The sequence below is a fragment of the Cheilinus undulatus genome, linkage group 5 (genome assembly GCF_018320785.1).
Source record: "Cheilinus undulatus linkage group 5, ASM1832078v1, whole genome shotgun sequence".
Classification (NCBI taxonomy): Eukaryota; Metazoa; Chordata; class Actinopteri; order Labriformes; family Labridae; genus Cheilinus; species Cheilinus undulatus.
The window spans coordinates 54,324,596-54,396,684 of record NC_054869.1 but is presented as its reverse complement, the minus strand read 5'-3'; positions in this window follow the sequence as shown (position 1 = coordinate 54,396,684).

Here is a 72,089-nt window from a genome sequence, read left to right as displayed (position 1 = left end):
CAAAAATGCATTAAATATGGCAAAAAGGTAGCAAAAATGGGTTAAAAGTGGCAAAAAATTTACAAAAAAGTGGCAAAAATGCATTAAATATGGCAAAAATGTAGCAAAAATGGGTTAAAAGTGGCAAAAAATTTACAAAAAAGTGGCAAAAATGCATTAAATGTGGCAAAAAGGTGGCAAAAAGGGTTAAAAGTGGTCAAAAGTTCTGATCTGTGGGTGGAGGTTACTGTACTTGCTATAAACCTGTAGTAATAACGTATGGTACAAATTCCCACAGCACACCTAGACTAGCCTAATGGCTCACTACTGGATTTGAGCATCATTGACTTCTGTTTTTATTCACATTGCACACCGTGTCCCAACTTTTTTGGAATTTGGGTATAAATAAATATATATATATATATATATATATATATATATATATAAATCAGCAGAATAAAGATAATTAACTGACATAATGAGCTGATGTTTTATTATGATGTGTTCAAGGACAGCTCAGTAAAATAACTATTAGGGGAATGTCAATAAAACGATGTGTTCAAATGTCACATCAAAAAAATGAAAACTCAGTTTATGAAATGAATCTAGAGGAGAAATTGAATTTGTTTTAGACCCTCAGAGATGAAGCCAGAGCTTTAAACTCAAGATTAGTCTTTCCTCTGAACAGCAGGACCAACACCAGGACCACGAAAAACAGGGACTGAAGGTAATCCGGATCAATAAAAGATCTGCAGCGACCATGTCTCATCCATCAGACCCTGACGGTTTAAGTTCTGTATCACCTCCAAACCAGGACCAGCATCAGGATCGCCGCTTTGTGCCTCCAACAGAGGCTGTGACATCACTTCCTGTTTGTGTGTCAGCCCTTGTGCACAAACAGAAGAAGGAAGCGGCGGGAGAGAGACGAGGACGACACATCACAGCTCGACATCGAACCGCCGAGGACGACTTCACAGCGAGGAAACATCAGAGCGGCGGTGTGTCCGAGGCCATCTTGTAGACGTCGCTGTCGTGTTCGCTCGCTCCGCAGGCCCGCGTGGGTGATGGATACCAGGAGACACGGGAGGCCGCCTGTGATATTTCAGCAGCTGTTTCCTTTATGGAGCTGCACCGCCGCAGACCGCCGCAGACAGGACGCCTCGCATCAGACTCAGCTCTGCCGGGGCAGGGGAGGGGGGGCAGGAAAGGACCGGACAGCTGGGTATCAGTCCAGCAGGATCTGGAGTCCCTAATCCACCAGGAAACATCATCATCACAGAAAAACTACCAGAGCAGACCTTAGGGGTGGGCCGGAGCTCAGACCCCTGTTCAGTGATGGTCTTTAACTCTGTAACGCTCAAAGCTGTAAATCCAGGTAAACTGAGGGTTATCTTCAGTCTAAACTTCAGAAAGGAGCTGTCACTGAAGAAATCATCACGAAAAAACACAAAGACATCAGTTCAGACGGAGAAAAAGAATTCTTGATGCTCACAAAGAAGAAGGATCTACAAAGGTCTCACACCTGGAGCGACAAGGATCATCAAGAAATTCAGAGACAGCCACACAGTCCAGAGGAAGATTTCAGAGACCCTGGAAAGAGAACTAGAGAAAGATGTGTCTACAGACCCCAGGACATCTGACAAGACTCCAGAGAAGGACCTAGACAGGTCAGGAACTGTAGTCTCAAAGAAGACCATCACTAGAGCCCTGCACAGGAACAGACCAAGAGAAAGTCCGCCTCTGCAGAAGAGACTCCTTCAGACCTGACTAAAGTCTGCTAAGGACAACCTGGAGAGAGAGATTCTGATCCTGGAAGGGTGTCGTCTGGTCTGATCAAACCAGAGCTCTTTCACCGTAGAGACGTCAGTGATGATTGGAGGAATCATATCACCCAAAGAACACCGTCGCCACAGTGAACATGGCGGTGGGAGGACAATGCTGTGAGTCTGGAACTGGAAACCTCGTCAAAGTGGAAGGAAGCACGAAGAAAGGAGGAACCATGGTAGATCTAAAGGGGTCATCATTTAGACCTTGGTAGATCTAAAGGGGTCATCATTTAGACCTTGGTAGATCTAAAGGGGTCATCATTTAGACCCTGGTAGATCTAAAAGGGTCATCTTTTAGACCTTGGTAGATCTAAAGGGGTCATCATTTAGACCATGGTAGTTCTAAAGGGGGTCATTCAGACCCTGGTAGTTCTAAAGGGGTCATCATTTAGACCATGGTAGATCTAAAGGGGGTCATTTAGATCATGGTAGTTCTAAAGTGGGTCATTCAGACCCTGGTAGTTGTAAAGGGGGTCATTTAGACCCTGGTAGTTCTAAAGGGGGTCATTTAGACCATGGTAGTTCTAAAGGGGGTCATTAAGACTCCGGTAGATCCAAAGGGGGTCATTTAGATCCTGGTAGTTCTAAAGGGGGTCATTTAGACCCTGGTAGTTCTAAAGTGGGTCATTTAGACCTTGGTAGATCTAAAGGGGTCATCATTTAGACCTTGGTAGATCTAAAGGGGGTCATTTAGACCTTGGTAGATCTAAAGGGGGTCATTCAGACCCTTGTAGTTCTTAAGGGGGTCATTCAGACCCTGGTAGTTTTAAAGGGGGTCATTTAGACCCTGGTAGTTCTAAAGTGGGTCATTTAGACCTTGGTAGATCTAAAGGGGTCATCATTTAGACCTTGGTAGATCTAAAGGGGGTCATTTAGACCTTGGTAGATCTAAAGGGGGTCATTCAGACCCTTGTAGTTCTTAAGGGGGTCATTCAGACCCTGGTAGTTCTTAAGGGGGTCATTCAGACCCTGGTAGTTTTAAAGGGGGTCATTTAGACCCTGGTAGTTCTAAAGGGGGTCATTTAGACCTTGGTAGATCTAAAGGGGGTCATTTAGACCCTGGTAGATCTAAAGGGGGTCATTCAGACCCTGGTAGTTGTAAAGTGGGTCATTTAGACCCTGGTAGATCTAAAGGGGGTCATCATGTAGACCCTGGTGTTGGACCCTTGGACTTTCTAAACTGTTGTAAAATCTGTATTAATGTGATGACAGTAAACGTCCTCCTGCCTCTCAGAGCTGTATATAAATACAGTTATCATTATTCTTGTATGTTCAGTAATGCTGTAGATGAAGCTCAGCTTTATCTTTAACCCTTTGTTCAGACTGTGGATTTCCCACATGGAGCGTTACTGGGACCACTGAAGATGACTGGAGGTTTCTGAGCAGCTTTAACCTGCAGCTTCCTCTGAACGGTAGCGTGGCGTCTCTTCGATCCTCTCCTCCATGACACCTTTCAGAAACCTTTCAGCCTCCCCTCTCCACCAGGACAGCCATCTTTGATTTGCTCATTTATTTTTCATTAAAAAGTGAACCCTCTCTGCTGTGTCCATGAAAAATAGAGATTTCACCCCCGTCCAGCACACGGAGGAAGATCCGCTGAGGCAGAAAGGCACAAAGAGGGCGGAGAGGCTTCACACAGAGTGTCCTTTGAGCCGGCGTCACCCTGCTGGGCCCCGTTTGACATTCAGACCATGCGACAAGGCTCGACCCAGGGTGGACGGCCCCCCTGCAATATTAACTCTCATTTGGAGAGCAGCTGTGGCTGTGAGCATGAAACATTGAAGGAAACAGCTGCCATGGATCCAGAGCCATCGCACCGCCTCTCTCGCTGTCTATTAAAACGCCCTCCCCTCTGCTCCCTGCAGCCTGCGTGGAAAACACACAAACCCGCTCTTATTCCTCGTGTTGTTCCCCATCTGACCGCCGTCTCCGGGCGACGCCGCCTGCCTGAGTGAGGCCAGGACAGCCGGGGAGATGTCACCAACATCTGGACGGGGAAATATGCTTTCAAAGCCTCTCTGTGCGGCCGTTATGAGTTCGAACGGCTCCGAGGAAATGGAACAGAGCGGTTTAACGGGAGGAGAAAGACAAAGTTCAGACTCACGTGTTTGTAGAGAATAATGGGAGGATTATGTTTTAGGAAATCTCTCATAAAGACGTCTTTCTCAGCTTCTAAACTATAAAATCCTCCCATTAACACTGAACTCTACGCTGAGGATAGCACAAAGCCACTCTGCTCAACATTTATGACGTAACACCTAAAACCCTGAGACCTACAGACGGAGCAGGCTGAAGGCCGGACCTGTGAACATCCTGGAGTTAAACATGGAGCGCCTCAGGGCTCAGTCTAAGGGCCACACGTCTCAGCCATAATATTACCACTGCAAACTTCCATTTATATGCAGACGACTCTGTCATTTCCTGCTCCATCCTACAGCGTCAGGCTCTCTGTTAACCTGACACACTTCCATCTGGTAAACCTCTCATAGACAGCGTTTGGGTAAGGGTGATTGGATGAATGTTCTGTCTGTCACATCTTCACGGGCCAATCAGAGCAACAAAACATGTAACGTAGTAGTCCCAAACCGACATGTTGCTACCGAGAGAATCCTTAGAGAGCTGCAAGCTGCGAAACATGGCGACTGTAGACATGCCATCAGTGTTAAATTATCACCGCTATTTTAATTTTAGTTTAAATTTTTGTCTTTAGATGAAATGTGTTTTATTTTTAGTCACATTTTAGTCATTTGTACCCTCATGGTAGTGTGTTCTCTGCCAAACCTGGGGTCCCTGCTTTCTACAGCTGAGAGGTAGAATAGATACAGATGTGTTGTTTTTGACAGATTTACCCACAGTGGAGAAATATCACAGATTTAATCATGGCGGTAGGACCCAGAAGCGGTTGCCGCCCACGTGAACTCGCACGGATTTTGCCCTGCCTCTCAGAATTCAGCACGTTGAACTTTCTGGCGGCAGCCGCCTGGCAGCAGCCAATCACACTGAAGGAGGGAGAGAACCCGGAAATAGCAGGCTTCGCGGGTCAAAGCAAACAATGGAGGCGCTGATGATGTTGGTGTCGGAATGTCCTGAGCTCTACAACACGGCTACCGTCGTACAAAGACAGCCAGAAGAAAAACTGTGGAACCAACCATTCAAACGTGTTTTCTAGGGGGAATTATTTTGATGACGGGACCGTATTTTTCCCTCCGTTTTATAGTATATTATACATGTTCATATACAGAGACTCTTCCAGCTCAGCTCAGGGAGCATGACGATTACCTTTCTTTTAAAAGAAATTTAAAATTATGGTTGATAGATGGTCAAGTGTGACCATTCTCTCTGAAACACTTGTATTTTATTGCATGTGTGTATTGTGTATGTATTATGTAATGCACTGTAATGTATGTAATGTATCTTATAAGTAGGCATAGAACTGTTTTTAATGCATTTTAATTATTGTGGTGCTCATGTCAGCTGCCCCAGAGACTACGGGCGAAAATGAGCCCACGTGGCTAAACCGGCGTATTTACAGTAATGTTCATTGATGAGCATTGTCTCTGTATTTTCAACCAATAGATAAATAAATAAATTGTGAGGTACTCTACGTGTTTTTGGGGAGGGGTGTGTGATGGACTTGTGGGCGGGCTCTGCTGTGACGTTCACTGAAGCACCTCTACGTCATTGCTGCCTCGTACCGCGGCGGCAGCAGCCACTTTAAAAAAAACACTCAGCATTTCGGGGGACTCCTCCGGCAGGGAGGCGGTTTTCAGGGTAGCTACCGCGCGGCGGTCTGTAACCGGCTTGACAGAGACGCAGGCTCACAGTACGAAACCATTTGCCACATTCTCCGAATATTCACGGCGAAGGCAAATAAAAACGCATCGGATTTAGTGTGCAAGGTCTCAGTGCATGACGTTTTTCAGATTTTGGATCAAAAAAAAAGCATCAGAAAATAACGGACCCAGTGTGAAAAGACCTTTAGTCTAGTTTTTGTCATGAAAAAAAGGCTGTCAACAAACAATTTCAGTCATAGTTTTAGTCCACGACATTAACACTGCGTGTCAGTACACGACTTTCTGAAAAGAAAACAACTCACTGCTGTTCTTTGTTCTTCTTCTAACAAATGAAAACAAAGAAATGTCAAGTTCTGACAAATCTGGCGCTTCAGCAGGATCCACGCTAATCTCTTCCTCCATAACTGCACCGGCCTCTTGTGGCTGCTTGTTTACGTCACGACTCCGCCGCCCCTGAAAGTACCGCCCTCGTCTCTGATTGGTCCTGTCACTTTCTATCAGGGCCCAAGCGGGAACTTTGAAGGTGGATTCACCAGAGAGAAAGAAGGAAACGGGCGTATCCGTCTGCTCTGCAGGGTTAGCTCTCTGTCCCTCCCAGGAAGCTTCTGAGTTTAAATACTGACCAAACCAAAGTCGTGTTTTCAGAGACTAAGGAGCTGAACTCTTCTTCTTTCCTATGTATCATGCTGATGTGACTGCGTCTGTATCGTCTCATAAATACTTTAGATTCCTGACTGATGATCCTCTACCTTTAAAGCTGAGTAATTGTAATAAATGAGGGTAAAGTTGTGACTGGGTTTTTGTTTCAGGAGAAAGTTTTACTTTTCTTTTCCTTGTTGCTGACACTTTTAGGTCTCTTATTGGTCATAGGGATGTTTTATATGTGCATGCATCTCCTCACTGTCTTACATTTTTGGATACTGAGCTTTATGAAGACCTAAAGTCCTTAACTCATCATTAGTAGGGTTGCTGAGCAGCCACACTATTGATATTTGCATCGGCCATTTTGTTTATCATTATTCTTCCACGCTGTCTATCTCCTCCTTCAAACTTTGTCGTATCGACACCGTTTCAACTTTAAAACATTCTGATTTTTCGTCATTTGACTGCTATGGCTTTTCTCATTTCTAACTTTTATAATTTTTCAAATATAGCTATTTTCATGCTATTTTCAGCTATTGCTATGCTTTTTAAGCCATTGAATGCAATTTTCAACTACTTTTAGGCCAAAATCAGCAATTTTTAGGCTTTTTTCAGCTATTTTTGAGGCTATTTTCAGTTTGTCTTACGCTATTTTCAGCTACTTTTAGGCTACTTTCAGCTATTCTCATGCTATTTTCAGCTACTTTTAGGCCAAAATCAGCTATTTTTAGGCTTTTTTTCAGCTATTTTTGAGGCTATTTTCAGTTTGTCTTATGCTATCTCCAGCTATTTTATGGCTACTTTCAGCTATTTTTATGCTATTTTCAGCTATTTTAAGGCTACTTTCGGTTATTTTTATGCTATTTTCAGCTATTCTAAGGCTATTTTAAGTTTTTCTTGGGCTATTTTCAGCTATGTTAAGCTTCTTTTAGCTATTTTTATGCTATTTTCAGCTATTTTAAGGCTATTGTCAGTTTTTCTTAGGCTATTTTCAGCCTCTTTTTGGCTACTTTCAGCTATTTTTATCCTTTTTTGAGCTGAAGAATGTCTTTTTCAGCTACTGTCATGCAATTTTATGCTTTTTTTTGTTTTTGTTTTTGCCGTTCTCAGCTATTTTTGTGCTCTGGCTATTTTCATCAGTTCTTCCACAATTCAGCTCTCAGAATCCCCATGCTGATCTAGTTGAACTAGATCAAAATTGAATTTCAGCTGAAATTGCGTGGGCATGCCGATGCTGAATTGTGGAAGAACTGATGAAAATTCCTACATCTCACTTATATAGCACTTTTTTGGACCCTCAAAGATGTTTTACAAACAAAACAAAACAAAGGAACAAAGGGGCGCAAGAAAATGCAAGTTTGAACAGGTGAGTTTTGAGTAGTGATCTGAAGTTTTGTATTGAGTCCGAGTTCCTGATGTTTTGTGGGAGTGAGTTCCATAGGGTGGGGGCGGCTGCAGCGAAGACTCGGCCCCCCAAGGTCCGGTGCTTTGTCCTGGTGGTGGGAGTGAGGGGGTTGGTGTTGGCTGATCTGAGGCGGCGGGTGGGGCAGTGCTGCTGAAGGAGATCGGTGCGATAGGGAGGGGCCAGGTTATGGAGGGACTTGTAGGTGATGAGGAGGATCTTGTATTGGATGCGGTATGGTATGGGGAGCCAGTGGAGTTGTTTGAGAATTGGGGTGATTTGGTCTCTGGAGTGGGTGCGAGTGAGGAGGCGGGTGGCAGACTTCTGGATATATTGCAAAATAAAAGCACAAAAATAGCACAAAAATAGCATAAAATAGCATAAAATAGCATAAAAATAGCATAAAATAGCATAAAATGGCATAAAAGTAGCTAAAAATAGCATTCAATAGCTCAAAAAGAATAAAAATAGCTGAGAGTAGCCTAAAAGAAGCTGAAAATAGCATAAAATAGCTATATATCTTAAAAGTTAAAAAACTTAGAAATGAGAAAAGTTATAGCAGTCGCATGAAAAAGAAACTGAATTTTTTTAAAGATTAAATGGTGTCGATACGACAAAGCACGAAGGAGGAGATAGTCGGCCCAGAGGAAAAATAATAGTAAAGAAAATGGCCGACGTGATTATCAACAGTGTGGATGCTCAGCATCCCCACTAATGATGGGGTTGGTTTGCCTTCATGATCACACAGAGTGCAAATCATTGTCTTTACTTCTAAGTCTAAACTAAACCTGCTTCCATCATACTTTAGATTATTCATGAGAAGAGCGCTGAAGCTCCAGTCTTCACTCTGAGACTCTGGCAGAAGACTTCCTTTGCTCTCTGTTCCCAAAGTCTGTCCTGTAGCAGGTAAAATGGGTTTTAGGTCCTCCTGCAGGACGAATCTGCTGCAGGAAATTCTGGTCAATGAACATTTTTAAAGGTCGATGAGCGATGTTGGGGAAAGATGCATCAGGTTGTAGATGTTGGACTGAGGACTCAGGATCTGAAGGATCCCTCTTTGTGATGGTTTCTTGTGTCTGGGCCAGGAAACTCCAGTGAATGGGATAATTGATCTCTGAGGATTTCTGAAATAAATGAGTTTAAATAATTATCTTGGTTTTTCCCTCTTAAGGGCAGCTTTGCTGATATCAAACTCATGAGGGTTATTTAGACACAATCAGTTCTAGAATCCGACCATGTCCTCCAGTCGTTGGGGTGAAAATCCGGCCTTAAGCTGGACCTCAGCTGTCCCCACCCTCAGAGGACTGTAGAGTTTAGTACAGCGCTCTGGTCAGACCTCCTCATAACTGGGACGTCATCAGGCCTAAAGAGGAGCCAGCCTTAGTTGTGGTTTTCCCTCATCCTCCATGTTTTTCTGGTTTCTGACCCTCACTGATGTCCCCCTCAGGTACTTCCTCCTCGTTCCCCTCCTCCCAGCATTCCCGCCTCCCTCTCCACCCGTGCGTGGTGTCCGCTGAGCTCTGCAGCGCCGCTGCTTCATTTCACACGGCCTCGTTCATACGACACGCTGTTTCTAAAAGAGCGGCCGTGTTCGGAGCTCCTCAGAGACACATGCTAATTTACCTCAGCCTCAGGAGGGGGGCGGCGGGGGGCATTAAAGGTCATGTCTGACTCTTAGTGACAGGCTGAAAGTAAGTCTGAACCTGACGCTCCACTGGGGCCCGGACCCCCTGCCACTCTCCTCGCCGCTGCTGCGTGTCGGTGACGGATTCAGAGAAAAAGTCTCTGAATAATTGATCACCAGGGCGCTGTGACGGCACGTTAAAACGCTCAGATTTCTGTTTGTGTTCGCTGGAATAAAAAATGTCTGAGCTCTGAAAGAATCAGGATCAGACTCGCCGCTCTGACATGGAGGATGTAAACGAGACCGCGGCGCCGATGTGGACGATTAAAGCTTTATTAATTATGGAGGAGTGGAAATAATTGATCAGTGAGGGTGGAGAGGTATCAGCCACTGTTCACAGAACAATTAACAGCAGGAGTAATTACACCCACAGATACACGTGTACGGCGGTGTCAGGAGGCGGAGTCACGCTGCCAACGCTACAGCGCTTTAATGAAAGGGTAAAAGAGAGCTCTCTGCATTTATAAACACATTTATTCTCAGTTATTCAGGGTTAACAGAACATCCTGGACCGTCTGTGCTGACTTTATGTCTGCGAACGCTGGAGGAGGGGAACGCCGGGATTTTATTTTTACTCCTCTGACGCTGAGCCGAGGTCAGAGACAGGATGATTCTCAGTTATCTCTCCATCCAGGACATTCTCTGCACATCTGACCCCAGGAAGAGCAGATTAGAGTAGGTCAAAGGTCAAGGTGGTGAATGCTGTATCTGAAGATCTTTGAGGGATTCTCCAGATTCTGAACATTAACCCTCTAGAATCCAGCGTAGCACCAGCGCTACGATTAGCATATCCACATTTGATTGGCGGTAGATTTAAAACTGGATAAGATAGATTGATCATTCTTTTTATAGACTAAAGCTCCTCCTCCACCCCAGCCTCCTCCTTTAACATTTCACCTCCTCCACCCCATGTTTCAGAGCTCTTTTTTGTTGCAGTGATGGGTTTGTAACAACACACAGTAAAATGCACGTAACAAAAATATAAACGAGACCACGGGTATTTTGAGCCTCCTCCTTTATAGACTAAAGCTCCACCTCCTCCACCCCAGCCTCCTCCTTTATAGACTAAAGCTTCACCTCCTCCACCCCAGCCTCCTCCTTTATAGACTAAAGCTTCCCCTCCTCCACCCCAGCCTCCTCCTTTATAGACTAAAGCTCCACCTCCTCCACCCCAGCCTCCTCCTTTATAGACTAAAGCTTCACCTCCTCCACCCCAGCCTCCTCCTTCATAGACTAAAGCTTCACCTCCTCCACCCCAGCCTCCTCCTTCATAGACTAAAGCTTCACCTCCTCCACCCCAGCCTCCTCCTTTATAGACTAAAGCTCCACCTCCTCCACCCCAGCCTCCTCCTTTATAGACTAAAGCTCCACCTCCTCCACCCCAGCCTCCTCCTTTATAGACTAAAGCTCCACCTCCTCCACCCCAGCCTCCTCCTTTATTGACTAAAGCTTCACCTCCTCCACCCCAGCCTCCTCCTTTATAGACTAAAGCTCCACCTCCTCCACCCCAGCCTCCTCCTTTATAGACTAAAGCTCCACCTCCTCCACCCCAGCCTCCTCCTTTATTGACTAAAGCTTCACCTCCTCCACCCCAGCCTCCTCCTTTATAGACTAAAGCTTCACCTCCTCCACCCCAGCCTCCTCCTCAATAGACTAAAGCACCACCTCCTCCACCCCAGCCTCCTCCTTTATAGACTAAAGCTTCACCTCCTCCACCCCAGCCTCCTCCTTCATAGACTAAAGCTTCACCTCCTCCACCCCAGCCTCCTCCTTTATAGACTAAAGCTTCACCTCCTCCACCCCAGCCTCCTCCTTCATAGACTAAAGCTTCACCTCCTCCACCCCAGCCTCCTCCTTTATAGACTAAAGCTCCACCTCCTCCACCCCAGCCTCCTCCTTTATAGACTAAAGCTCCACCTCCTCCACCCCAGCCTCCTCCTTTATTGACTAAAGCTTCACCTCCTCCACCCCAGCCTCCTCCTTTATAGACTAAAGCTTCACCTCCTCCACCCCAGCCTCCTCCTTTATAGACTAAAGCTCCACCTCCTCCACCCCAGCCTCCTCCTTTATTGACTAAAGCTTCACCTCCTCCACCCCAGCCTCCTCCTTTATAGACTAAAGCTTCCCCTCCTCCATCTCAGCCTCCTCCTTCATAGACTAAAGCTTCACCTCCTCCACCCCAGCCTCCTCCTTTATAGACTAAAGCTTCACCTCCTCCACCCCAGCCTCCTCCTCAATAGACTAAAGCACCACCTCCTCCACCCCAGCCTCCTCGTTAATAGACTAAAGCTTCACCTCCTCCACCCCAGCCTCCTCCTTCATAGACTAAAGCTTCACCTCCTCCACCCCAGCCTCCTCCTTCATAGACTAAAGCTTCACCTCCTCCACCCCAGCCTCCTCCTTCATAGACTAAAGCTTCACCTCCTCCACCCCAGCCTCCTCCTTTATAGCAGAAAGCTTGAATATATATCTATACAGAGGATTCTAGCAATGCATGCCCTGGACAGTCAACGTCTGCTGCTGACAAATCCAGGGAGCTTCTTAACAGCAGAGCCCTCAGTTATTCTATTGATCCATTTTGCTATAAAATGATAAATGAATGATGAGATTGTTCCTGAATTAACTAATAAGAACTGAGAGTCAGAAGAACATTTTGACCAAAAAAATTCTAAACTAAACAGCAGAGATCATAGACACTGTTTGAGAATCACAGCCTGTCCTTTATCATTCAGTGAAATGATCTGTATTTCTCCAGTAAACAGCTCCATTTAACTCCTCGTCCCTGTCTCTCCCCCCGTTCCCCTCCCCTCTCGCTGATGTTTCAGCACATTAATGGACTCATTATTGAGATGAGAACCATGTAGGGGGAAGGGTTGGTTCATTAATGAAGGCAGAAGCAGCTCTTTGTGGAGGAGCTCTGAACCGCTGCTGTTTGTCTCAGGCGTATGAAACCTCAGTCTCCTTAACGTGTATGTGGACTGGTTTTGTTTTGGGGACCGTTTTGGTGGGTCTGGAACTCGTCTGTCTTGGTTTTAAGATAGATATCTGTTATGCATAATTAGGGGTGCAGCTAAAATGACTATAGGCCAGCGTGTACGCTAAAGGCAAAGAGGAATGTTTCATATAACGATGCACCATTGCATCATCATCATCATCCAGTGGTCGCCCTGAGAAAGCTCATCGATGCATCGCAAGAAAAACAACAGCTGCAGAGGTGTGTCAAACGTGGAAAGCAGACTGATCTAAAGTGCTGTAATGAGAGAAAATGTGATGATAGAGCCCTGATGAGACTGTGTCGGTCAGCCGAGTCTGCAGCACACAGCAGCTTGGATGTGGTTGCAATTGGTGGAAAAACTGGACAGTCTAAACATTCTCCTGTCGCCTACTGGTGCCTGCAGGTTGTGCAGGTTCAGTCAGGAAGACTGCAGCAGGACTGTGGACCTGGTGGAATAATCAACGACGTTTAACGTGATGCAAAGACTCATGGGACAGAAACACAAGCTCGCCACACAAGTGGCTGACTACAGTCCCTGCACAGAAGTTAGTCTGAAAACCTTTTCATGCTTCCTTTTCCATTTGAACAAGAGACAAGAGAAGTCATCATCAGATTCATCAGCTGTTGGCGTGATCCCCTCGGTAAGAGCCCTGAAACGTTTATGCACAGAGGCCGCCAATGATCATGGAGTTAGAACAACAAAGACGACTTCATTAGAGGCCGTTAGAGAAAGATCTGACACAAAGTTAGTAATGGGACTGAGCCTTTCTCCCAGAACTCACTGAGGTACAGACAGAGAGCTTTAAGGATGACCTCGTTACCCAGCATTGATTCTGAAGCCTTAAGGACCCTTAGAGTTAAATAAACAGGTGACTGCTGCTGTAGTTTGGTGTGACGCCACCTTTAGATAGAGACACAGAGAGAGCGAAGCTTCCTGTCCATGCTAGCAGGTGTCGATGTGAGGGGTGGACCTGCTCCGACCATCATTAAAACAGAGAACAGTGGCGTGTTCTCCTCTATCGGCGCGTGCTCGTCTGCATTAGCTCGTTATTTAGCGGAGTTAAAACGTTAAATGCCAGAGTGTCCCGTCAGCTGTGATGTGTCAGCAGAAACAGAGACTTCTGCACCTCCCATTGGCTGCTAGAGTAAAGATGGCGCCTTCCTGTCTAGCAGAGTGACAGAACATGGTGGCGGTGGCGGTGGCGGTGGAGGAGAGCGACAGACAGACAGAGAGGATGAGAGCGAGAGGAAGAGCCCGGGGGGTTACACTCAGTTTGTCAGAGGAACTTAACGGCCACCAGAGCTCCAACCTGCGTCACTTTGAATTCCTGGTCTCACCACATGATCCCCCCCGTCCAAACGCCCCCGCCCCATCCACCGCCACCACCGCCTGTGCTGCCCGCCTGCAGAGAGACGTAGTTACCCCGACTGTGAAGTAACAACATGATGGATTCTCTCCTAATTCTTTCAAATAGGACAGGGATGGGGGGGGCTAAGCGGTGGTGATGGTGGAGGACTTGGAGGGTGGGGTCTTCGCAGTAGAAGAAGAAAAAAAGGGCGAGAGACGGTAAGTAGGCCACCCTGTGTCAGGTAAACTTTGGGCGTGGAGCTAACAGGATGTGTCAGCGCGGCTAAATGTTGAGCTGTCACCTCGACACAAACGGGTTAAAGACGTGGCCTAAAAATCTCCAACACAGGGAGGCAGAGGAGTCCTGATCCAGGACTCTGCCTTTACATGTCAAAATAAATGGGACGCTGTTTTTCAGGATCCATTTTAAGAGCCAAAGAGCTGCAGGTCCATGAGGCTGTTCCCAACATTACGTCCCCCCATGTCCAAATGCTGAAGGTAAAGGACCTTCCCCCAATCTTCACCATCTATAAAAACAGATTTAGTAGAGATGGGGTACCCTCGTCCTCAGTCCTGACTTCTCTACATCTAGGTGGATCCTTCTTCTCTATCATTATTAGAGCTCAGATGTACCGACAATCTTTCCTTAGGATGGCTGTCCTTTAGGAAAAGTGGGTGGAGCCTGCTAATAGCGTGAAGCAGCCCTGCTCCGTGGGCACAGCTGTGCATGAAGCTACACCTGTGTGCTCTAACTCTGTAATCAAACAGCAGTTCTGGGATCAGATAATAAAGGGATGCAGAAAAGTGGGCCGTGATGCGGTCTTGGAGCTGAGTGCAGGGTTGCAGAGAGCTGGTTGACAGAGAGCATGCTGGGTAAATGGAGGTCTGAGCTGGCTTTTATCTTGCAGAGCAGTGATTGATTGGAGATGAGCAGCAGGTGTGAAGGTTTGATTGGCTGCAGGTGATCCACACTGATGTCCTGATAACACACACACCCACCCCACACACACCCACACACACACACACACACCCCCACCCCCACCCACACACACACACACACACACACACACCCACACACACACCCCCACACCCCCACCCCCACCCACACACACACACACACACACACACACAGAAAGGAAGGCCTGGATCCTACATGTTCAGCTGGGTGATTAACGAAATCCAGAGTAAATTTCAGTTTTCCTCCCACAGAACACCCGATGTTTCTCTGACCTGAATGTGAATCAGAATGACAGTTTAATTTTTTGATTTTGATTTAAACATCATGATTTTCTAGAATAGTTTCCAGAAAAGACCACCTTCCTCAATTTAGCACATTTTTCTTAACCTGCTGAGACCTGAGCCTTTGTTTGGGGAGCATTTTTAGTTTCTCCCACTTATCTGGGATAAATACGCTCTGATAGGTTCAAACATCAGTCTGTCATTGAAAAGGAATTTCTTGGAAATTTTCCTTTCCAAAACCAAAAAGTTCCATAATTTAAAAAAAATTGAAATTCTTTGAAAATTCTTTAACATATTTTTAAGAGTCCCATGAAAAATACCCAATTATTTCTTCAGATCGTCCTCAAATTTCTCAGTGAAAATCCCTCATAAAGCCTGAAAATTCCAATAAAGATTTCCCCAAAAATCCAATGCATATTCCTGAAAATTTTCAAGCAAATTCCCCTTTAAATTTCTTGGAAAACTCTACAAATTTTCAAAAACACTTTCCAAATTCCATAAAAATGATGGAAACATCCCCAAACTCTAAAATCTCAAAAAAAAAAACAAAAAAAAAAAACCTGAAAATTTCAAGACAATCCTGAACCCAAAATTTCCAATTCAATTCCACCAAAATTAGTAATAAATTCCCCAAATTCCCATGAAAATGCAAAAAAAAAAAAAAAAAAAAAAAAAAAAGAAAGAAAGAAAGAAAAACTGAAACAAATTCAAAGCAACAAAACCCCAAAAATATACAAACATGTCATCCTAATTTCCATAAAAAGTCCTTTCATGTTTACTTATTTATTCAGGATAAATACGGTCAGATAAGTTAAAATATCAGTCTTTGGAAATTCTTAAAGATTTTCTCATGAAAAGTACCAAAATATTTCCTTAGATAGTCCTCAAATCTTTCAGCGAAAATTCTTCATAAGGCTTAAAAATTCCAATAAAAATTTCCCCCCAAATTCCATGAACATTCCTGAAAAACTTCTATTAAATTCCCCAAATTTTGAAGTAAATTCCCCCTTAAATTTCTTGGCAAATTCTAGAAATTTTCAAGAAACATTCTCCAAAATTCCATGAAGATGATGGAAACATTCCAAATTCCCAATCCAGCTTCCCAAACATTTCTTAATAATTTCCCCATATTCCCATGAAAATGCCTAAAAAACTGAAATAAATTCAAAGCAATAAAATCCTCCAGAATATACAAACATATCCTGTTAATTTCCATAAAAATACTTTGATTACTTCCAAGTAAATTCCCTCAAATATTCAACAGCAAATTTTCCCAACATTTCAAGCAAATACCTCAAACTTGAGCGGACATTTTGAACAATTATGACATCAGTTGTAATACCAAAAATGATTCCTATAGTGTAGCAAAGCCAAAATGTAACCTCATATGTGGATGCAGGTGCTTAGGAGGCTATAATTTGCAGTGAGTTAGAATACTGCAAACATTTATGTCAGTATTGTTCTGCCCTGAGGAGTTATATCTTGTGTTTGATGAAAAATACATAAAATAAGGAACTTACAAAGTATTAACACATTTAACTCTTTTCAGACGTTAGGCACCAAAGGGGTCGATTGTCCTTGGTTAAAAAAGTCTTCATTTTTGCTAACTCAGCATTTACTAACTCCTTCAGCTCCACTCAGAGATGATCTCTGAGTGGATCACATCAGCTGTGGTCTTTGTCTGTAACCAGGTTCACCCTCGGGCTCCGTCTGATGATGATCGATGCTTGAAGTTTAAACACCAAGAGTGGATTTATTTAAACCAGCAGACAGGAGAGAGACACTCTAACCTCCTAGAAAAGGAAACTTTCTTTTTTCTGCAGGATGAAACATGAAGAGAGCATCTGCAGCTGCTCCTGGAAAGTCACATCAGGACATATGTTAGTCCAGCTTGTCTGCAAACAAGCTAGCGTTAGCATGTGCTAATATGTTTGTTTGTTTGTGAGCATAATCTTCCATCCCCTCCTCCCCTCTTTAGCTTTATCTGGACCTGCAGATGGTGACCCGCTCTAATAATAGTCACTTAAATAGGACATGACTTTCCAACGCACACATATGTTTGATTCCTGCTGTCTCTCTCTCTCTTTTGTCTCTCTCTCTCTGCTCCAGGATCTTCCTCGCCCGTCGTCCGCGCTGATGGACGAGTCGCTCATGCAGAGCTGCTGTGGTGCTGATGGTGGGCACAAAATGAAACGTTCTCTTTATGGACTTGGCACGCCAACAGAGACCGTGTGAGTGTTCACAGAGGAGAGAGAGAGAGATCGATGCACACCAGATTAACTGGCCATGAGAGGAGCCACTGTTCACACACACACATCACGTACATGCACACACATCACATACGTGCACACACATCACATACGTGCACACACATCACATACATGTGCACATACATCACATACATGCACACACATATCACATACATGCGCACACACATCACATACATGCGCACACACATCACATACATGCACACACACATCACATACGTGCACACACACACCACATACATGCGCACACACATCACATACGTGCACACACATATCACATACATGCGCACACACATCACATACATGCGCACACACATCACATACATGCGCACACACATCACATACGTGCACACACACACCACATACATGCGCACACACATCACATACGTGCACACACATATCACATACATGTGCACACACCACATACATGCGCACACACATCACATACATGCACACACATATCACATACATGCGCACACACATCACATACGTGCACACACACATCACATACGTGCACACACACGTTACATACATGCACACACACCACATACATGTGCACATACATCACATACGTGCACACACAGACATGAAATGGTCAAAAAAAAAATTAAAGTGTCGCCCCAATAAAGCTATAACGTGGGCACAAAATACTGATTCATGGCCTTAAAATAATAAATTGTGGCCACAAAATACCAATTTGTGGCCATGGATTATTATTCTGTGGCCACAGTTTAGTATTTCGTTTGCACGTTGTAGCTATATTGTGGCCACAATGTAATTTTTTTTTGACCATGTCAAGCCTGGGGCTCTGTAGATTTGCACACACAGGAAGGCTTATTTGGCCTAACGGTGCGTCCTAACCCCGCCTACTTTCTGGGATTTTTCATCTGCAGCGGTGACGGGGAAACACGGGTTCTGATGTTTAAGGACGCTTTGACGCTAAATCAGCCGCCTCCATCATTGCATGTGTTGACTTTCTGATGCCTCTTTACGCTTCCCTCTGCAGAGATTGTAAAGAAGTAAGACGGATCACTCTGCAGCAAACTCTGCACATGGTGTGAAAAGCGTACAGAGAAATCAACAATTTGATTGGTCAGGACTGATTCTGTCTGAATGTCTGCCACACTAACAACTGCTTTAATTCTGTTAAAAGATCATTTTAATTGATCTGATATTTTATCAACTTTGCAAATGACCCTTTTCTGTTATATTTATAAATGCCAATGGTTAAATAATTTGAATCATAAAATGTTCATGTATTTTATTAATCATTTTTTAGTTCTTGTATTGTTATTTATTTTGTATTTGAATGTCTTTTTCTTTTTCCTGTTTTTGGCTCTTTTGAAATCTCTGAATTCTTTCGTATGAATGCTGCTCTGCAGATAAAGCAGCTTTGCATTGCCATAAATGAAAACACAGAAATATAAACCCAGCTCGCGCCCTGCTGCTGTCCTGATTATTTGAACCTCCAAGGCTGAAAAGAGGAGTGGACATGTTTTTTAAATTCCTCCCTAGAGCAGCAGGATCATCGTCTTCAATCACTTAAACTCTGCACTTTGAAACGAGGATGAGCTCAGAGACAGGAGGAGAGAATCTCCTGGAACCTTCCCTGAAAGGTTTAATCAGCTTTCACGTTTCTCAGAGTCCTTTTACTTTTGCGGTGTAATGCACTAAAAGCTAAAGGTCCATCCAAACACAGACAATGGGACACAATCCTGCTTCTTGGCCTCAATCTAATAATTGCTCCATTTTCATTTGTCATCTGCTGCTGCAGACTGAAAGCAGCTTATGGGCAGGCCGAGCTTCAAATTCATCCTCTTTAAGTTTTTTAGCTTATGGAAAAAAATGCATGACACGGATCTTACATATGTCAGGGATTAGAATGTATGCTGGACCTGCAGCACGAAGGCAGGCCTGGACCAATCAGACCTCTGATGGAGGTGCAGTTCCCTCTGCAGCCAAAAGAGGGCTCTCTCAGCCTCCAGAGGCCCACGGGGGGGCTGCTGCTGCAGAGAGGGGGGTTGTGAGAGCGAGACGGAGAGGTTTCACGGGTTTATCAGCTGGAAAATGTGAGTGGAAGGATCAAATATCGTCAGAGATGGAGAAATGTTGATGGAGGGAGAATGATGCAGAGAGGAGAGAGCATGCATGTGTGCACACACGAGCCGTTAGCGTGATGGGAGGCCTATAAACGCTCCTCTCATCATCCTGGTGTCACTGCAGAGACTCTTCTGTGTTTAATGTTTATTAATGTCTGAGTCTATGAGACTGTTTCTGCACTGGTTAGGGATCCAGACCCATAGAGTCTAATTATTTTCTGTTTTTATGCCTAAACTGTTCAGAGATGAAAATGACAGAAACATGAAACTTGGCAGAACAAATAAAGATCTAATACATGACCTCTCCTACAGATATGAACCCCACTGGCCTGATGGTGGCGCTATGATTATGGACAGAAGAACATCTTCTTCCACATCCCTCAGTAAGTCAGATTCACTCAGGGCTGGACTGGGGTGAACATCAGCCCTGGCCTGTCAGGCCCAGACCTCAGACCAGGTCCAAGATACATGTACATGCACACACTGAACACATCGGCCTCTTCTTCCCTAAATACGTCAAGAAACCACAAATGTTTCCCCAAACCAGACAGTCCAGAGGTCAGCGGGGTAGACGTCTCTAATGGAGGGTTCCACTCTGACGAGGACCTCATGGTCAGAGGAGACAGGAGCGTGAAACCTGGCAGCGAAATGGAAATCTATCTGAGCATTTCAGATGATTCAGGGTCCACCATGGTGGAGGAAAGTGCATCTATTTCAAAAATAATGCAGATAAATATGAAACTGATTTTCAGTTCTTCAGAAAAGTTGCTCCTCTATGTAGAATCAGTCCTTCATATTCCTCCTCTTCCTCTCATCAGTGAGCTCTGAACTATCTGAGTTTTCCTAAACTCAAACACAGACTGGATATCAGGTTTGGTTTTTGTTTTTTTAGTTTTATTTATTATTATTTCATCGTGCCAGACAAAAGAGGTGCCCAGCCCTCACAGGCTTACAGGACACTGAAATACAAAACAAATAAGAGCAACCAAGCAAAGAGGAGAGCAACTCATCAAACTCACCACAAATCAGACAGAAACAAATCAAATATGAACAAAATGTTGCTCACTGGCAATTAGACCTTACACTTGTTATTAGACAGCAGCTTTAGTCAAACATAGAGTGTCCTCTTTGTGCATTCAGCACAAGTTGTGCAAGTTGAAACACTGTGTGTAAACAAAAATTTGAGTCTTTCTTCATCAGACATAAAAAACAAATCAGGACACTGCAGGCATTTTACAGAAAGGCTGATACCTTAGATTGTGATACAGAGGACAATAGAATGACTTAAATGGGCAAAAAGCATCAAACTGTTAAAATCTCAAATAAATAGGATGGAGCGAGGCCGTTCAGAGCTTTAAAAACAAACATTAAGAGTTTAAAATCAATTCTAAAATGGACTGGAAGCCAGCGAAGGGAAAAGAGAATGGGAGTAATGTGCTCTCGTCTGGTTGTGTTGGTTAAAAGACGTGCAGCTGCATTTTGCACGAGCTGAAGGCGTCTGACTGAGGATTGGGGGATTCCAACATAAAGTGCATTGCAGTAGTCTAGCCTGGAACCTATTAAGGCATGGATAGCTGTCTCAAGATCATAACGGCTTAAAAACGGTTTACATTTGGCAAGAAGACGTAATTGATAAAAGCTTGTCCTCACTACATCGTCAGTTTGTTACCATAGTAAAACTGTTGCTTACAAATGGGAAAATAATGTTTCAAAAACACATTCAGATGCAGAGATGTTTGTAAAAACGACCCAGCATATGTTGATGTCTCACTGGCTAAGGGGGCCCTGTGTAAATTCTTTCTAGGGGCCCAGTATCGCTAGCTCCACCCCTAAACATTTTACTCTATCAAGAGTTAAAGTATTCTAAATAATGTTGAAGATTCTGGCACCATTCCTGCCTAAAGTCTGGGTTCAGGACTTTGACAGTGAGGTTAGAGGACTTTAACACTCATGTCTTCATGGTTCAGATCACAGATGTAATCTCAGACTGATTTATTTATGAACCGTCTCCTTCTGTTTCTAAGCCTTCATCATCCATCTCTGCAGAGCTCTCTTAGCTGCAGCTTCACTCCAACCATGGACCTCTGCCTCCCTGTCACTCACCGGCCTCTCCGCCTCCTCCTCCTCCTCTTCCTCTTCCTCTTCCTCATGAAGCTGCAGCAGCATCAGACCGTTGCTGAGCTCTGTCTCCAGTCTCATTTCTGTTGTTCCTCCACATCTCTAGAGCTGGCCCTGCATGATCGCCAACGTCAGTGTCAGACAGATATTCTCATCACAGCTTTAAACTCGGGGGTATTCTTCCAACCACCGACCCCTTCAGACATTTTCAGGAGTGCAACTGTTTACACGGGTCTAAAATGTAGAAAATGAAGAAGAGGAAGGGGAGAGTCTTCATCATGATCCTACAGAAATAAGAGCAGGATGGAAGGCTGGGATTTATCTGTATCTGAGGCTCTTATTTTGAAAGGGTGGGGGCCTCTCTGTTCATGGCTCCATAATAATAATGTGTGTGATCACAGAGGTCAACGGCGGCCCTCGGAGCGTCTTTAACGGCCCCTCTGTGGGCGACAGCCATCCGACACAGCTCACCTCCTCCTGTATTGGAGGAACGTGGGGGCGGTGTGACAGAACATGTTCCCCCCGTTGATATCTTGTTCCCCCCTCTGCGCCGTCCGACAGTCAGAGCCACAGCTCCGGGGAGAGCACGGCTTTATAATTGTAACCACATCCAATTAAATTTCCAATTCAGCCTCCTATTAATCAGGCCAGTGATCAGAGCGGGACGCCGCCGAGCGTTTCTGCACCGACTGGAGGAGAGTCACAACAAGACGATGGCAGGTTCTTTTAACAGCGGGGGAAGGTAACCAGCCGGCGTCTGAGGACTTTATTCTGCTCTAAAACGGCGGAGATTTACACCGATACGTGAGAACAGATTCTCTTCCTTCCTGTAGAACCAGATCAGGTTTGACATGAAGGTTTGTAGTCCTCCAGCAGCTCCAGAATGACCGAGGAGGGCCAGAACCCCATGGATGATAGTGTTGAAATGTCCCTTTATTTCTGTAAAGATGCACAGCCCTCTGAAGAAGCCTCAGCGTGCTGTACGTCAACATCTCTGCCTCCTCTTCCTCTCCCTCTCAGTCTCTGATAGGAAGTCTGCCTTCATTTAAAACAGGCTTAAAAAGAAAGCTCTCTGATTGGTCAGGACTGGTTTTTATGAATGCATGCAAACATTTAGGAAAGAGTAACTCTGGGGTGAGATAAAAACAGAATAAATGATTCTGATGCACTAATAAATCTGGAAGAAATTCATAAATAAAATAATAACGATCCACGCCAACGCGATCATTTCACCAAACTCCTGTGAGTCCACCAGCAGAGACATCTAAGAGGAGAGACACCAAGACAACCAGTTCATCAACAGAGGGACGGACTGAGCATGCTCCACGGCGCCTGCTGTGTCACAGAGTGACATCATTCCTCCAAGAACAAATCCGTGGATCATCGCCAGGGTCGGCTCAGGCGTGGGAGCGTGGGGTCGGCCTTGGTCCTGGACCGATCTGGCCATCCTCCAGGACCTTGCCCCATCTCTCCAGGTATCCTCCCCGCTGCCCCCTCTGTATGAGCATCTAGACCGGCCCACCAGGTCCTGGGCTCCCAGTATGTGGGGAGCTGGATCAGGCCCAGGAGAGAAGTCCAGGTGCCCTACCAACATTAACCTCCTAAGACCCTGCATCCACATATGAGGACATATTTTGGCTTTCCTACATGATAGCAATCATTCCTGGTATTAGAACTGACGTCATAATTGTTCCAAATCTCCGTTAAAGTTTGAGGTATTTGCTAAAAATGCTGGGATCATCTGCTGTTCGGATATTTTAGGGAATTTGCTTGGAAGTTATCAAAGTATTTTTATGGAAATTAAGAGGTTTGTATAATTTGGAGGTTTTCATGGCTCTATTATTTATTTCAATTTTTTATGCATTTTCATGGGAATATGGGGAATTTATCACTAAATTTGGGGGAACTGGATTGGAAATTTGGGGTTCAGGATTGTCCTTTTAAATTTCAGCATTTTCGCTTCGAAAACTTTAGGGGGTTGGGTTATTTCCGTCATTTTTATGGAATTTTGGAGAATGTTTCTTGAAAATTTCTAGAGTTTTCCAAGAAATTTAAAGGGGAATTTGCTTGAAAAATTTTCAGGAATGTGCATTGGATTTTTTGGGAAATCTTTATTGGAATTTTCAGGCTTTATGAGGGATTTTCACTGAGAAATTTGAGGACCATCTGAAGAAATAATTGGGTATTTTTCATGGGACTCTTTAAAGACAAAGAAATTTTAATTCATTTAAATTATGGAAATTTTCGGTTTTGGAAAAGAAAATTTCAACAAGACTGATGTTTGAATTTTTCAGGCCGTATTCATCCCAGATAAGTGGGAGAAACTAAACATGCTCTCCAAACAAAGGCTCAGGTCTCAGAGGGTCAAACCCAGACACCAGGACTGCTACTGACCTACAGCTTATATTAGAGTCTGATGGTTCATCAGGTCTCAGGTCTCAGAGGGTCAAACCCAAACACCAGGAGGACTGCTACTGACCTGCAGCTTATATTAGAGTCTGATGGTTCATCAGGTCTCAGGTCTCAGAGGGTCAAACCCAGACACCAGGAGGACTGCTACTGACCTGCAGCTTATATTAGAGTCTGATGGTTCATCAGGTCTCAGGTCTCAGAGGGTCAAACCCAGACACCAGGAGGACTGCTACTGACCTGCAGCTTATATTAGAGTCTGATGGTTCATCAGGTCTCAGGTCTCTGGAGAACCTCTGCATGCATACTGCAGCTGAAACGTGAGGAAGGAGGATCTCGGTCTATCCTGGTCCATGAACCACCCTCCGGTCTGAGTGTCGGGGTTCGGCTGTGAGCTGGTGGGACGCAGCAGTCGTCATAATCCGTCCGCTCTAATCCACACGGCTGCAGAGGAGCCAGACAATAAGAGAAGTGGCCGGCGGCGCGGTGAGCTACCTTTAGGACTAATCCTCCTGATGAGCGGAGCTTTTGTTGTTGAACCAAATGTAATCTGAAGCAGATTTAATCTAAAGCACCTTAACATTTATCACTTTCACCACAACAACATTTTCATCACATTAGGACGAATTAATCGGGACGACCTTTAGCTCTGCGGTGACATCCTGAGAGCGGAGGTTCAAATCCGCACGCCGATCCTCGTTTCACCCAATAACAGTGATGAGTTTTGGTCCTGTATGTTTCAGTGTCTCATTACTGCTCCTGATATAAAATATCCTTAAAGTCTGCTTTAATGGGGGGTCAGCTTCATTTTCAAAGATATTAACTCTTTAGGGGTAAAGTCCTGCAGAAACGTGCACAAGAGTTTAGAATCGGCTCTGCTGACGGTTTCTGAACCTGGATCACAACCAGGCTGAAGATGAAGAGGAGGAGAGGGAGTTTGATCGTGACAGCTCCTCAGGTCGACGGCAGTTTCTCCTCTGTGTGGACGCTGATGGCGTCCATCCTGATGCTTTAACGCTTCAGAGACGCCCTCCTCTACCTGCAGCTCATAGGATGAACAGATACGATGGTTTTAGAGGAGACAGGAGACGTTTACAGCAGACTTTAGCTCTGGACCACTGAAGACCTGGCTGAGACCTGATTGGAGGCCTGACTTTGGGTCCAGGTTTAGGTGGATCCAGGCCTGGGTCCTCCATGTCTCACACAGCTGTTAGAGAGCCTTCTTCTGTCCTTCCAGCTCACCTTAAACCAGCGATACTCAACGTGTGGCTCTTTATGTCCTGACTTAAATATTATTCCCCCAGAAAACCTTAAAAAGGGAAACTTTCCCCCTTTTTCACCATTTTTTGCCCATTTTCACCCTTTTGAGCTATCTTTTGGCATTAAATACCACTTTGTCCCAATTTTTTGCCCATTTGAGTCACTTTTAACTCTTTTTTTTGTTTTTTTTTTGCCACATTTGGACCAGTCTATGTCACCAATAACTCTTTTTTTGGTCACTTATCACCCATTTGTTGCTACCTTCTGACCTTTTTTCACCCATTTTTGTTTCTTTTGGAGCATTTTTGCCACCTCTAACTCATTGTTATTGCTACTTCATGCTGTTTTTGCTCCACCTCTTAGATCATGGCTCTTTTAAAGGTATTTGGCTCTTTGGTTGAGTAACGCTGCCTTAAACGCTCCTCATCACGGCTGCATACGTGCCGTGGCGTTAAATGTGGCGCCGAGCGTCCCCGGGCCTCAGCACTAACGCATGCAGCAGCTTGCAGAGAAGCTGCAGACTGAGCGTCCGGACTCATAAGTGGATTGTGGATGTGAGACGAGGATAAGCTCTCTGACAGAACAATGGAGCGGCCGCTGTAAAGGCATCTGACACGCTGTAGCTCAGATTAAAATGTAGGTTATCCTCTGATTTAGGTGACAAATGCACTCGCCGCTCCTCCTGGTCATGTGACTAAGTGCCATTGTTTGAAAGCCTTCTCTGTTGTAATGCTGCTCGTGTGTTTGCAGACGTCATAAACGTCAAACTTTGCTGCCTGTCATGTGATCTAAATGGGTGCAGACCTGAATTATGCACATTCTCTGCATTTAGTGAAGGTCAAAGGTCAAAGCAATAGCAAATGCTTTTATAATCATCTTAGGCTGCAGAAGCACAAACATTTTAAAATAATTAGAATAAAGAGAAAGGCTGGTGAGAAACAGCAGCGTGGATTAAAGATCAATCAGTGAATGCATTAGTGTAAAAGAAACGGACACAGAAATTAATTTAAAGCATTAATTGCTCAATAAGTCAGTGAGCGTACGTATGATAATAGGCGGGAACAGAAGCTGGATTGTTTTACTACCCGTTGCTTTTAATTCTCACATTAGCATTTGTGATGGCGGGTAATTAGGATCTATTTATTATTCACACAATCGCTCATAAAAGCCTAATGAGCATTTGTTTTGACGACAGTAAAAATGTACCAGAAAGCGATTTATATTTGTTAGCTCTCACAGGTCATTACGCCGCGGCGATTTGTCAGGACGGGGGCGGAGCCTCTCTGCAGGATCGGAGACACTTTCTCACTCGTCCTCCCAGAACGGGCGATCGGCCCCTCAATGTGTCTGCACAGCAGGGGGCCGTCAGGGCTCTAAGGGGGTTTATGGGGTCTGTTCCTGCTCTGCAGGCTGCTCCATCAGAAACGCCGCAGCACCTTATTTTAGCGTGCTACACCTGCGAGTGTTCAGCCGTCGCTCACATGGTCACCCATCAAACTAGGAGCACAGACAGCTGAAGGGTCGGCCTCCTTCCTGTAGCCCAGGGGGCTCAAACTCAGTCACAGCAGGGGCCAGATTCAGGATCCAGGTCTAACCTGAGGGCCTAACAGGGTCCACATTTAACCAGAACTGTCAGCCTCATTCTCACCAGCAATGAAATATGAAAACAAACAGCACTGATGATAAATGTAAATTCAAAAAAGTAAAGATGATGAATTTAAAGGCTCAAATCTGAGATAAAATTCCAACTTATTAGTTCAAAAGATCAAGACACGATATTAAAAAAAGAAAAATAATGTTTTAAAGAGCAAATATATGAGGAGAAAATTAAAATCATGAGTTTGAAAGGTCAACGTATGAGATCAAATTTAAATCATAACAGTAAAAGTCAAAATATCACTTAATATTTTAAATTGTGAGTCTGATGGGTCAAAATATGGGATTAAAAAGCCAAATTAGGAGTTAAAAAAGTCAAAATACAAGCTAGAATTCAAAATGAAGAATTAAAAAAATGTGATTTATAAAGTCCAAATTCTGAGTATAAAGGTCAAAGCATGAAATGAAAAGTTAAAATCATAAGTTTGTAATCTTGAGATGCAAAATTGAAAATATGGAATAAAAACACATTTCTTTCACATTCCTGACTTATTATGATTTTTTTCTCACTCTTAACTTTCAGATTTTTATGGCTGAACAAGGAGATTTAAAATAATCAAGCTGGAGTTTACATTTTTATACTGGAGGAAATCTGCAGACCTCAGACTGGTGGCCAGTTAGAATATAAATATGATAGGATCTATGGGGCCGGATGTAACCGTTCCACGGGCCGGATTTGGCCCCCGGGCCATGAGTTTGACCCCTGTGCTGTAGCCTCTCACTGCCACAGGTCCAGACGGTCATGTTTTAGATAAATCTGGATTCTCCCCTTTAAAATAGAAACCATCAAACGATCCATCACTCCTGGCTGGTCCCTCCCACTCATGAAGTCCCGCCCACCGCCACAATCACAACTCTTTCACAACTGTGGGAACCAGGACCGTCTACGGCGGGGCCCTGAGCAGACTCTGGATCAGGACCCCAGCTTTCGTGTGGTTTTGGATTTAAATATTCATGAACCTGCTGTTGGAGAAGGGTCGGGGTCTGTATGAGCTCTAAATGCCCAAACAGGATGACAAAAAGGTCAGTCTTGGTAATCCATGAAGGTTTTTGCAGTTGATAGAGGACCAGGACCAGGCCTTTAAGATTCTGAATCAGAGGTTTAACCCTTTAAAGCCTGATATCTCTAATAAAAGCCCTAAAAATCATTTCATGGAAATGAAGTTTTTAATTAACATTTTAATAAAATAAAAATATGATAAAAGAATATGGACAGTTTTCATTGGACAGAGATCTCACATCAGATATGACCGACTGGATTTAAAGGGTTGAAGAGGTTTCATCCTTTTTTCTGTAGAAATGCTGGAGAAACTTTTAGCTACCTGTACAAAAAGACTGTTCTTTCACCGACAGACATCAGCCATGCAGACATTTATGAAGAGGTGCAAACATGCAGTTATTATTATTACTGCCCTAAAGCACAGGTCTCAAACTCATGGCCCGGGGGCCAAATCTGGCCCGTGGAACAGTAAAATCCGGCCCTAAGATGATCTGATGTTTCTGTTCTAACTGTCCCATCAGTCTGAGGTCTGCAGATTTACTCAGGTATAAAAATGTGAACTTATCCTGATGATTTAAGATTTCCTTGTTAAGTCAGAAAATCTGAAAAAGTAAGGAGTAAAAATCTTTAGAGAAGAAGTCAGGAATGTGGGAAAAGAAATTAATTTGTGGGGTTTTTTTTTCAATCCAGCATCTCACAATCAGGACTCAAACTTAAGATTTTGACTCTTAACTTCATACTTTGAGCATTTCAACCAGAAGAGAGCCTGAATGTGACGTAATAGAGAGAAAGAGACACAGAGAGGCCGTGACGTGTCCCTCACAGTCTCTGCACTTTAAATTAAAACTCAAATTTACAAAAGTACAAGGACTTTTTTGTACATATGTGAATATTTTGAAGACCTTTTTGCACTAAATGATTTTTTTTATCTGGTCTCAAAGAGATGGGAGAACAATGAGATTTGATTTCTGATTATTTTAACCCCATACCTTTTCTAAAATCTCAGTGACATTACTGCAGCACACGGGCTCTTAGAGCCCAGACTGTCCTGATTAAAAGATGTTTGGAGCTGGACTGTGGACCTCAGGGTTGATGTTTGACAAGCTTTAAAAGAAAAAAGGTCCAGGAGAGACTGAAGGGTTAAAATGGCTGAGGGTTCAGATGGTTAAAGGCTTCTCTGGATGTAACGCGGTACGTGTCCGACACATCACCTTGGATCCTAGTGTGTCCATTTTGAGGACATTCATTATTTTTATCATCATTATTTTGAGTTGATAGTCACATTTTTATAGATTGAGGCATCAAATTTGGCCAAAGTTATTATTTTTCTTCATATTAAAAAAAAGTGTTGCCCATAGAACTCTACTGACACCAAATATCTCCATCCATCCTTGTTTGTCTGAAATCTGGATGATAGACTTCCATTAAAAACAGGATTTTTTGACTGTGTGTCTATGGCACCAAAACAACATACAGCAACCTTTTCTATGCAGTCATCGATCAGCAGGGCTCTTTCACTGTTCCACAGTGATCCAGCAGATGGTGCCACCATTTTAACCCCTTCAGTAACGCACATGCAGGACTTCCTCCATGGACTCAGAGTGTTTGAAGCACTATTTCACTTATTTCACAATAACTGGCATAAAAAGGTGGAACATTGATTTTTTATTTATTTATTTTTTAGTGGTCAGGGTTGAAGTTGCTGAAGAGATCTGAAACAGTGAAAGTTAAAAAAAAAAGTTGGAAAATGAGTATTTTATTAACAGTTGTCTGCATGTCTGATGTCTGGACAAACTGGCCTCAACCATGCTTAAAATTACAAGAGAGCGAGGGTTAAGCTCCCCCCTCTCCCCCCTCACGGGCGGCCTCGCCTGCAGACTGTTCAGCTCTCTAAGTTCTGATTCTTTATTTCTAAATGTTGATTATTCCTCGTCTGAGCTTCTTAATAACGGGGGGCTTCCTTCTCTGACAGGCCGGCGTGCTGCTCCGTGTTTTCAGGTGATCAGGAACACAAACGGAGGTGAGAGGTTTGTGAACTCTCATGTCTTCTCTCTCCCACGGGCCCGCCGGCTCTCACCTGCCCCCCCACCCTTCCTCGCTAACAGACGTCTTATCAGACGTGACTGATTGCTGTAATCTGGACTGGAGCCATTAAGCAAATTACCTGAATCACTGTGAGGATTAGTCTCATTAACACATGATTAGCATCAAATTAAAATAATGAGTGTTTAACTTGTGATGTCTTCCAGTTGTTGGAACAGCTTGATCAGCCACGCCGTGGTGGCGAAGGAGGGGGGGCTGGGGCAGGAGTGGGGGGGGTAATCCATGTCGGGGATCCTGAGGGGTACAGGTGGATTATCCAGGACCAGAACCTGTGGACTGATGGACCAAAGTCACCTAAACTGTTGTGTTAGTGCTGGAGAAAGTTAAAGTGAGGCCCGTCCTCGCCTCAGAGACTCAGCAGTAAATACAGGAAGTCTTTAAATCTCTGACCTGCTGTGATTACGCAGAATAAATCCAGTACATTCACTAAAACCAGGACTGTGCTGGATCACCTTGAAACCGGCTGCATGCAGCACTTTGAGATTTCTCACCGACGTCAATCAAGACGCTCAGAGTCCCCGAACAAACCCTCACAGCGATTTTCAGAGAGAGGGGACAGCAGAGCGCTTTATAGTGCTAATGCGTCTAAGTCTGGCTTTTATTATGTCCTTCCTTTAAGGAGGAACTCTGATGAACTCAGAAATGACTTTTCTTCTTTAAGATCAATGAGCTGAAAATCAGGAAGTTATCGTTAAAATACAACGTCCCACTGAAACGACGAAACTGAGAATTTCTCCTCATTATTAAAAATCCTCTGAGAAAGGCTGACAGGAAATACCAGCTACCACACCACTGGAGGGACTTTTTTTGTCTTTGTGCTTTAAATAATCAATGTCACTTCTCCTCCATCAGCCAATCAAAATCAAGGATGGGTGGGTTTAATGTTTCACGCCCAGCTTTGCTGACCCTCTGGTTGTGACATCATGTTGATTTAGTGATGAGATTTACAACCAGGAGAACCAGGTGTGGCCAAAACCAGTCTGGTCTATATGGATCTATGAGCTACTCTGAAAGCAGACCCAGAATCTGGAGCAGAGTTCTGGATGGTTCTTAATGCTGAAGAGATGGCCCAGAGCTTTGCTGCAGAAGTGATAAGAAAAAAAGAGCAGTTTCCTCTGGAGGGAGTGTGCAGATTGCTGCTGTATAAAAGGAGAGTTTTATTTTTACATCAATCAAAGCTATTTCAGTCAAAAACATCTGAACAGGCCAAGTTCCATGTTAACATAGGAGCCCTTCTCTGATATCACCTTCACTATCCTTGCATCCATTGAACTTGTGAGTTTTTGGAGAGTTTCTGCTTGAATTTCTTTGCAGGATGTCAGAATATCCTCCCAGAGCTGCTGTTCTGATGTGAACTGCCTCCCACCCTCATAGATCTTTAGCTTGAGGATGCTCCAAAGGTTCTCAGTAGGGTTAAAGGTCAGGGGAGGATGGGGGCCACACCATGAGTTTCTCTCCTTTTATGCCCATAGCAGCCAATGACACAGAGGGATTCTCTGCAGCATGAGATGGAGCATTGTCATGCATGAAGAAAATTTTGCTACAGAAGGCACGGTTCTTCTTTTTGTACCATGGAAGAAAGTGGTCAGTCAGAAACTCTAGATACTTTGCCGAGGTCATTTTCACACCTTCAGGGACCCTAAAGGGGCCTACCAGCTCTCTCCTCATGAATCTGGCCCAGAACATGACTCCGCCCCCTCCTTGCTGATGTCACAGCCTTGTTGGGACATGGTGGCCATCCACCAACCATCCACTACTCCTCCATCTGGACCATCCAGGGTTGCACGGCACTCATCAGTCAACAAGACTGTTTGAAAATGAGTCTTCATGTATTTCTGGGCCCACTGCAACCGTTTCTGCTTGTGAGCATTGGTTAGGGGGGGCTGAATAGTAGGTTTATACACGACTGCAAGCCTCTGGAGGATCCTACACCTTGAGGTTGGTGGGACTCCAGAGGCACCAGCAGCTTCAAATACCTGTGTGAAATGTTTTAACTTTGGGTCCACTAAAACTAGACTGAAATGTTTTTGAGTTTACATCGACTAAAACTAGACTAAAATGTTTTTGAGTTTTTGTCGACTAAAACTAGACTAAAATGTTTTGAGTTTACATCGACTAAAACTAGACTAAAATGTTTTGAGTTTTTGTCGACTAAAACTAAAAAGGATAGAAATGACTTAAATGCAACTCAAACTAAAATTTATTTTATTTACGGACTAAAACTAAATTTCAAAATAGCTGACAAAATCAACACTGCAGTTAAGTCTGCAGACAACCACTGGGTTTTTTACCACTGAAGAAGAAGATTTAACGCTGCATTTGTGTTTTGCTGATGCAGAATTACAGATTTATTTAGCTCCTGAAGACTCAAATTAATTTAAATGTTCTTGCTCTCAGAAAAGTGATAAAAAAGAACTAAATATCTCTGATCCTGCAGGCTCTTCATCTGTTATTCTGTGAACCTCTGCAGAGTCTCCTCCATTCACCTCTCTGCTGCAGCATCGCGTTAAGATGGATTCACTAAGCCCTTTAATTGAACCAAAGCTGGACGAACACAAGGCCATTAACACAACTTTTATCCTCAAGCCACGCCCCCTCCGTGTCATGACATTCAGCCTAATGGAGAGCGGGCTTCATAAATGTTTCATGAAGTAATTCCACCCATATGAAGAATCTCAGGAAAAAATCTGTTGACATTATCTGGGCGAGCGAGCGAGCGAGCGGCGATGTCGCGGACATCTGCAGAGGAAATGTATTTAATATTCACGGGTCGTCTTCGCTGTGACATTAGCCCACAGATAATCCCGGGCAGATTAAATTAAAAGTAGGCTGCAGTGTTTAGTGCTGCTATTGTTTTCATTAGTGCAGAGAGGAATTGTTCCCGCTGTGGATGATATTAAATCGAGCGCTCCCCCTCCCTCCCCAGCAAACATAATGTCATTCAGGGTCCGTAATCTCTGAGCAGCAGGTTAGCATTACACTTTTTAACTACACTTAGCTCCCGCTGGATATGCATTTGTGGTATTAAAACAAATCTCCTGTTGAGATAAAAGCAGAAGGTGCACTACACTCCCGAGCTGCTTCCAGCCATTTGTTCATCTTCACGTCTCCCAGGATCACAAAGCAACATTTCACTCTTTATTCAGCAGTCAGACGCCGTCTCTGTCGGAGGATTTTTAGGGGAATGTCAACAGGTTGCAGCAAAGCAACATCTGTGAATGTTGATTAATTATACTTTGACAGATGTTCATGAATGTCTGCAGAGTTCAGGGATTTAAGAAAACAATGGAACAAGCCTCGTCCAATCCTGTTATCCAGGATGAACATGGCGTGGTACAAAAGGACGTCCGGGACGACTTTATGCTCCGGTTTCAGTGCAGAATGACATCAACCTCACAGAGCTGAGGGGTAATCCAGATTCATGTCCGTCATCAGGCAGATCCACCTCTGAGAGCTTCAAGCTGATGTGATGGTCCCTGTCCTGAGAGGGACCGGACCCATGAGTGTAGCGGGGGGGGGGGGGGGGGGGATTACTGGGGCCCACGGTAGGGAGGGGCCTTTGGAAGTCTGCAATGAAGAGTGAGTTTTGATTTATTTTTTCTTAGTAATTAGTGACATTATTAAATCAAAAGTGACCAAAACGGTGATCCTCAGCGCCCATTTAAGCCGCCTTGTGCAGTTACACGCCCATTTTTCTGACCTTTATTTCTGATTTTTGCCCATTGAAGTCACTTCTCATTCATTTTTCTCCACATTTTTGCCACTTCTTTTTATCACTTCTCGCCCATTTTTGACACTTTTATCCTGGTTTTACAATTTTTTGCCCCTTTTTGCCACTTCTTGCCTATTTAAGCTGCCTTTTGCAGTTAAACGCCACTTTTTGCCCATTTTTCCCACCTTTTTTCTGATTTTTGCCCAGTTCAGTCGCTTCTCACTCATTTTTTGCTAGTTTAGGACCATTTTTGCCACCGTTAACTAATTTACAATCGCTTCCCACCCATTTTTGCCACTTTCTACCGTTTTTTATCACTTTTTCTTCCCAGTGTTCGCCACTTTTAGCCCATTTTTGCCACTTCTTGTTGTCTTTTCCTGCTCATTTTTGACTTTTTCATTCTGCTTTTTGCAATTTTTTGACCCTTTTTGCCTTTTTTGCCACTTTTCACCTATTTAAGCTGCCTTTTGCAATTAAATGACACTTTTTATGCATTTTTCTGACCTTTTTTGTCTAATTTTTGCCCATTTAAGTCACTTCTCACTCATTTTTCTCCATATTTTTGCCACTTTGGGCCCATTTTTGCCACTGTTAACTCATTTTTGGTCACTTCCCACCCATTTTTTCCACTTTCTGCCCTTTTATGCCACTGTTTCTTCCCATTTTAGACACTTTTTCTCTCAGTGTTTGCAGCTATTTGACCATTTTTTCTAACCTATCCTAATTGCCACTTTTTACCTCATAGATTGTGGCTCTTGCATTTTTCAACAGTTTGGCTCTTTGGTTGAGTAACACTGGACTAAATGAATCGGTCAACAGACTGAAATTGGCATAAAACAGAGTAAAATACAATCCTGCTCCTCCCTTAAAAATGTCTCAACGGTATAGTCCAGCGCTGTGAAATATTGCAGGTAAATGGTGAAAACGTTGCTCACAAATGAGAAAATTATGTTTCAAAAATACATTGAAATGCAGAGATATTGGTAAAAAAGACTCCACATATGTTGCTTGTCTCACCAGTTAAGGGGGGCCCTGTGTAAATTCTTTCTGGGGGCCCAGAATCCCTAGCTCCGCCCCTGACCGGACCAATCAGCATCATCAGAGGAGAGCTGCAGGTGGATGTGGGGTAAACTCAGCGTTAGCCTCAGACGTGAGTTTAGTTGTTGATAAAGAGGACAGACTTCCAGCCTTAATTCTGCTGATTCTCTCCTCCCATCAGCCTCCATCTGTGCTCTCTGCAGCAGTGATCGCCGTTCCTGCGCCGCCGCCGCTCTGTATCTCTGCAGCTCCATGAAAAGTCATCCTAAGGACACAGCGGCGCTGCTTAATTGCAGCTGATTAATAAAAAAGCAGCACAGGCAGCAGTTGGCAACTCCATTATTATGTTTCTCAAACAGATTAATTGCAGTGAACAATATAGGCTGCCACGGCTGATAGTGAGACTGTGGATACAAAGGCAGTCATCAGGGCCCAGCCATGATCACATTAGTCACTTTAAATAGCTCTGATTACTCTCTGCTAGGGCTGTCACTCTGCAGCGTTTAAAGTCTGAGAAGATTCCAGTCCAACTCAGATAAATCTGCTGTCTGTTTGATACCACAGCATTTAAAACTGAAGCTGATCCTGGCTCAGTTATCAGTGAATGTTAAAAACCACAGATGAACGTCTGCAGAGAGTCTAAACGTCAGCAAACATCCTGAGATCCTCCTGAGGCCTTCATCAGTCCGTCTGCTCTGGTCTGAAGGTGATCAAGTCATTCACTGTAGATCCCTCCGTCGCTTGTTTTGTGTTCATGCTAAAGTCCTGATTTAACCAGGATGAGCTGTTTAATAAGAATCTACAACACTCAAAGGTCCAGGTTTTGACCGACCCTGCCCTGAGTCTAGATTAAAAAACCCCAAAAACCGCAGACGTTCTGCAGGTCAAAGGGGTCAGCAACTACATTAGGACCAGGGCCAGCTTTTCCTGTACAGGCCGGTCTTAAAAGAACCCTGCATCAGGGGCGGAGCCACACGTTTAAAATCCGGGGCTAAGCCCAAACCAAAGATGGCCGAGCGGTGGGCACTTCCCCAGAGTTTTTATGTGTATCAGACAGTTTTAAGTGAAAATTTAAATTCAAAATGGCAACAAATCTATGCATCATTTAAGCAAAAATAATGTTGCTCGAGCTAAGAAATACTACGTTGACAACAACATTTTTTTTCTTAACCTGAGCTAAAAGTGACATCATCCTTCTAAATCACGATGCACCATGCTGGAGTCCAACAGTTTTCACTTCTAGAGCCTAAAAATGTCTGGAGTTAAAATATTTGAAATAACGTTGCATAGGTAGGGTAGGAATTTGGTGAAAAACTGCATTTTCAAACAAAGCACATAATAAGAACATTTTTGGCATGGGCGGAGCTAGAGGGTGGCGAATGGGGCTTCAGCCCCAAATATTTTCTCAAAAGCCCCCAGTCTTTCACGTCAGTTTCCAGTATGCTGCTAATGTCCTGATCACAGCGTGGAAATGTCATTTTTAAAGCAACTTTAAGAATCAGATGTTTTTTTTTTTTTTCTAAGAAACATGACAGAATTTTGACTTTTTCTTTTTATTAAAAAAATGCACGCAAATTTTGTAATGGTAGTGTAAAAAATACTTTTAAAATTGTTTTAAAAATACAATTTTCCTTATTTTCATGAATAAATTTATATCTCTAACCAAAGATGTTGCATTTTATGTGCTTTGAAAATGCAAAGCTTCAACTGTAAACTTTTTTACCAAATTCCTACCCTACCTGTGCAGTGATACTTCAAATATAAACTCCAGACATTTTTAGGTGGTAGAAGTGGAAACTGTTGGACTCCAGCATGGTGCATCATGATTTTAGAAGGATAGTGTCACTTTTAGCTCAGTCAGGTTAAGAAAAAAAAATTATGTCATCAACTAAGTATTTTTTAGGTTGAGCAACATTATTTTTGCCTGGATGATGCATTTTTAGTTTAAAATTTTACTCAAAACTGTGCAAAAATTGTGCATTAAACTGTCCAATACACATAAAAATTCTGGGAAGTGCCCACCCCTCGGCCATCTTTTGTCTGGGTTTAGCCCAGGATTTAAACGTGTGGCTCCGCCCCTGATTTTTGGTTAGAGATATTTATTTATTCATGGAAATGAGGAAAATTGTATTTTTAGAACAATTTTGGACTCCCATTAAAAAATTGGCATACGTTTTTTAATACTAAGAAAAAGTCAAAATTCTGTCATGTTTCTTAAAATAAAAAAATTCATGCCACATTTTTTTGTTAAATGTCCCTAATCCTCCTCTGTACATGCGTTCTTAAAAGTTAAAAAAAATCTGATTTTAAAAATTGCTTTAAAAATGACATTTCCGCGCTGTGATCAGGACATTAGCAGCATACTTAAAACCGACGTGAAAGACTGGGGGCTGAAGCCCCATTCGCCACCCTCTAGCTCCGCCCATGCCCTGCATGGTCAGACCAGTTCATGCTGTTGGACAGATATTTGTGTCTCTCATATGTAGACTGAATACAAAAGTTCGTTAGATATCGAGCTTATAAACTCACCAGGAGGCCGCCATGTTTTGGTCCGTGCGGGTACTGTGACGCCACTAGCTCTCCTCGCCGTTCCTGACCGCTGTTTCAGACTGGCCGCCAGTGTTAGGGCTGATCTCAGAGACGCTGCACATCTCACACACAGAGAATTTTAACATATCAGGTCCCGTCTATTCTCTCCTTGCACCATAAGCAGCTCTCAGTCAAACTAGGCAGGAAAATGATGAATACAGAGCCACATCTACCCTCCTGTAGCAAAGATTAAAATGGTTAAAAGTTAAAATGGTCTGTTTAATAAAGTTGTTCCCTAAACTTCTATTTATGAAGCTTTCTGTTTCCACATGGTTCACAATGTTGCAGAACGAAAACACTTCCGGTTTGTGCTTTTCAAAATAAAAGCCCACATTGACATTTCCTTTGAGAAACTCCCTTTGTTTGTACAGAATGCTTTTATTTTGAAAAGCTACTAGCACGCTTCCACTAAACACTGAATCCAGTCACTCAGTAGGGACAATGGCACTAATGACCAGTATTAACAGAAGCCCATGAGGCAGAGTCAGAGTTTGATCTAAAACCTGAAGGAGACATTTTTATGTGTGTTTCTGTTTGAGGGATTTTGGCCAAAGATTCTCACTAGTGAGCCTTGAGACAAGTCTAGAGACTGGACCCTGATAAACCAGAGAATGGACCCTGATAAACCAGAGAATGGACCCTGATAAACCAGAGACTGGACCCTGATAAACCAGAGAATGGACCCTGATAAACCAGAGACTGGACCCTGATAAACCAGAGACTGGACCCTGATAAACCAGAGACTGGACCCTGATAAACCAGATAATGGACCCTGATAAACCAGAGACTGGACCCTGATAAACCAGAGACTGGACCCTGATAAACCCAGAGAATGGACCCTGATAAACCAGAGACTGGACCCTGATAAACCAGAGAATGGACCCTGATAAACCAGAGACTGGACCCTGATAAACCAGAGACTGGACCCTGATAAACCAGAGAATGGACCCTGATAAACCAGATAATGGACCCTGATAAACCCAGAGAATGGACCCTGATAAACCAGAGACTGGACCCTGATAAACCCAGAGAATGGACCCTGATAAACCAGATACTGGACCCTGATAAACCCAGAGAATGGACCCTGATAAACCAGAGAATGGACCCTGATAAACCCAGAGAATGGACCCTGATAAACCAGATAATGGACCCTGATAAACCAGATAATGGACCCTGATAAACCCAGAGAATGGACCCTGATAAACCAGATAATGGACCCTGATAAACCCAGAGACTGGACCCTGATAAACCAGAGACTGGACCCTGATAAACCAGAGAATGGACCCTGATAAACCCAGAGACTGGACCCTGATAAACCAGAGACTGGACCCTGGTAAACCCAGAGAATGGACCCTGATAAACCAGAGACTGGACCCTGATAAACCAGATAATGGACCCTGGTAAACCCAGAGACTGGACCCTGATAAACCAGAGAATGGACCCTGATAAACCAGAGAATGGACCCTGATAAACCAGAGACTGGACCCTGATAAACCAGAGAATGGACCCTGATAAACCAGAGACTGGACCCTGATAAACCAGAGACTGGACCCTGATAAACCAGAGACTGGACCCTGATAAACCCAGAGAATGGACCCTGATAAACCAGAGACTGGACCCTGATAAACCAGAGAATGGACCCTGATAAACCAGAGAATGGACCCTGATAAACCAGAGACTGGACCCTGATAAACCAGAGAATGGACCCTGATAAACCAGAGACTGGACCCTGATAAACCAGAGACTGGACCCTGATAAACCAGAGACTGGACCCTGATAAACCCAGAGAATGGACCCTGATAAACCAGAGACTGGACCCTGATAAACCAGAGAATGGACCCTGATAAACCAGAGACTGGACCCTGATAAACCAGAGACTGGACCCTGATAAACCAGAGAATGGACCCTGATAAACCAGATAATGGACCCTGGTAAACCCAGAGAATGGACCCTGATAAACCAGAGACTGGACCCTGATAAACCAGAGAATGGACCCTGATAAACCAGAGACTGGACCCTGATAAACCAGAGACTGGACCCTGATAAACCAGAGACTGGACCCTGATAAACCCAGAGAATGGACCCTGATAAACCAGATAATGGACCCTGGTAAACCAGAGACTGGACCCTGATAAACCCAGAGAATGGACCCTGATAAACCAGATAATGGACCCTGATAAACCCAGAGACTGGACCCTGATAAACCAGAGACTGGACCCTGATAAACCAGAGAATGGACCCTGATAAACCCAGAGACTGGACCCTGATAAACCAGAGACTGGACCCTGGTAAACCCAGAGAATGGACCCTGATAAACCAGAGACTGGACCCTGATAAACCAGATAATGGACCCTGGTAAACCCAGAGACTGGACCCTGATAAACCAGAGAATGGACCCTGATAAACCCAGAGACTGGACCCTGATAAACCAGAGACTGGACCCTGATAAACCAGATAATGGACCCTGGTAAACCCAGAGAATGGACCCTGATAAACCAGAGACTGGACCCTGATAAACCAGATAATGGACCCTGGTAAACCCAGAGACTGGACCCTGATAAACCAGAGACTGGACCCTGATAAACCAGATAATGGACCCTGGTAAACCCAGAGACTGGACCCTGATAAACCAGAGACTGTACCCTGATAAACCCAGAGACTGGACCCTGATAAACCCAGAGAATGGACCCTGATAAACCAGATAATGGACCCTGGTAAACCCAGAGAATGGACCCTGATAAACCAGAGACTGGACCCTGATAAACCAGAGACTGGACCCTGATAAACCAGAGACTGGACCCTGATAAACCCAGAGAATGGACCCTGATAAACCAGATAATGGACCCTGATAAACCAGATAATGGACCCTGATAAACCAGAGACTGGACCCTGATAAACCAGAGAATGGACCCTGATAAACCCAGAGACTGGACCCTGATAAACCAGAGACTGGACCCTGGTAAACCCAGAGAATGGACCCTGATAAACCAGAGACTGGACCCTGATAAACCAGATAATGGACCCTGGTAAACCCAGAGACTGGACCCTGATAAACCAGAGAATGGACCCTGATAAACCCAGAGACTGGACCCTGATAAACCAGAGACTGTACCCTGATAAACCCAGAGACTGGACCCTGATAAACCAGATAATGGACCCTGGTAAACCCAGAGAATGGACCCTGATAAACCAGAGACTGGACCCTGATAAACCAGAGAATGGACCCTGATAAACCCAGAGACTGGACCCTGATAAACCAGAGACTGGACCCTGATAAACCAGATAATGGACCCTGGTAAACCCAGAGAATGGACCCTGATAAACCAGAGACTGGACCCTGATAAACCAGATAATGGACCCTGGTAAACCCAGAGACTGGACCCTGATAAACCAGAGAATGGACCCTGATAAACCCAGAGACTGGACCCTGATAAACCAGAGACTGTACCCTGATAAACCCAGAGACTGGACCCTGATAAACCAGATAATGGACCCTGGTAAACCCAGAGAATGGACCCTGATAAACCAGAGACTGGACCCTGATAAACCAGAGAATGGACCCTGATAAACCCAGAGACTGGACCCTGATAAACCAGAGACTGGACCCTGATAAACCAGATAATGGACCCTGGTAAACCCAGAGAATGGACCCTGATAAACCAGAGACTGGACCCTGATAAACCAGATAATGGACCCTGGTAAACCCAGAGACTGGACCCTGATAAACCAGAGAATGGACCCTGATAAACCCAGAGACTGGACCCTGATAAACCCAGAGACTGGACCCTGATAAACCAGATAATGGACCCTGGTAAACCCAGAGAATGGACCCTGATAAACCAGAGACTGGACCCTGATAAACCAGAGAATGGACCCTGATAAACCCAGAGACTGGACCCTGATAAACCAGAGAATGGACCCTGATAAACCCAGAGACTGGACCCTGATAAACCAGAGACTGTACCCTGATAAACCCAGAGACTGGACCCTGATAAACCAGATAATGGACCCTGGTAAACCCAGAGAATGGACCCTGATAAACCAGAGACTGGACCCTGATAAACCAGAGAATGGACCCTGATAAACCCAGAGACTGGACCCTGATAAACCAGAGACTGGACCCTGATAAACCAGATAATGGACCCTGGTAAACCCAGAGAATGGACCCTGATAAACCAGAGACTGGACCCTGATAAACCAGATAATGGACCCTGGTAAACCCAGAGACTGGACCCTGATAAACCAGAGAATGGACCCTGATAAACCCAGAGACTGGACCCTGATAAACCCAGAGACTGGACCCTGATAAACCAGATAATGGACCCTGGTAAACCCAGAGAATGGACCCTGATAAACCAGAGACTGGACCCTGATAAACCAGAGAATGGACCCTGATAAACCCAGAGACTGGACCCTGATAAACCAGAGACTGGACCCTGATAAACCAGATAATGGACCCTGGTAAACCCAGAGAATGGACCCTGATAAACCAGAGACTGGACCCTGATAAACCAGATAATGGACCCTGGTAAACCCAGAGACTGGACCCTGATAAACCAGAGAATGGACCCTGATAAACCCAGAGACTGGACCCTGATAAACCAGAGACTGTACCCTGATAAACCCAGAGACTGGACCCTGATAAACCAGATAATGGACCCTGGTAAACCCAGAGAATGGACCCTGATAAACCAGAGACTGGACCCTGATAAACCAGAGAATGGACCCTGATAAACCCAGAGACTGGACCCTGATAAACCAGAGACTGGACCCTGATAAACCAGATAATGGACCCTGGTAAACCCAGAGAATGGACCCTGATAAACCAGAGACTGGACCCTGATAAACCAGATAATGGACCCTGGTAAACCAGATAATGGACCCTGGTAAACCCAGAGACTGGACCCTCCCCAGTTGGGATTTATTGATGAGTGTGTGTTGGATCAGTAGCATTGGTGCTAGCATCCTGGCAAACAGTTAGCTCATATGGCCCGTTATTATTGATTTGAAATTGGTGTTGAAATGATCATTATTCATGCTACTTTTAACAAAATTACCCATTTTGCCACTAATTTTGTCAACTTAATTTTTGCTGCTTTTTTCTTTTTTCAAACTTTTTTGGAACATTTTTGCCACATTAACCCTTTTTTACTACCTTATTGATGGCTTTTGCCTACTTTTGCTATTATTTGGACATTTTTTGACAATTTTTTCACTACTTTTTACCACATTTTAGCAACTTTAACCCTTTTTGCCACTTTTCAGCCACTTGTAACCTATTTTGTCACCTTCTTGACACTTTAAACCCATTTTTGCCACCTTCTTTGTAATTTTCACTCACTCTGTCTTTGTTTGGCCACTTCTTTGCCTAATTTTGCCCATTTTTTAACCACTTTTAACCCATTTTAACCACCTTTTTACAACATTTAACCCTTCTGGCCACTTGTAACCCATTTTTGCCTCCTTTTTGACCCTTTCAACATGTTTTTCCACTATTAACCATTTTTGACTTTGTCTTGCCACTTTTTACCCAATTTTGTCATGTTTTATCATCACTTTAACCAATTTTTTCAGGCACCTTTTGCCCACTTTTGCCACCCCAGTTGTCTGGGCCCCAGAACCCTCCCCCCTTTATCCCCCCTTATGGGCCACCTTGACTGTTACAGTATTAAAAGTCTATTTTGTGTTGATATGAATATGGTGTGCCTTGAGATTTTGGCTTAACCTTAGGTGTGCCTTGGGCAAAAAAAGTTTGAAGACCACTGCTCTACAGGATGAATGGACGCACATTCCCACAGAAACACTCCGGGATGTGGAGGAAAGCCTTCAGAGAAGAGTGGAGGCTGTTAGAGCTGCAGAAGGGGGGCTAACTTCAGACTAAAGTACTTGGATCTAATTACTGTCATTACACTCCCTGCTGGTGTAATGGTCAGGTGGCTGAATACTTTTGTCCATATATATTTCTATGCCCATTCACGATCTGTTCTGCTTATGTAGTCTGGGGGTCAAAAGGATCTGGAGCTGATCTCAGCTGTCGTTAGATGAGAGGCGGGGTTAACACCTTGGACTGGTTGTCAGCCAATCACAGAGCAGACCTACAGAGATAGATAACCAGGCACACACACACACCTATGGGCAATTTAGAGTCTTGCCAACTCCACACAGGAATGCTGTCTGATCGGGACCTGGATCAGGAACCTTCTTCCTGTGGGGCAGCAGTGCTAACCAGTCCAGGATTTGACATCATGATGAGAAAATAAACGGCATCTGTTGTTACTACGGCAACCTCAGACATGGCAGGTCAGAGTCTTTCTCTTCAGCTATCTGTCAACGTTTTTGTTCAGTTTGGAGGAGTGCAGGAGTTTACCTGCTGCAGGTAGGATGTATTCATTCCTCTCCTCCTCATCCATCTTATGAAATAGATTCACATTTTGGTACTTTTTTCCCTCCGTTAGTCCACTCTTTGTTGAAATAAATCAGACCCTGACTGATGCATGTGCTCCTGCCGTCAGAGTCTCTGTGCAGTTTGTGCTGCGAGCTGTTAATGAAGTTAAGCCGAGGGGAAGACGAGCTCCTTCCTCACCACAGCAAATAGCCAAGGGCAACAGCCGATAACTAATGTGTGGAATATTGCAATTAGCATGGCAAAGTACTTACAGGGATCAAATTAAAAAATTCATTAACGTGCACACTTAATTAAGAAGCACTTTTGGGTTTACATGATAAATTATGACACCTATTAAATCTTCAGTACAAGCTGTAATGGCCTTCTTTGCTCCTGGGGATAGACTGTGTTTCCTTTCAGGTTCAAGGAACTCTCCAAGGACCTGCAGTATTTATTAAAGACTTTTATTAGGAATAATGTTTCCCTGCAAGGGATACAGCAGCAGCCATTTTATTCTGCATGCAGCGCTGCTTTCTCTGCCTCGGCGGCATGTCTCAACATGTCCTAGTTAATTGAAACACGACGAGAAAGAGCCGCAAGTTGGATGTGTTGTTAAAGGGGAATTAGAAATATGAATTAAACAGAGTTAAATGAGAACAGCAGCGCTCATGTAAGATGTAGCTATCAAAGAAGTCCTAGAGCACTTTTACTGCTCAGATTTTTCTGACTGGTAAAAGGTTTAGTCAAAGAAACTCGCCCGTTCAGATCCTCCACAGTTTGGTAAGAAGCTGATCTGCAGATTGATCTGCTGCACATAAAGAAGGGAAATCCAGTCTTTCTCATGTCCATATGCTGCAGGATTTCACTGAGACCATCAGAAACTAAATAAGTTCATGCATCACGCCTGAGTCTGCTTGAAGACATGGTCTCAGGTATGGGCGTGGTGCATGGATGACATGAATGCAGCCAGCAGCAGGTGAAATCTTCAAAGACTGTTCTATCTGTGCTGCACATTTCATCCTCTGAGCTCTAGGTAGATGAGGAGGAAGGAAGAGGGTCATCAAGTATGGGAGTATCAACCTTGATCCTGGGCTGCTCTGGCCTCCTGATAGCTATCATCCAGGCCTGCTCCGGGCCCATGCCCCATCAGCAGTCCAGTCAGTGTCTCTGACCATCAGCCAGCATCCATGCTACACAAGAATATAAGAAGACCAGGACACCAAGGATGAAAGACTCCAACTTTTATTGACATGCTCAGATACCAGGAAAGCCACCCTTTGTTGCCCAATGAACCCTTCGCCCCATGCTTGAGTTCAAGTCTGCAGTGGATCACACAGACAGTGGACCAGAATATGCCAGAATATAAGTTGAGAAGACTGCTGTACAACCCCCGCACTCTTACCATTCACAAACACAGATTCCTCCAAGACATCCTCAAATACCTGCACCGTTGTTTTGGTCCAGGAAGCAAGCATTCCCAATGCTTCAGCCTCCTCACTGTGCAAGTTAAGAGAGAAGAAATCTACAGTCTCCATGAGGACATCTACAGTCTCTACGAGGACATCTACAGTCTCCATGAGGACATCTACAGTCTCTACAAGGACATCTACAGTCTCCATGAGGACATCTACAGTCTCTACGAGGACATCTACAGTCTCTACGAGGACATCTACAGTCTCCGTGAGGACATCTACAGTCTCCATGAGGACATCTACAGTCTCCATGAGGACATCTACAGTCTCCATTAGGACATCTACAGTCATCATGAGGACATCTACAGTCTCCATGAGGACATCTATAGTCTCCATGAGGACATCTACAGTCATCATGAGGACATCTACAGTCTCCATGAGGACATCTACAGTCTCCATGAGGACATCTATAGTCTCCATGAGGACATCTACAGTCATCATGAGGACATCTACAGTCTCCATGAGGACATCTATAGTCTCCATGAGGACATCTACAGTCTCCATTAGGACATCTACAGTCTCTACGAGGACATCTACAGTCTCCATGAGGACATCTACAGTCTCCATGAGGACATCTACAGTCTCTACGAGGACATCTACAGTCTCCATGAGGACATCTACAGTCTCCATGAGGACATCTACAGTCTCTACGAGGACATCTACAGTCTCCATGAGGTTATCTACAGTCTCCATGAGGACATCTACAGTCTCTACGAGGACATCTACAGTCTCCATGAGGACATCTACAGTCTCCATGAGGACATCTACAGTCTCTACGAGGACATCTACAGTCTCCATGAGGACATCTACAGTCTCCATGAGGACATCTACAGTCTCTACGAGGACATCTACAATCTCTACGAGGACATCTACAGTCTCCATGAGGACATCTACAGTCTCTACGAGGACATCTACAGTCTCCATGAGGACATCTACAGTCTCTACAAGGACATCTACAGTCTCCATGAGGACATCTACAGTCTCTACGAGGACATCTACAGTCTCTACGAGGACATCTACAGTCTCCATGAGGACATCTACAGTCTCCGTGAGGACATCTACAGTCTCCGTGAGGACATCTACAGTCTCCATGAGGACATCTACAGTCTCCATGAGGACATCTACAGTCTCCATGAGGACATCTACAGTCTCCGTGAGGACATCTACAGTCTCCATGAGGACATCTACAGTCTCCATGAGGACATCTACAGTCATCATAAGGACATCTACAGTCTCCATGAGGACATCTATAGTCTCCATGAGGACATCTATAGTCTCCATTAGGACATCTATAGTCTCCATTAGGACATCTACAGTCATCATGAGGACATCTACAGTCTCCATGAGGACATCTATAGTCTCCATGAGGACATCTACAGTCTCCATTAGGACATCTACAGTCTCTACGAGGACATCTACAGTCTCCATGAGGACATCTACAGTCTCCATGAGGACATCTATAGTCTCCATGAGGACATCTACAGTCTCCATTAGGACATCTACAGTCTCTACGAGGACATCTACAGTCTCCATGAGGACATCTACAGTCTCCATGAGGTTATCTACAGTCTCCATGAGGACATCTACAGTCTCTACGAGGACATCTACAGTCTCCATGAGGACATCTACAGTCTCCATGAGGACATCTACAGTCTCTACGAGGACATCTACAGTCTCCATGAGGACATCTACAGTCTCCATGAGGACATCTACAGTCTCTACGAGGACATCTACAGTCTCCATGAGGACATCTACAGTCTCCATGAGGACATCTACAGTCTCTACGAGGACATCTACAGTCTCCATGAGGACATCTACAGTCTCCATGAGGACATCTACAGTCTCCATGAGGACATCTACAGTCTCTACGAGGACATCTACAGTCTCCATTAGGACATCTACAGTCTCTACGAGGACATCTACAGTCTCCATGAGGACATCTACAGTCTCCATGAGGACATCTACAGTCTCCATGAGGACATCAACAGTCATCATGAGGACATCTACAGTCTCCATGAGGACATCTACAGTCTCCATGAGGACATCCACAGTCTCCATGAGGACATCTACAGTCTCCATGAGGACATCTACAGTCATCATGAGGACATCTACAGTCTCCATGAGGACATCTACAGTCTCCATTAGGACATCTACAGTCTCTACGAGGACATCTACAGTCTCCATGAGGACATCTACAGTCTCCATTAGGACATCTACAGTCTCCATTAGGACATCTACAGTCTCCATGAGGACATCTACAGTCTCCATGAGGACATCTACAGTCATCATGAGGACATCTACAGTCTCCATGAGGACATCTACAGTCTCCATGAGGACATCTACAGTCTCTACGAGGACATCTACAGTCTCCATGAGGACATCTACAGTCTCCATGAGGACATCTACAGTCATCATGAGGACATCTACAGTCATCATGAGGACATCTACAGTCTCCATGAGGACATCTACAGTCTCCATGAGGACATCTACAGTCATCATGAGGACATCTACAGTCTCCATGAGGACATCTACAGTCTCCATGAGGACATCTACAGTCTCCATTAGGACATCTACAGTCTCTACGAGGACATCTACAGTCTCCATGAGGACATCTACAGTCTCCATTAGGACATCTACAGTCTCTACGAGGACATCTACAGTCTCCATGAGGACATCTACAGTCTCTACGAGGACATCTACAGTCTCCATGAGGACATCTACAGTCTCCATGAGGACATCTACAGTCTCTACGAGGACATCTACAGTCTCCATTAGGACATCTACAGTCTCTACGAGGACATCTACAGTCTCCATGAGGACATCTACAGTCTCCATGAGGACATCTACAGTCTCCATGAGGACATCTACAGTCATCATGAGGACATCTACAGTCTCCATGAGGACATCTACAGTCTCCATGAGGACATCTACAGTCTCCATTAGGACATCTACAGTCTCCATGAGGACATCTACAGTCTCCATGAGGACATCTACAGTCTCCATGAGGACATCTACAGTCATCATGAGGACATCTACAGTCTCCATGAGGACATCTACAGTCTCTACGAGGACATCTACAGTCTCCATGAGGACATCTACAGTCTCCATGAGGACATCTACAGTCATCATGAGGACATCTACAGTCATCATGAGGACATCTACAGTCTCCATGAGGACATCTACAGTCATCATGAGGACATCTACAGTCTCCATGAGGACATCTACAGTCTCCATGAGGACATCTACAGTCTCCATTAGGACATCTACAGTCTCTACGAGGACATCTACAGTCTCCATGAGGACATCTACAGTCTCTACGAGGACATCTACAGTCTCCATGAGGACATCTACAGTCTCCATGAGGACATCTACAGTCTCCATGAGGACATCTACAGTCTCTACGAGGACATCTACAGTCTCCATGAGGACATCTACAGTCTCCATGAGGACATCTACAGTCATCATGAGGACATCTACAGTCTCCATGAGGACATCTACAGTCTCCATTAGGACATCTACAGTCTCTACGAGGACATCTACAGTCTCCATGAGGACATCTACAGTCTCTATGAGGACATCTACAGTCTCCATGAGGACATCTACAGTCTCCATGAGGACATCTACAGTCTCTACGAGGACATCTACAGTCTCTAGAGGACATCTACAGTCTCCATGAGGACATCTACAGTCTCCATTAGGACATCTACAGGTTCTCTGAGGATCACTGTATCATCAGGAAGAAATAAAACATAAATATGAGTGTAGGTTAAGTCCTGGCACCAGAGTCAGTGTAGTGTCTTTCTTTTTTGGTTTTGTGCCTTGCACATAGGCAGGCTGGGTCTAGGTCCAAAATAGAATACCAGTTATGCATTTTAGCGATGTGGCGAAAATGACTACAAATCAGTACAGCTGAATTTTAGGAGGTTCAATACCCTCCTTGGCTAACCTCTTTTTCTCAGATTTACTTTAGACCAACCTACAAACAGTCGTTGCAAAATGGAGACTCCCAACAAGAATTTGCCTCAGAATATTACTGTTTAATCCAACAGAGATGACGTTATTGTTTACTAAACTCCTATTTCCCTCAGTAACATTTTATTTATGTACAAACCGCCATGAGCAGCAGGAGGCGAGTGAGTGAACCTTCCCAGTATGTTTTAAATTCATACATTTAAGTCTCTGCTGAGGATTATTAGTCAGAGGTTTGTTTTAATGCTGCAAGATTCATCCTGAATGATTTTCTTAATGCCGACTCACAGACGAGAGCAGTGAGGAGCTCCACGCTGGTGATAAACGCTGCAGGTCGGTCTCATGGCCGACACACCGCTGTGTTCACAGGCAGCTGTTCAAGTCCCTGAAGAGGGAAACCCTGCAGACTTAATCATCTCATTTATACACCAAGGATGATCCTGCACAGCGGCAAACATTATTCTAATCATCTAAAACAAGACAGTAAATAAAGCTCCAACATTACACCGATCATCTAAAACAAGACGGTAAATAAAGCTCTAAAACAAGACGGTAAATAAAGCTCTAAAACAAGACGGTAAATAAAGCTCCAACATTCTTCCTTCTGGTCTGTTTCCGTTATTTGAGAGCAGGTATTTCAGACAGCGATCACAGGAATTTCAGACTCAGTTCTGGATCTAAATGCCTCTAAGTTGGTGATTGTGCTTCTGTAGTTCTGCTTCTCTGGCTCAGAGTTTGCTGTCAAATGACCAAAATATCAAACATGCCAGTAATCCATCCCCCCAGTCAGGAGCAGCTGGTCGGGCTGTGTTTGGCCTTTGTGTCCCCCTGAAACGATGCATGATCAGGCTGAAAGTTGGTTTGGTTTCCACGTGAGCCGTGTGACTCAAATTCACGTGTCTGTCAGCTGAAAATCTCAGAGTCCATCCGAAATTTGAGGAAGAGTGTGTTGGCTTCAAACGCCGCTGCTCGTTGATGTTGATGGGGGCAGAACAGACTCTTAAACAACCAATCACAGTTCAGCTCATGACCTGTGTGGTGACCATGCTTGCTTCTTCTTCCATCCATCCATCTTCTTCTGCTTATCTCAGGCTGGGTTTCAGTGGTAGCAGGCTAAGCAAGTCACCCCAGACCTCCCTCTTCCCAGCGACACTTTCCAACTACTTCTGCCCTTTGTTGCCACTTTTCTCCAAGTGTTTGCTGTTTTTAGCTCATTTTTGTCACTTCTTTTACCACTTTTATCCTGCTTTTACCACTTTAATCCTGCTTTTGGCCACTTTAATCCTGCTTTTTGCCACTTTTATCCTGCTTTTACTACTTTTATCCCGCTTTTACTACTTTTATCCTGCTTTTTGCCACTTTTATCCTGCTTTTACTACTTTTATCCTGCTTTTTACCACTTTTATCCTGCTTTTACTACTTTTATCCCGCTTTTACTACTTTTATCCTGCTTTTACTACTTTTATCCTGCTTTTGACCACTTTTATCCTGCTTTTACTACTTTTATCCTGCTTTTACTACTTTTATCCTGCTTTTATGACTTTTATCCTGCTTTTTACCACTTTTATCCTGCTTTTACTACTTTTATCCCGCTTTTACTACTTTTATCCTGCTTTTACTACTTTTATCCTGCTTTTTACCACTTTTATCCTGCTTTTACTACTTTTATCCCGCTTTTACTACTTTTATCCTGCTTTTTACCACTTTTATCCTGCTTTTACTACTTTTATCCTGCTTTTTATTACTTTTATCCTGCTTTTGACCACTTTTTTCCTACTTTTTAGTACTTTTATCCTGCTTTTTACCACTTTTATCCTACTTTTTACTACTTTTATCCTGCTTTTGGCCACTTTTATCCTGCTTTTTACCACTTTAATCCTGCTTTTTGCCACTTTTATCCTGCTTTTTATTACTTTTATCCTGCTTTTGGCCACTTTAATCCTGCTGTTGGCCACTTTTTTCCTACTTTTTACTACTTTTATCCTTCTTTTTAGCACTATTATCCTGCTTTTGGCCACTTTAATCCTGCTTTTTGCCACTTTTATCCTGCTTTTTAGCACTTTTATCCTGCTGTTTGCCACTTTTATCCTGCTTTTGGCCACTTTAATCCTGCTGTTGGCCACTTTAATCCTGCTTTTTGACACTTTAATCCTGCTTTTTAGCACTTTTATCCTGCTTTTTACAACTTTTATCCTGCTTTTGACCACTTTTATCCTGCTTTTGGCCACTTTAATCCTGCTTTTTGCCACTTTAATCCTGCTGTTTGCCACTTTTGTCCTGCTTTTGGCCACTTTTATCCTGCTTTTTAGCACTTTTATCCTGCTTTTTAGCACTTTTATCCTGCTTTTGGCCACTTTAATCCTGCTTTTTGCCACTTTTATCCTGCTTTTTACCACTTTTATCCTGCTTTTGGCCACTTTAATCCTGCTTTTTGCCACTTTTATCCTGCTTTTTTACTACTTTTATCTTGCTTTGTGACACTTTAATCCTGCTGTTTGCCACTTTTATCCTGCTTTTTTCTACCTTAGTCCTGCTGTTTGCCATTTTTATCCTGCTTTTGGCCACTTTAATCCTGCTTTTTGCCACTTTAATCCTGCTGTTTGCCACTTTAATCCTGCTTTTTGCCACTTTTATCTTGCTTTTTTACTACTTTAATCCTGCTGTTTGCCACTTTAATCCTGCTTTTTACTACTTTTATCCTGCTTTTGACCACTTTTATCCTGCTTTTGGCCACTTTAATCCTGCTTTTGGCCACTTTAATCCTGCTTTTTGACACTTTAATCCTGCTTTTGGCCACTTTAATCCTGCTTTTGGCCACTTTAATCCTGCTTTTTACCACTTTTATCTTGCTTTGTGACACTTTAATCCTGCTTTTTACCACTTTTATCTTGCTTTGTGACACTTTAATCCTGCTGTTTGCCACTTTTATCCTGCTTTTGGCCACTTTAATCCTGCTTTTTGCCACTTTAATCCTGCTTTTGGTCACTTTAATCCTGCTTTTGGCCACTTTAATCCTGCTTTTTGACACTTTGATCCTGCTTTTTGACACTTTAATCCTGCTTTTTGCCACTTTAATCCTGCTGTTTGACAATTTTATCCTGCTTTTGGCCACTTTAATCCTTCTTTTTGACACTTTCATCCTGCTTTTTGACACTTTTATCCTGCTTTTTGACAATTTAATCCTGCTTTTTGACACTTTTATCCTGCTTTTTACTACTTTAATCCTGCTTTTTGACAATTTAATCCTGCTTTTTGACACTTTTATCCTGCTTTTTACTACTTTTATCCTGCTTTTGACCGCTTTTATCCTACTTTTTACTACTTTTATCCTGCTTTTTATTACTTTGATCCTGCTTTTGGCCACTTTAATCCTGCTGTTTGACACTTTTTGACACTTTGATCCTGCTTTTTGACACTTTAATCCTGCTTTTTGACACTTTTATCCTGCTTTTTGACTCTTTTTGACACTTTTATCCTGCTTTTTGACTCTTTTTGACACTTTAATCCTGCTTTTTGACACTTTTATCCTGCTTTTTGACTCTTTTTGACACTTTTATCCTGCTTTTTGACACTTGCCACTCTGATACAGGAAGCCTCTAAGAAGTGGTTTTCCGTCGGACGGTGAATGACTCTGAGACGTAAAGGTCCTGAGTGAAGGCGACGTCTGAATCAGAAGATCACAGAGACAGAAGCCGTGGTTCCCCTCTTCTTCTTCTTCTTCTTCTTCTTCTTCTGCTGTTGCTGCGTCTTCGTCTCTGATCTCATGTCAGAGGTGGTTATTTCATCGTCTCAGACCTTTGTTTCCTCTGTCCTCATCATCTCGGGGTGAATATTTGGCAGACTTTCAGTCAGCCGTGAGCGAGCAGATCTGCGGTTAATTTGAGGACTTGAAGCGGAGCCCAGCTCGCTTCTGTTCCCCCGTTTCAGACGAGTGTCCGGAGCGAGCCGTGTGCCATGGCTGAATTATCAGCTGTGTACTTGATAATGTTACTGACAATATGTTAGCGTGTTTTTTCTGCTCCCCCCGCCGTGAACAGATGGGTCCTTTTACTTTATTTTCCACATCAACTCTGATTCTTTGTTTGTGCCAGGAGCCACCTGCCGCTCCTCGCTCTCTCCTCTAATTATTTATGTTGCTAACACGCAGCAGGACCCGTTATCAGTCGCATGGTGTCTTAATAAAGGAAGGCACATCAACATATTGACATCGTGTTCAAGGGGAAAACGTATCATCAGGCAGCGGGGGGGTGGAGGGGTCCGGGAGCGGATCAGGCCGTGTGCCAACACCTCCCGATCTGACCTCCTTTTGTTGGTGAGCCTCCTCTCAGAGCAAACATGTGATGATAATTAGCTAAAGCCCATTAAAAAGTCAAATCAGAGAGAATACATTATCATTGAGCAGCACCTGATGACGGCGCCGTGACAGAGAAGGACGGCGAGTCCGAGAGCTCCGCAAACTTCCTGTAGGAGGACGGCGAAGGTGTGAGCTCACCTGGTCAGGGTTCTGGTCTAAGAGCACGGAGGAAACGTAACAGCTGTGATTCTCAACGTGTGGCTCTTTGTTTCAGCGTCCTCGCCACTTTTCTCCCATTTAAGCTGCCTTTCACATTTAGAACCACTAATTTCCCATTCTGCCAATTATTCATGCCTGTTGCCTATTTTCCCCACCTTTTCTTCTGATTTTTGCCCATTTTAGTCATTTTTCACTCATTTTTTGCAACGTTTTTGCCACTTTCTGCCCTTTTTTGCCACTTTTGTCACTTTTCTCCCCTTTTTGACACTTTTATCCTGCTTTTTGCCTTTTTTGCCCCTTTGTTGCCACTCCTCACCAAATTAAGCTGTCTTTTGCAACTGAATGCACTTTTTGCCCATTTCTGCCAGCTTTTTCAGATTTTTGCCCATTTTAGTCACTTTTCACCCATTTTTGCAACGTTTTTGACCCTTTTCACTCATTATTTGGTCCTTTCCTACCCACTTTTACCACCTTTGACTCATTTTAATTGCCACTTTTCACCACTTAGGTTGTGGCCCTTGCAAATGTGTTTTTCAGCATTGTGGCTCTTTGGTTGAGCAGGGTTGAGTCGTGCTGTTTTACAGTCTTATCACGCATTGGTCCTCTAAGTTCCTGCTAGAGCAGAGAGATTCATCCAGCTTCAGTTTCTCAATAATTTTATTTTCTCTGTAAAACAAGACAACCGTGATGAAACGATGGCAGCGTACGGTTCTGGCGAATCGTATAAGAATAACTGAAAAGGTGAGACTAAGAAGTCTAGAAAAGGGTTAAAGTTCTCCAGGCTGTTCCTGTGTGGAGATGTTTGAGGATGTTGCATGACTCCTGTTCTTCTCTGTCTGCTGTTTTATTCATCAGGACCTTGTAGAGGATTGTTACTCAACCCTGCTGAACCAAAGAGCCACATGTTGAGTATCACTGCTGTAGATGTGATGGGACAGAGAGATGAGAACAATAAATACCTCTCTATAAATCACCACAACACTGAAGTACTTCCTCTGACGGCGTCCAGCTAAACCAGAGCAGAGATGAAACCGAGCCGTCCTCATTAGCAGACGGAGTTAAAACAAATCAAAGTCATTAAGTGAAGTGTGATTTCAGAGGGAGCAGTGGTGGGATGGGCCACTCTTCGTTTCAGATGTAGAACACTCACAATTAAGCAGGCTGAATAGTTTAATCCCTGCATCATTATCATCTCTGCAGCCGGGTTCACAAATATGTCATTGATGACGGCCGTGCATCATAATTACACATTCCTCCATCCTCTCAGAGCTTTTCTCTGCGCCTCCGCACAAAGCCAGGCGTTTCCCCCGCCAGGGCAGGACGCCATTGTAGCGCTCCCATTAGAGCGCCCGATTTAAAAGGCTTACAAAAGCTTTATCTGCCCAGTTAAGAACATATATGAGCTCCAGGATCCTCGGGAGTGCAGCTCAGACAATGCAGCCTCCATAAATCTATAATAGCCTTTAGGATTAAAGAATATGCTCTCCCAGTTTAATTACATATTGCTTCTGAGAGGTTTACCCGCCGGGACGCGGGACGCTCCGCCGCTCGCTCCAGGCGGCCGCAGATGAGGGACAGACGGCCGGGAAATTAACAGAAGGATTTATTTAATCTGAACCAGTGGAAGTTCCTGTGGATCCACGTTTTACTGACATGCGGACGGAGCCGGACCGAGACCGGACTTCAGAGTTTATATAAACCGTAGAGGGACGTACGGCGCTCAGACGAGCTCCCAGCAGAAACACGACAACTTTAACTGGTTTCAGACTCAGTCTGAGGCTGTACTGGAACATACTGGAACATACTGGAACATACTGGAACATACTGGTGTATGCATGGAATAAAACAAAGAGAAGCCCATCAGGGCGGGGCAACAGAGTTTAAAGGTTAATATTACCAAACAAGATAAATGTGAGGACGATACGATTCATGTCGACTCAGCAGACGATCAAGAGCTTTCAGGGGCCCAGCCAATCAGAGGGCCCATAGAGGTCAGGAAAATCCTGGTCCATTATAAAGTTCAGCTCTGATAACCAGATTTTATTTCTGACTTGAATAACACTCAAAAAAAAAAAAACACATAAAAATGCTTTTTATTCATACCGTAGTAAAATCTAGACTTTTTTATTTACACCCTTTTCTCTTCAGTGGAATTATTTTATTCTGGCAGTGTTAACGACATGGATGAACAACAGCATTAGGGAGCATGTTAGACTTCAGAGCTAAGATAAAATATCAGGATATAACAGAAAAAAAACAGGATCAGCTTTAACAGGAAATAATAGAATAACTGAGAAAAGAAAAAACAAACTAAGAGGAGCTGAAAAAATGAGTAAAAGCTGCAAAGAAGCAACAAACTGAGAAAAAATAAGATAGGAAAAATAGGTTAGAAAAAACTAAAACTACTGATCCAACAAACGCTGACACTATCAACAAATCACAGCTGGGGAGGGTCCGATCTCTGGGTCTATCAGGGTCCGGTCTCTGGGTCTATCAGGGTCCGGTCTCTGGGTCTATCAGGGTCCGGTCTCTGGGTTATCAGGGTCCGGTCTCTGGGTCTATCAGGGTCCGGTCTCTGGTTTATCAGGGTCCAGTCTCTGGGTCTATCAGGGTCCAGTCTCTGGTTTATCAGGGTCCAGTCTCTGGTTTATCAGGGTCCAGTCTCTGGGTCTATCAGGGTCCAGTCTCTGGTTTATCAGGGTCCAGTCTCTGGGTTTATCAGGGTCCAGTCTCTGGTTTATCAGGGTCCAGTCTCTGGTTTATCAGGGTCCAGTCTCTGGGTCTATCAGGGTCCAGTCTCTGGTTTATCAGGGTCCAGTCTCTGGGTCTATCAGGGTCCAGTCTCTGGTTTATCAGGGTCCGGTCTCTGGTTTATCAGGGTCCGGTCTCTGGGTCTATCAGGGTCCGGTCTCTAGGTTATCAGGGTCCGGTCTCTGGTTTATCAGGGTCCGGTCTCTGGTTTATCAGGGTCCGGTCTCTGGTTTATCAGGGTCCAGTCTCTGGGTTATCAGGGTCCGGTCTCTGGGTCTATCAGGGTCCGGTCTCTGGTTTATCAGGGTCCAGTCTCTGGGTCTATCAGGGTCCAGTCTCTGGTTTATCAGGGTCCAGTCTCTGGTTTATCAGGGTCCAGTCTCTGGGTCTATCAGGGTCCGGTCTCTGGTTTATCAGGGTCCGGTCTCTGGGTTTATCAGGGTCCAGTCTCTGGTTTATCAGGGTCCAGTCTCTGGGTCTATCAGGGTCCAGTCTCTGGTTTATCAGGGTCCGGTCTCTGGTTTATCAGGGTCCGGTCTCTGGTTTATCAGGGTCCAGTCTCTGGGTTTATCAGGGTCCGGTCTCTGGTTTATCAGGGTCCGGTCTCTGGGTTTATCAGGGTCCGGTCTCTGGTTTATCAGGGTCCGGTCTCTGGTTTATCAGGGTCCGGTCTCTGGTTTATCAGGGTCCGGTCTCTGGGTTATCAGGGTCCGGTCTCTGGGTCTATCAGGGTCCGGTCTCTGGTTTATCAGGGTCCAGTCTCTGGTTTATCAGGGTCCAGTCTCTGGTTTATCAGGGTCCAGTCTCTGGGTCTATCAGGGTCCAGTCTCTGGTTTATCAGGGTCCGGTCTCTGGTTTATCAGGGTCCGGTCTCTGGTTTATCAGGGTCCAGTCTCTGGGTCTATCAGGGTCCGGTCTCTAGGTTATCAGGGTCCGGTCTCTGGTTTATCAGGGTCCGGTCTCTGGGTTTATCAGGGTCCGGTCTCTGGTTTATCAGGGTCCGGTCCCTGGTTTATCAGGGTCCGGTCTCTGGTTTATCAGGGTCCAGTCTCTGGGTCATAATAGGGTCCCGTCTCTGGGTCTATCAGGATCTGGTCTCTGGGTTTATCAGGGTCCGGTCTCTGGGTTTATCAGGGTCCGGTCTCTGGGTTATCAGGGTCCAGTCTTTGGTTTATCAGGGTCCAGTCTCTGGGTTTATCAGGGTCCGGTCTCTGGTTTATCAGGGTCCAGTCTCTGGTTTATCAGGGTCCAGTCTCTGGGTTTATCAGGGTCCGGTCTCTGGTTTATCAGGGTCCAGTCTCTGGTTTATCAGGGTCCGGTCTCTGGTTTATCAGGGTCCGGTCTCTGGTTTATCAGGGTCCGGTCTCTGGGTCTATCAGGGTCCGGTCTCTAGGTTATCAGGGTCCAGTCTCTGGGTCATAATAGGGTCCCGTCTCTGGGTCTATCAGGATCTGGTCTCTGGGTTTATCAGGGTCCGGTCTCTGGGTTTATCAGGGTCCGGTCTCTGGGTTATCAGGGTCCGGTCTCTGGGTTTATCAGGGTCCAGTCTCTGGTTTATCAGGGTCCAGTCTCTGGTTTATCAGGGTCCAGTCTCTGGGTTTATCAGGGTCCGGTCTCTGGTTTATCAGGGTCCGGTCTCTGGTTTATCAGGGTCCGGTCTCTGGGTTTATTAGGGTCTGGTCTCTGGTTTATCAGGGTCCAGTCTCTGGGTTATCAGGATCCAGTCTCTGGTCTATCAGGGTCCAGTCTCTGGTTTATCAGGGTCCAGTCTCTGGTTTATCAGGGTCCAGTCTCTGGGTCTATCAGGGTCCGGTCTTTGGTTTATCAGGGTCCGGTCTCTGGGTCTATCAGGGTCCGGTCTCTGGGTCTATCAGGGTCCGGTCTCTGGTTTATCAGGGTCCGATCTCTGGGTCTATCAGGGTCCGGTCTCTGGTTTATCAGGGTCCCGTCTCTGGGTTATCAGGATCCAGTCTCTGGTTTATCAGGGTCCAGTCTCTGGTTTATCAGGGTCCAGTCTCTGGTTTATCAGGGTCCAGTCTCTGGTTTATCAGGGTACAGTCTCTGGGTCTATCAGGGTCCGGTCTCTGGTTTATCAGGGTCCGGTCTCTGGGTCTATCAGGGTCCGGTCTCTGGGTCTATCAGGGTCCGGTCTCTGGGTCTATCAGGGTCCGGTCTCTGGGTCTATCAGGGTCCAGTCTCTGGTTTATCAGGGTCTGGTCTCTGGGTCTATCAGGGTCCGGTCTCTGGTTTATCAGGGTCCGGTCTCTGGGTCTATCAGGGTCCGGTCTCTGGTTTATCAGGGTCCGGTCTCTGGGTTATCAGGGTCCGGTCTCTGGTTTATCAGGGTCCGGTCTCTGGGTCTATCAGGGTCTGGTCTCTGGGTCTATCAGGGTCCAGTCTCTGGGTTTATCAGGGTCCGGTCTCTGGGTTTATTAGGGTCTGGTCTCTGGGTTATCAGGGTCCAGTCTCTGGTTTATCAGGGTCCAGTCTCTGGGTCATAATAGGGTCCGGTCTCTGGGTCTATCAGGGTCCGGTCTCTGGTTTATCAGGGTCCAGTCTCTGGGTTAGGTGCCCATTTTTTGGGTTCTTTGGGTTCAAGGGGCCCTTCTCCTGTTTTTGGGCCAACTCTGTGATGTTGACTTGTCCTGACACCAGTCAAACCGTGACTCCTGGTTTTTACACCAGAAAAAAACGATGGTTAAAAAGGTCACTCCTTATTCGTCTGTTTATTTGCGCTGTTAGCCAGCAGGCTCCTGCACGCTGTCAAATACAACAGAAACATCTGAGAAACTGGAGGTACGGGTGAAGAAGGAGGAAAACTCTCTAGGGAACCTTTCATGGCAATGATCGTTTTAGCTACTATGGCACCACTGATGAGGAAAAGTAAACTTTGTAAAGGAAAACCACAGAATTTGACATGAAACCTCACATCCTTGGTAGAAAACATGAACCTGTTGACTGAAACGCTTTCACCCATGGTAAAGGAAAAACCATCATGGAATCACGCTGACATAAATGCACTATCAACCCCAGAAAGGCTCAATACTCTGTCGCCTTCATGCTTTCCTGTATGAACTAGCAGTTCTCTGGTGATCTTTCTTACGTCTCTGGTCAGGCCTGTGTCGCGGCGTTGTGTGAGTTAGCGGTCAGAGCGCGGCGTTGCTGGTGTATGTGGAAATTGAGGGTTAAACATCTAATAACGCTCATGTTTACAGATGGGAAACCCTGGATTAAGCTCAGTTTCTTCAAAATGACCCTAAAAATCCATACAGAGAAACGCCGCCACAGAAACAATGACCACCAACGCCCACGTCTGATCAGTGAAGAGGCAGAGGAGAGGGATCCTGACACATTCGTGTCAGCGTTCTCTCTGAGGTCCTCTGATCAGGTGAGGCTCAGCGTTCCTACAGGTGAGCGTTCTCTGAGTGGCGTCCGTCTGTGAACATGTGTTCGTCTTCCCCTCAGGGACGGAGCGATGCTGGAGCGTGATGTTTGAAATGTTAGCGCTCACAGACTCACGCCGTCACTGTCGATGGTGCGAGTGAGGATCTTCACGGCGGGGAGAGTCTGCAGGTTAGACGGTCCTACCTGCAATGTCACGGGGAGGAATTCATTACGGCGGCGGGGGCGGCGGTTGATTTATAGCTGCTCTTGGATCTCTTCCTTTGAATTATAAAGTCTTGCAATTAACAGATTGAAAGGACATTTAACCCTGTGTGGAGGCTGTGACGGGAATTATAATGACAGAAAGTTTCAAACGGCGAGGAAAGCTCCCCACAGGACGGCGGGACAATAACTCAGAAAGTTGTGGAAATGACTTCTATTGAGCGCTGCTTTAAAGACGACTGCGGCCGTGATTGCGGCGCTTTAATTAGTATGCAAATGTATTTCTTTATGATCACGTTTCTTCATCACACTCCAGCTCTCTATTTATCCTTCAAAAAGACAAAGATTCAATTTACTTTGTCTCCTGTTCACTGCTAATTTATTGCTGTGTAATTAATTTCAAATACATTAGCCATTAATCAGACACATCTGTACCGTTATGAGCTCCTCTGCAGCGGCTCGGCTCGCCGTTTTATTCTGCTGCGTCGTCCGTTTGGAATCAAGGACGTTTAAAGAGGCGCTTAGAGGAGGTCAGAGGAGTATTTGAAGAGATTTAATGCCCGCTGAAGTGTTTTTAATGTTAATAAAGGACTTCACAAAGTTCATCATCAGTTTTAATTCCTGCTCATCTTTTAAAAACCAGGACTTCAAAACAAGCAGACGCAGCAGATTACATCAAGTCTGACTGGTGCAGGATTTAAGAGCTCAAACTGGAAAATACCCGACCTCAGAGGAGTCCCAACACTTTCACCGAGGGGCCGCATGGAAAAAGAGCCGACTGACGGGGCCCAACTGTTAAGAAAGGCACGCTAAAGCGCCCTCTTTAGAGCCAAAACGCACGCTAAAGCGCCCTCTTTAGAGCCAAAACGCACGCTAAAGCGCCCTCTTTAGAGCCAAAACGCACGCTAAAGCACCCTCTTTAGAGCCAGAACACACGCTAAAGCGCCCCTAAAGCGCCCTCTTTAGAGCCAAAATGCACGCTAAAGCACCCTCTTTAGAGCCAAAACGCATGCTAAAGCGCCCCTAAAGCGCCCTCTTTAGAGCCAGAACACACGCTAAAGCGCCCCTAAAGCGCCCTCTTTAGAGCCAGAACACACGCTAAAGCACCCCTAAAGCGCCCTCTTTAGAGCCAGAACACACGCTAAAGCGCCCCTAAAGCGCCCTCTTTAGAGCCAGAACACACGCTAAAGCGCCCCTAAAACGCCCTCTTTAGAGCCAAAACGCACGCTAAAGCGCCCTCATAGAGCCATAACGCACGCTAAAGCGCCCTCTTTAGAGCCAAAACGCACGCTAAAGCGCCCTCATAGAGCCAAAACGCACGCTAAAGCGCCCTCTTTAGAGCCAAAACGCACGCTAAAGTGCCCTCTTTAGAGCCAAAACGCACGCTAAAGCGCCCTCTTTAGAGCCAAAATGCACGCTAAAGCGCTCTCTTTAGAGCCAAAACGCATGCTAAAGCGCCCTCTTTAGACCCAAAACGCACGCTAAAGCGCCCTCTTTAGAGCCAAAACGCACGCTAAAGCGCCCTCTTTAGAGCCAAAACACACGCTAAAGCGCCCTCATAGAGCAAAAAACGCACGCTAAAGCGCCCTCTTTAGAGCCATAACGCACGCTAAAGCGCCCTCTTTAGAGCCATAACGCACGCTAAAGCGCCCTCTTTAGAGCCAAAACGCACGCTAAAGCGCCCTCTTTAGAGCCAAAACGCACGCTAAAGCGCCCCTAAAGCGCCCTCTTTAGAGCCAGAACACACGCTAAAGCGCCCTCTTTAGAGCCAGAACACACGCTAAAGCGCCCTCTTTAGAGCCAGAACACACGCTAAAGCGCCCCTAAAGCGCCCTCTTTAGAGCCAGAACACACGCTAAAGCGCCCCTAAAGCGCCCTCTTTAGAGCCAAAACGCACGCTAAAGCACCCTCTTTAGAGCCAAAACGCACGCTAAAGCGCCGTCATAGAGCCAAAATGCACGCTAAAGCGCCCTCTTTAGAGCCAAAACGCACGCTAAAGCGCCCTCATAGAGCCAAAACGCACGCTAAAGCGCCCCTAAAGCGCCCTCTTTAGAGCCAAAACGCACGCTAAAGCGCCCTCTTTAGAGCCAAAACGCACACTAAAGCGCCCCCTTTAGACCCAAAACGCACGCTAAAGCGCCCTCTTTAGAGCCAAAACACACGCTAAAGCGCCCTCATAGAGCAAAAAACGCACGCTAAAGCGCCCTCTTTAGAGCCATAACGCACGCTAAAGCGCCCTCTTTAGAGCCATAACGCACGCTAAAGCGCCCCTAAAGCGCCCTCTTTAGAGCCATAACGCACGCTAAAGCGCCCCTAAAGCGCCCTCTTTAGAGCCATAACGCACGCTAAAGCGCCCTCTTTAGAGCCATAACGCACGCTAAAGCGCCCCTAAAGCGCCCTCTTTAGAGCCAAAACGCACGCTAAAGCGCCCTCATAGAGCCATAACGCACGCTAAAGCGCCCTCTTTAGAGCCAAAACGCACGCTAAAGCGCCGTCATAGAGCCAAAATGCACGCTAAAGCGCCCTCTTTAGAGCCAAAACGCACGCTAAAGCGCCCTCATTAGAGCCAAAACGCACGCTAAAGCGCCCCTAAAGCGCCCTCTTTAGAGCCAAAACGCACGCTAAAGCGCCCTCTTTAGAGCCAAAACGCACGCTAAAGCGCCCCCTTTAGACCCAAAACGCACGCTAAAGCGCCCTCTTTAGAGCCAAAACACACGCTAAAGCGCCCTCATAGAGCAAAAAACGCACGCTAAAGCGCCCTCTTTAGAGCCATAACGCACGCTAAAGCGCCCTCTTTAGAGCCATAACGCACGCTAAAGCGCCCCTAAAGCGCCCTCTTTAGAGCCAAAATGCATGCTCAAGCGCCCTCTTTAGAGCCAAAACGCACGCTAAAGCGCCCTCTTTAGAGCCATAACGCACGCTAAAGCGCCCTCTTTAGAGCCAAAACACACGCTAAAGCGCCCTCATAGAGCCAAAACGCACGCTAAAGCGCCCCTAAAGCGCCCTCTTTAGAGCCAAAACGCACGCTAAAGCGCCCTCTTTAGAGCCAAAACGCACGCTAAAGCGCCCTCTTTAGAGCCAAAACGCACGCTAAAGCGCCCTCTTTAGAGCCATAACACACGCTAAAGCGCCCTCTTTAGAGCCAAAACGCACTCTAAAGCGCCCTCATAGAGCCAAAACGCACGCTAAAGCGCCCCTAAAGCGCCCTCTTTAGAGCCAAAACGCACGCTAAAGCGCCCTCTTTAGAGCCAAAACACACTAAACTCCAGTAGACCACTAGGACCAAGAAATACTATGAAACATTACTGTTGCAATGACTTTTATGTTGGGCCCTTTTTTGATCTATACTGATCCAGAACTATATCTACAGAACCAGTTTGGATTATCTGGTGCTAATATGGTGTTAAAATGCACTAGAATACAGGAAATGGCATCTACTTCATTGAAAATGTTCTGGGCGAAGACCCCCAGACCAGTATGCTATTATTGAGAATGCGAGAAGTTCCCGGATGCATACTGTATTCGCCAGAAATGTTGAGTATGCATCATGAGCTTACTACGCATACCCAAATTACCCAAGATGCAACGCGACGTGACTGATCATCACCTCCTTGCCATGAACAGGACAGGGAAAAAGATATATTTTATTTTATTTATTTTTTTTTAGATATAATTTTCCCTCCAATTTTTATGCTAGGAGGCATGTTATATTAGCGATTTCTCATTGGATTTACATTGATTAAAAAATAAAATAAATACAAGTAACTTACATCTGACAACAAGCCCAAGTCGATCGCGACCATGATGTACCGAAGACGGCGGGCCGATCTTTGTCTCATAGCTGACAAGACTCTCCGCCGGTAAGGCATCATGACTGGTCAAATTCCGTTAATGGGAGTCCAAACGGCGGTGTCAAGCAAGATATATTGCGGGTAGGTTCGCTTCTTTGTGTTTCAAAGTAAAAGCACTGATTTATCATTATGGGGTTTATGTATGAGAAAGGGAAAGGGGTGTTTTATTTTGTGAAAATAACCAGAAGTGCGTTGCTCACTACGGCGGCTAGCTTAAATTTCACCGAATTCGTCCGAACAAAATTTTAAACGGCTGGTATTTGGACAAACCAACGACACACTCGGGATCTAAACGGCCACTTTCTCGCCTGATTTTAAAAAAAATCACGATAAAGTGATACATTTGAAGAGTTTAGAGCTAAAGTGACATCAGCTTCAGCCTGACGATTACGGCTCGGGTAGGAGCGCAATGCATTGTGGTTTATCATGTAGTATGCTGTAGTGTAAACGCTTTGCATACTGTCTGATCGATTGAGTATGGAGTATGGATAGTATAAGTATGGAAGTATGTAGTAGGTAGTATGCAGTTTCAAACACACTCTAAAAGGCTGTTTTCTGTCTCAAATCTCTGTTCTGATGCTTTCAGTCAGGGGTTTTCAATCTTTTTTTGCCCAAGGCACACCATATTTAAATCGACGTAAAAAATGCTTTTTAAAATTATGTTGCAGTCAAGGTGGCCTATAAGATTGAGGGGAGAGCTTTCTGGGGCTCAGCCAAATGGGGGATCATGGAGATGGCAAAAGTGGGCAAAAGGTGGCAAAACAAAGTCAGAAATGGGCGAAATTTGATTAAAAAAAAAAAGTGGGAAAACAATGGGTTGAAAATGGCAAAAACTTGTTGAAAGTGTCAACATTGCAGCAAATATGGGTTAAAAGTGGCCTAAAAGGATTAAATATAGTAAAAAGATGGTAAAAATACATTCAAAGTGATTTTTAAAAAAAAGGCAAAATTGATGCAAATGCAAAAGTGGGCAAAAACTGGCAAAAAGGTGGCATAAAAGATCTGAAGTAGCAGAAAAGGGCCAAGAAAGGGTTAAAGTTGCTAAAAAACGGTTAAAAGTAATGTGGAAAAACAGCAAAAAATGGCCATGTAGCAAAATTGGGTAAAAGGTGGTAAAAATAGGTCAAAAGCAGTAACAAGAAATGGCAAAAAAAGACTAATAAAGCAGCAAAATGGTTTAAAGTTGTCAAAAAAAGAGGCAAAATGGTAGAAAAATTGGTTAACTTGTTAAAAATAGCATGAATCAATAATTTAATCATGTCATTAAAAAATCCCAACTGGGGAGGTCCCACTCTCTGGGGTTTTTCAGGGGTCCAGATCTGTGGGCAGACCAGGTTACAGGACTTGCTATAAACTTGCAGTAATAACGTACGGTACAAATTCCCACGCCACACCGAGGCTAGCCTGAGCTAGCCTGCCTTGCCACACCATTTGAGGACCACTGCCTTCAGTGACCCATAGACCACTGTGGCTGATAGATTTAGGTAAATTTACCTCCATAGACCACTGTGGCTGATAGATTTAGGTAAATTTAGCTCCATAGACCACTGTGGCTGATAGATTTAATAAATTTACCTCCATAGACCACTGTGGCTGATAGATTTAATAAATTTACCTCCATAGACCACTGTGGCTGATAGATTTAGGTAAATTTAGCTCCATAGACCACTGTGGCTGATAGATTTAGGTAAATTTACCTCCATAGACCACTGTGGCTGATAGATTTAGGTAAATTTACCTCCATAGACCACTGTGGCGGATAGATTTAGGTACCTCCATAGACCACTGTGGCTGATAGATTTAGTAAATTTACCTCCATAGACCACTGTGGCTGATAGATTTAGGTAAATTTACCTCCATAGACCACTGTGGCTGATAGATTTAGTAAATTTACCTCCATAGACCACTGTGGCTGATAGATTTAGTAAATTTACCTCCATAGACCACTGTGGCTGATAGATTTAGGTAAATTTACCTCCATAGACCACTGTGGCTGATAGATTTAGGTAAATTTAGCTCCATAGACCACTGTGGCTGATAGATTTAGGTAAATTTACCTCCATAGACCACTGTGGCTGATAGATTTAGGTAAATTTACCTCCATAGACCACTGTGGCTGATAGATTTAGGTAAATTTAGCTCCATAGACCACTGTGGCTGATAGATTTAGTAAATTTACCTCCATAGACCACTGTGGCTGATAGATTTAGGTAAATTTACCTCCATAGACCACTGTGGCTGATAGATTTAGTAAATTTACCTCCATAGACCACTGTGGCTGATAGATTTAGTAAATTTACCTCCATAGACCACTGTGGCTGATAGATTTAGGTAAATTTAGCTCCATAGACCACTGTGGCTGATAGATTTAGGTAAATTTACCTCCATAGACCACTGTGGCTGATAGATTTAGGTAAATTTACCTCCATAGACCACTGTGGCTGATAGATTTAGTAAATTTACCTCCATAGACCACTGTGGCTGATAGATTTAGTAAATTTACCTCCATAGACCACTGTGGCTGATAGATTTAGTAAATTTACCTCCATAGACCACTGTGGCTGATAGATTTAGGTAAATTTACCTCCATAGACCACTGTGGCTGATAGATTTAGGTAAATTTAGCTCCATAGACCACTGTGGCTGATAGATTTAGGTAAATTTACCTCCATAGACCACTGTGGCTGATAGATTTAGGTAAATTTAGCTCCATAGACCACTGTGGCTGATAGATTTAGGTAAATTTAGCTCCATAGACCACTGTGGCTGATAGATTTAGTAAATTTACCTCCATAGACCACTGTGGCTGATAGATTTAGGTAAATTTACCTCCATAGACCACTGTGGCTGATAGATTTAGGTAAATTTACCTCCATAGACCACTGTGGCTGATAGATTTAGGTAAATTTACCTCCATAGACCACTGTGGCTGATAGATTTAGTAAATTTACCTCCATAGACCACTGTGGCTGATAGATTTAGTAAATTTACCTCCATAGACCACTGTGGCTGATAGATTTAGTAAATTTACCTCCATAGACCACTGTGGCTGATAGATTTAGTAAATTTACCTCCATAGACCACTGTGGCTGATAGATTTAGGTAAATTTACCTCCATAGACCACTGTGGCTGATAGATTTAGGTAAATTTACCTCCATAGACCACTGTGGCTGATAGATTTAGTAAATTTACCTCCATAGACCACTGTGGCTGATAGATTTAGGTAAATTTACCTCCATAGACCACTGTGGCTGATAGATTTAGGTAAATTTACCTCCATAGACCACTGTGGCTGATAGATTTAGTAAATTTACCTCCATAGACCACTGTGGCTGATAGATTTAGTAAATTTACCTCCATAGATCACTGTGGCTGATAGATTTAGGTAAATTTACCTCCATAGACCACTGTGGCTGATAGATTTAGTAAATTTACCTCCATAGACCACTGTGGCTGATAGATTTAGTTAAATTTACATCCATAGACCACTGTGGCTGATAGATTTAGGTAAATTTACCTCCATAGACCACTGTGGCTGATAGATTTAGGTAAATTTACCTCCATAGACCACTGTGGCTGATAGATTTAGGTAAATTTACCTCCATAGACCACTGTGGCTGATAGATTTAGTAAATTTACCTCCATAGACCACTGTGGCTGATAGATTTAGGTAAATTTACCTCCATAGACCACTGTGGCTGATAGATTTAGGTAAATTTACCTCCATAGACCACTGTGGCTGATAGATTTAGGTAAATTTACCTCCATAGACCACTGTGGCTGATAGATTTAGGTAAATTTACCTCCATAGACCACTGTGGCTGATAGATTTAGGTAAATTTACCTCCATAGACCACTGTGGCTGATAGATTTAGTAAATTTACCTCCATAGACCACTGTGGCTGATAGATTTAGTAAATTTACCTCCATAGACCACTGTGGCTGATAGATTTAGGTAAATTTACCTCCATAGACCACTGTGGCTGATAGATTTAGGTAAATTTACCTCCATAGACCACTGTGGCTGATAGATTTAGGTAAATTTACCTCCATAGACCACTGTGGCTGATAGATTTAGGTAAATTTACCTCCATAGACCACTGTGGCTGATAGATTTAGTAAATTTACCTCCATAGACCACTGTGGCTGATAGATTTAGTAAATTTACCTCCATAGACCACTGTGGCTGATAGATTTAGTAAATTTACCTCCATAGACCACTGTGGCTGATAGATTTAGGTAAATTTACCTCCATAGACCACTGTGGCTGATAGATTTAGTAAATTTACCTCCATAGACCACTGTGGCTGATAGATTTAGGTAAATTTACCTCCATAGACCACTGTGGCTGATAGATTTAGTAAATTTACCTCCATAGACCACTGTGGCTGATAGATTTAGGTAAATTTACCTCCATAGACCACTGTGGCTGATAGATTTAGTAAATTTACCTCCATAGACCACTGTGGCTGATAGATTTAGGTAAATTTACCTCCATAGACCACTGTGGCTGATAGATTTAGGTAAATTTACCTCCATAGACCACTGTGGCTGATAGATTTAGTAAATTTACCTCCATAGACCACTGTGGCTGATAGATTTAGGTAAATTTACCTCCATAGACCACTGTGGCTGATAGATTTAGGTAAATTTACCTCCATAGACCACTGTGGCTGATAGATTTAGTAAATTTACCTCCATAGACCACTGTGGCTGATAGATTTAGTAAATTTACCTCCATAGACCACTGTGGCTGATAGATTTAGGTAAATTTACCTCCATAGACCACTGTGGCTGATAGATTTAGTAAATTTACCTCCATAGACCACTGTGGCTGATAGATTTAGGTAAATTTAGCTCCATAGACCACTGTGGCTGATAGATTTAGGTAAATTTACCCCCATAGACCACTGTGGCTGATAGATTTAGGTAAATTTACCTCCATAGACCTCTGTGGCTGATAGATTTAGTAAATTTACCTCCATAGACCACTGTGGCTGATAGATTTAGTAAATTTACCTCCATAGACCACTGTGGCTGATAGATTTAGGTAAATTTACCTCCATAGACCACTGTGGCTGATAGATTTAGGTAAATTTACCTCCATAGATCACTGTGGCTGATAGATTTAGGTAAATTTACCTCCATAGACCACTGTGGCTGATAGATTTAGGTAAATTTAGCTCCATAGACCACTGTGGCTGATAGATTTAGGTAAATTTACCTCCATAGACCACTGTGGCTGATAGATTTAGTAAATTTAGCTCACAATGAAGAAAAAAACAGCTTTTAACTGTTAACTTTAATAAAGGCAGAGACATCAGCTAACCACAGACTGGGCTGAGATGAACTGCTCTGTGGTTTTAGATTGGAGTGTTAGAGGGGCGGGGCCATTCCCTACTGTGGGCTAATGACATCATCAGCTCACATATTAGCCCCGCCCACTTTAAACCCAGCCAGGAAAGAGGTGAAAAACTTTCTAAGTTGCCTTTTGCCCATTTTTCTCACCTTTGTGCTGCTTTTTTCCAATTTTAATCACTTTTCATTCATTTTTTGCTACATATTTTCTGCTTTCTGACCATTTTGCCACCTGTAACTTTATTTTTGTCACTTTTCTCCAGATTTTTTGTCCATTTTCACCCAGATTTTATCAATGTATGCCTATTTTCCCTTTTTTGCCCATTTTTTCCTGTCTTGCCCCTTTTGACCATTTTTGCCACCTCTAACTTATTCTTATTACCACTTTAACCCTTTACTGCCATGTTGCTTAGCACTTAGCGGCTCATGCAAAGATATTTTGAACAGTTTGGCTCTTTGGTTGAGCAGCACGGATTTAAAGCATCAGAAGTGAGAGCCTGGAAACAGACTTTGTCTCTTCTTCTATCGTCAACAAAAGGTTAAGGGGAAGGATAAAGGTGTGAGTGCTTTCCTCATTTTGAATTTCACAGGATCGTATTCCTCCTGAGTGGGCGTGGCTCATTCAGGAGACAGACACGCCCACACCATCCTGGTTCATAACACAGTGAGCTGTCATACGACAAACCTAAATACAGATTTATTTTCACTTTACAGCGTCTTTAATATAACAGACTAGGCCCAGACCTGACCTGAAGACCTGCAGATAACTTCAGTTATAACTGAACCAATGAGGATTAGATCTGAGCCTGCTGTAAACGTGTACCTGACTGATCTGAACCTGTGCATGCAGGTACGCTTTAATCCAAACATCAGACCGCTCCACGCATGCCTTCCTCTGCCTCTCCACTCCTCCTCACTTCATGTTTAATTCCCATAATCCTCTGCTCTGAGGTAATGTAAACGGTAGACTTCACAGCTGAGTGAAGGTGGTCCTAACGTCGTCACACTTATGTCCCACAGTTGAGGGGGTTGGGTTATTAAAGCGCTCCTTTCCTCTGCACTACCACCTCTGCTTTGTTTTTTTTAATCAGTGCTGACTAATCAGAGCATCCGGCTCGCTCTGAGCACGCTCACATCGTGTCAGATCACCTGCGCCGGCGCCGGCGGAGCCGTGATGGACTGTGACGGCTTCAATCACTGCAGCAGATTTAAATTTCCAGCAGACTCTCCAGCTCCAGCCTCCGTGGGAGATTTATGTCCTCATTGAGAAAATTACATTCACTCTCTGTCCTCACTGTTTGGCATCCATTACACTTCATTATTATCTGCTGAAGCCGTGCAGCGCCGCAATAAAACGCTAAAAAAAGGAAAGGGGAAGTTTGTGCAGAGATTGGAGCATAAATTGTCCGTCCCTGCTGTTGCAAAACACTCGGCTGCTTCTAATTATTTTCCTTCTCCTCTTCACGCCGTCTCTTTATGAGTCCACGTTTACCGAGAACCAAGCTGGAGTTTATCACGCCAACAGAGCGGGGAGGGCCAGAGATGGAGAGGAAGAGATTTCTTTGAACTGATTACTGTGATAGGATTGGTGCTGATACCTGAAGGATTCTGCATCACTACTCTTAGTTTATCTTGTTATTTAACCCTTGTTTAGCCAGGTTAGACCCTCACGTATGAAATGAGGGTTTGATGAACAGAAGCTAACCGACCAGAGATGTTTGAGTGGAGACAGCAGGATAATGTCAGACGGGGAATATAGAAAGTTAAGAAATCAAACTAACCCTAGCACAAGAAGATTGGTTGGTCTGTGAAAAATGCACCAAATCTTCTCCGCCCAGGCCGAACAGCTCACTCTGCTGTCATTTTTCACTCTTGTTTTGAGCTTCTGGTTCCCCCAGGTGCTGACAATCAGCAACCAATCATGTGTCTGATTGGTTCCTGATTGTCAGCACCTGTGAGCACAGCCCTGCTTCAGTGGTCAGCAGGTGTCAGCTCCAAGAATCGGCATGTATGTTTGACTGATCTGAGCCGTAAGCCCCCTGATAGAAAGAACTTCAAGCTGCTGTTCTGCTAAACCAAGCGGCGGCATTATTTGGACTGAGCCCTGGACCCATCTCCAGACTGAAGGCTAAGCTCCATGTCAGAGACAGGCCGCCGAGTGGGCGTTCCAAGAAGATGACACCCCAGAGGGCTGTCTTCTATAGATTTGCAGTCAAGGTTTGTAGGACAATATGGCGGCTCTCCGACCAGATGATCCAGAACAGACTGCACACAACCAATCTCTGGTCTCACTGGGCGGCTAGGAGGTCTGCAAGGATGAGCCCAGATTCTGCCTACAGCAGTTGGATGGTAGGCTCAAAGTATGGAAAGCTATGCTGATTACTGCACCGAGTAACATGTTTAGGTGGAGGATATGGAGATGAGATTCTGCAACCAGTGTCAATCCCACATCTCCACAGTCTGGGACTCTGTCCTCCAAGATGGCGTAGCTGGCCCCCACAGAGCGGGTTTATCAGAGACTAGCAGAATCTGGGAGTGGAGGGGAGGGAATGTCCTGCCAGCAGTCCTGACCTCAACCCTGCTGGATCAGCTTGGGCGTGATGTTGGTGAGCAGCATGAGGAGGAGGAGCCAGGCTGGAGACCAGCATGAGGGGGAGGAGCCAGGCTGGAGACCAGCATGAGGGGGAGGAGCCAGGCTGGTGACCAGCATGAGGAGGAGGAGCCAGGCTGGAGACCAGCATGAGGGGGAGGAGCCAGGCTGGTGAGCAGCATGAGGGGGAGGAGCCAGGCTGGAGACCAGCATGAGGGGGAGGAGCCAGGCTGGTGAGCAGCATGAGGGGGAGGAGCCAGGCTGGAGACCAGCATGAGGGGGAGGAGCCAGGCTGGAGACCAGCATGAGGGGGAGGAGCCAGGCTGGTGACCAGCATGAGGAGGAGGAGCCAGGCTGGAGACCAGCATGAGGGGGAGGAGCCAGGCTGGTGAGCAGCATGAGGGGGAGGAGCCAGGCTGGTGAGCAGCATGAG